The sequence below is a fragment of the Amblyomma americanum genome, chromosome 1 (assembly GCF_052857255.1).
Source record: "Amblyomma americanum isolate KBUSLIRL-KWMA chromosome 1, ASM5285725v1, whole genome shotgun sequence".
NCBI lineage: Eukaryota > Metazoa > Arthropoda > Arachnida > Ixodida > Ixodidae > Amblyomma > Amblyomma americanum.
Window position 1 is genome coordinate 79,555,333 of NC_135497.1, and position 72,089 is coordinate 79,627,421.

General features: G+C 46.7%; 1 protein-coding gene across 1 annotated transcript; it reads left to right on the top strand.

Moving 5' to 3' along the window:
• Nucleotides 1–18,713: 18,713 nt before the first annotated feature.
• On the top strand, nucleotides 18,714–57,717 carry shv (DnaJ heat shock protein family member shriveled). Its single transcript, XM_077646023.1, has 8 exons — nucleotides 18,714–18,854; nucleotides 19,543–19,794; nucleotides 21,228–21,500; nucleotides 21,604–21,686; nucleotides 26,616–26,673; nucleotides 35,840–35,951; nucleotides 52,827–52,986; nucleotides 57,381–57,717. Exons 1-8 carry the CDS (start codon nucleotides 18,784–18,786, stop codon nucleotides 57,443–57,445), a joined length of 1,074 nt encoding a protein of 357 aa, XP_077502149.1. The 5' UTR covers nucleotides 18,714–18,783; the 3' UTR covers nucleotides 57,446–57,717.
• Nucleotides 57,718–72,089: the final 14,372 nt, after the last annotated feature.

Sequence of the window (72,089 nt, forward strand, 5' to 3'; positions counted from 1 at the left end):
TTAGGCCGAAGAATGCCGAAAAAAAAAACAGAAATGCAGTGATGGCTTTTGTCTTTACTGGTGACCTTTTGCTGCGACTTGAAGTTGACGACTTTTGTGTTTAACATGAACCAACGGCCCTGTTAACACTATCCTGAGTATAAAAAAGTCACACAATAAACATGCATTCAAAGCATTCTCACTGAGCCATGTTATGATGAGCCACGTTATGAAGGTAGTGTGTTGCTTAGCTGAAGAGACGATAAGAGAGAAGCACCAAGAAAAATCTGACACAGGCATAATAATGTATGCTTAGCTTTTCAGTGCATGAGTTCAGCTGGCTAGACATAGCTTGTGCACGGTGTGCAAGTTAGCGTAAATGCAACTGTATACCGTCCAACAAAACTATTGTGTAAATTGCCCCAATATTACTTCAAATAGATTGCGAGGAAAGTTCTTACGCATAAGATAGAGAGCATTGTATTGGTTTGCCGAGCTGAGCAAGCAACTAAGCACTTCATTACAACAATTTAATTTCTTTTAACATTTATTATACCTAAACAGTACTAAATGACAATACTTGAGTGGTGAGCTTTGATACGATGTGTCAAGTAGGAACTTGATGAGTTTGTAATTTACTAATAAGAAGCAATCAACCATCAGCGTCCAAGCACAGCCATACGGCTACAAAGGAAAGCTTTGTAGCTCTTTTTTGTGGCCTTATAGCTGCACTTCGGTGGATTTTAATGAGTAACTACTCCCTTATTAAAGATATTCTCTGCCTTGGAGGAATTACTTTAATCATTGGATGAACATCATCATTTACTGCGTGGATTTCTGCAGTGACCAGTTCAAAGGACAAGAGGTTAGTAAATGTTGTGAGGTGGAAGGCCATTCCAGCCTTTATTGGCAAAAACAAAAATCAACCTTGAAATGCATAGGCATGAGCTAATTGAGGAACAACAGTACTTGTGCGGCTAGTGCAGAAGGAATCATGAGTCAGAACAGATTTGTTGGTTATGAGACGGTAAAGAGTTAAAAAAACCCTGCAGTTTCTGCACAACATGAAGAAATTTGAAGATTTTTCACCTTTGGTGCTGTGACACTGGAGCTTCAACAATAGTCTGAGAAAATAAAACAAGGGCTCAGGTCGGAACTCATTCTAGGATTTTAGTTAAGTTAGGTTTGTGCCATGTGCCATCATATCGCCCAAGGTGATGCCACACAGGGGATCTGAACGCAAGTAACTTGGAAGACGGCGATGCTAAGTACATGTTATGGTGTAAATATCCTAGGTTGTGGGTGGGCGTATAAGGATTATGAGGTGAGACCATGCTACATTGCGAGCAATGTGAATGGCTGAGTGTTTGAACCAGTACACAGTGACTATACCTTTCTCGGTAAGGCCTTATAAGTACGCAAAATATAGTTTTGCTGACAATAAAAAATATTCGTGCATTCTTAGTAACATTAGCAAACAGTTAGGCCATTCTAGAGCATGCAAAATGTTTTTTTGGAGAACTAAAACACGGGTATTTAATGCAAGATGGCATAGCCCATATACCCATCAGTGAAGGCATGTTATACCCCTGTCACACGAAATTCCTCGAAGGCCTTTCCAGCAAAGGCACCTTTTTTCACCAAAGGAGCGAAAGCTTAAAGGAGCAGCGACGCAGCTACACGGTGCAGCCCAAAGGTCAGACAGTCGTTCAGGCATAGCACCCCCTGCTGTGCTCGAGGCGGCTGAAGTGAGTTTTTTAAAATTAAAGTGGGGTATTCTGTTCATTCGTTCAGCTCAGACAATTTTTTTTATTCTGATAGCTTCCTTAAAAGTACTGCAAGAGCTACTCTCATCAGCAGCAGGCAGGTATTGTGTGTTGCCTTGACCACCAGGGGCACTCGGTGTTGCTGCAACACTTTCACTGTCCTGAAATCTGTGCATAAAATGTAAACACTCGTACAGAAAGCAAAGCCAGACACACATTTCGTATTTTAAAAAACATATTTTCAAACATTGTTGGCTGTATCTATTTTTTTATTGCTTTTACTTTTGACGTTGGATGGCACTGCGATCGTAAGTTCTCTAAGGCCGAGCCTTTGGGCTCCAAAGGTCTCTGACGAGCGCCTTCGCCTCCAAGGCCCTTAGCGGCAAAGGCGCAACGTTTGTGCCATGTAGCTGCACACCTTACGCCTTTGGATATAAGGACCTGGTGCTGTGCCAAACGGAAGGTCCACAATTTCATCACAAATGGTGACTTCAAGTTGCGCCAGTCTCGGCACACGCTCGTATTCATACGGTACATATACAGCGAAACGCTAGCCGCGTGATGAAATTAGGAGAGCCAAAAGATAAGAGAGCAGCTGCGGTGCCCGTGTGACAGGGGTATAACAAGCACTGAAGGGAAAGTCATAATGTAGATAATAAAAAGCTGAGGCCCAAGGGCACTGCCTTGGGGGGATGTCCAAGATGACAGGAAAAGGCAGGATGCATAGGAATTGCCGACGGTTGGCTGTTTAAGCTTGGATCCGGTTTAGAGCTATTGAATACAAGTTAAAGCACGACAATAAAAGCCATACATAAATAAGCGAATAACATGCTTTTTCAAAGCCAAGAAAAAAAGCATCTAGGGGGTATTGCAGTCAAGGTGCATGTCATGAAGAACAAGAGCAAGTTGGCTATTCCAGGAATGTTTTCTAAAAGCTTGCCAATTTGGATGAAACAACTTAATGGGCCAAAACAATCTAGCAGGGCAAAAGTACAAAACGTGTTTGGTGGTTTGCAGCACATGGCAATAGCATAAATAGGGCCATAGGTGCTAGGTAATGATGGGTAAGAAATATACAAGGGCCAAGTCATGATGAGGCAGGAAGCTATTTGCACAGTATGCACTAGATATGCATACACGGTGCTTCCTGTCTTGTTGATGCTTGCTGCAAATTTCGCAAAACTTGACATGGGTGTACTGTCGGGTGAACTGGTGGTAAGTTGGCATGTCGAAACTGCGCTAAGGGACGAGGACAACAGAGCAAGAATTCTTACTATGTGCAGTGGTGCTGTTTTCCGTCGACTTTGTTCCTAACATACCTTTACCAGCTCTACAGGGCTCATTTTGCAGTTTGCTGTTTTAAGTGGTGTCAGGTAAAGCCAATCGCTATTCTTCAACCAATAAACTGCTGTGCCATACAACACATCCTTCTAATCATCTTCATAATTTGCAAGATAAATGTACTTCTTTAGTCTCGTATTCCAAATAACACAGATTAATTGCTTGTGTCATCACCAGAACTAAAAAAATTAACCATACTTTCACATATACAGCCATTCCTCATTAGTGCAGTCCTCGTTAATATGGACTCAAACTATTAGCAGTATTTCTGGGGAAAAAACTTTTTTCAATTTACTTACGCCTTGCTAACATGGAAACTTGCTGATCATAGTGGACAGAGTTAAAATGCGTACGGCCCATTGTTGCATGTGTTCTTGTCCCATTAATATGCAGAGGGGAAAGACTTAAAACTTTGGATTTGAGCAGATAAATCGAACGCTGCCTGAATTATATACCTTTCTTGCACACTGGAATTGCCATCACAATGCTTGTCTTGCCCCACTGTCTGCACATAATTTTATGGTAACCTGTGAACTGCCAGACACCCTGACTATTAACCAGCTCATGCACTTTCTGGTTGCCAAAGTACTTCTTTTTCGAGTGCAAGCATCACTGTCGGGTCTCGGCGACTCACATCCTGGTTTAGGTTGCTCATTGCACAAAATTAATTAAGCTGCTTAAAAATAAAACAGAACCGCTTGCTTATATTATAACCTCACATATGCCTACCCGCAGTCCACAATGCTATAGTAAGACGAGCTTTTGGTCAAGTTGGTTACTTTGCTTCCACATAACTGCAGCGTAAAAAATTACGAGCACAAAAAAGGGGAGAAACACATACCACACGGACAAAAGCTGCACTCACAACGGATTTTATTTCGCCAGGAATGGGAAATATAAAGGTTCCGCCGCGGATGCGCGCGCAGCAAGTACACGTACCTCGATCACAAAAACAAAAAAAAAACAAAAAAAAAAACAAAAAGAAACGAAATCCAAAAAACTAAAAACAAAAAACAAAACTTTATCACACCGTGAAACCCATCTTATCGCCTGGCAGAGAAAAGGCCACATTCCGCTTTATACAGATGAACAGAAGTGTCGCTTACGCAAAAAACGCCCTTTTTCTTTATATGGTAAGCTTCCAGTAGTTCACGTGCAATTTGAGCAAAGCTTCCAGTAGTTCACGTGCAGTTTGATCTTTGCTCAAACTGCACGTGAACTTGCAATTTGAGCAAAGCTTCCAGTAGTTCACGTGCAGTTTGATCTTTGCTCAAACTGCACGTGAACTACTGGAAGCTTACCATATAAAGAAAAAGGGCGTTTTTTGCGTAAGCGACACTTCTGTTCATCTGTATAAAGCGGAATGTGACCTTTTCTCTGCCAGGCGATAAGATGGGTTTCACGGTGTGATAAAGTTTTGTTTTTTGTTTTTAGTTTTTTGGATTTGGTTTTTTTTTATTTTATTTTTTGTTTTTTTTTTTGTTTTTGTGATTGAGGTACGTGTACTTGCTGCGCGCGCATCCGCGGCGGAACCTTTATATTTCCCATTCCTGGCGAAATAAAATCAGTTGTGAGTGCAGCTTTTGTCCGTGTCGTTTGTGTTTCTCCCCTTTTTTGTGCTCGTAATTTTTTACGCTGCAGTTATGTGGAATCCACAATGCTAGGTTAGCAGTTTTTATAGAGTACACTGCAGAAGAAAAGAACAATGCAACACTCCTGATTCAGGCATGCGCAGCGGGCAAGAACAGAACTAGGCGGCGGTTCAAAGCAGGGAATCTGCTAATGCAAGCACCAACAGCCATTTCATTCAATCTGGAGTAAAGGAATGGGTTCAAATTAAATGTAGTCTTTGCCTTGACAGGTCAATGGTTGCATTGATACTACATGACTCTCAGAAACAGGGCACCGTTGGTATTGCAGAACCAACCACAATGCGACAATGCATAGCACATTTCAAAGAACTGAAATAAGCCTTGTTATTGTAGCTTTGAATGTCTGCAGGAATGGTACTGTCGTGACCACACAAATGTGAATGGACAAGTTGGCCAGGAAACCTAGCCGATCACTGAGGAAGGTGCAAATATGCACCTATATGTCAGCAAATGAATTTTTGTTAGTGTTAAATGTAAGGAGGATTAAGGAAATCTGGGAAGCGTTCTACACTGCCCAGACACAGCTGATTGTGCTCACCATCGCTTTCACTCAGCAGACAAGTAATCATGTCCGTAGCATGCAGTCACAGGTAAATGAAGGTAGCAGGGTGCATGTGTATCCATGACATCTCCTTCTCAAGGCTTCGAAAATGTGTTGTTAAACAAACCGGTGCAGCTGTCCCAGGGAGTGCTGCTGAACAACCGCTTTACACCAGTAAAGCCGAGTTCACGAGCTGCTCTGCTACAATAGCATTGGGCACACATCATCCACTTTCGTACCGCTGATCTCCTGATCGAAAGGGACCGTGAGCAAAATCAACAATTAACAAACGGTGCCACGGCCCATGAGACGCTTCAAGATGCCCGCATTGTTCTGATTACAATGGAAACCAAGATCCCACTTTTACTTGGTATTGCCAAGCATTTGTCAAAGCAAAAAGAGAAAAAGAGCAATAGGAAAGATTTTCTTATATTTTTTTTCATCAAGACTCGTTATGCCCAACTTGTTTTGTGGAGTTTTGACCCATAAGCTGCTTCCACCGTTTTTTTTTTTGCGTAACATAGAGTGCAATGCTCATTGAAAAGCATACTCACGAGTTAACACATATTAGAGGTTCTACACTGTGAACTAGCCGTGATTTAAATGCGGCAATGATTCTTGTTCGTAATCGCGTAATACCATGTTGTCCCAACCTAAACCGAAATGGCTAGAGAAAGTGTTGAGTCACCCATTCATCGCGCAAATATTTATTGCAGACAAATGTCCGCACAGCCGGCAAGAAATAAAAAGAAATGACGCCCCCGAAGATACATCTGCACTGCACTCCGACGTTTTCACACAAGTCACACAGTGCCGCCGGTTACTCGTAACCCGAGCACCCATAATCACAAAATGTACTGAATGGAGCACCAAGACGCATAAGGATGGCGGCGTTGCTTTTGTCGCCGCAGAAAACAGTCCGACGGCCGTGCAGCCAAGATCTTGTCACGTCGCACGCACGGCAGTACTCGAGCACAGTGCCCGCACGAATCGCGATCAAAATGGTAATGGATATGTAGCAGGAATAACGTCGTGTAGTCGCGATCACTGCAACCATCGCAACGAATGCGAATAGCTGCGCAACGCCACGATCATTTCAGCATTCGGAAAGCACGGCGTCCGTCGTGTGCTTTCGCAGGTGCACATTTCGCTGCCTTGACGTAAAAGCATCGCAATCACGTTTACTACGCGGACACTTGTCACTGCGCTATACAGCTCATGCACCCACAAGAAGTTCACCGTGAGCAGCTGTTACTCGCCGCTGTACGTGATGATCCTCGCAGGAATTAGGAGCGCTTGCAACAACCACAAACAGCTAATAATAATTGTTTGTTTTTTTTCTGGGGGGGGGGAAATGGCGCAGTATCTGTCTCATATATCATTGGACACCTGAACCGCGCCGTAAGGGAAGGGTAAAGGAGGGACTGAAAGAAGAAAGGAAGAGAGAGGTGCCGTAGTGGAGGGCTCCGGAATAATTTCGACCACCTGGGGATCTTTAACGTGCACTGACATCGCACAGCACACGGGCGCCTTAGCGTTTTTCCTCCATAAAAACGCAGCCGCCGCGGTCGGGTTCGTTTTTATGGAGGAAAAACAGCTCCATATAAACATTTCGTGATACCGCCAAAGCGTAGGTCTTGCGTCGGTTTGAAAAGGCGCTCTGTCAACTCCATCAGCGTAGGTGATTACAGAATTCAACTAGGGGAACTGTCGCTCGCCAATGCTGCACGCGGCGAAGTTCGCAACTAGTCGCTCTGAACACTCATAACATCAAGAGGTGGCCATGGCCCTCCCTCACCCTTGCTCTCATTTTGAAGCGATAGCTTCAATCTGCTAGGTAAAGCTTGGTATCGTCGTGTGTGCAACACACCACGTAATCTCCAACCACGTGATCTCTGACGTCAAACTCGAGCATAAACGTATACGCACGCCTAGGCCAGAGTCATGGACGTGATGGAGCCGGGCGATGAGAACTGGTGCACGACATAGCGCAGGAGACTGGCTGCTTCTGATGATCCGTAGCCACGTGAAGCGATCGCGACTACGCAGTTTAACCAAAGCTAAACTACTGCCAATTTTTTGAAAAGTTATTCGGCCCTCCCTCACCCTCACTCTCACGAACAGTTTTAAAACTCGAGTTATTTTTTGTACTCGGAAACTTCTGGCGATATTCCTGAGTAATAAACACATAAGACAAGCCCTCAAGGTATTTTTGGACGAGAGGCTAGATGCTTATACTGTTGTATGCGTGCCTGTACGTGTGTGTGCATAGTTTAATTGAGCTAATACGTGAGACAAAATGTGGATTAGCTCAGCTAGTCCAGGATATACAAAGTGAAAGAGGTCGGCGTTCACTGTGTTTATTGGCGTTGGCGTTGACAATGTTCTAGACGGCGATGGATTTGAGGCGCATAACGCTCCCTGGATATGCGGACGCCTCATATTCGTGCTTTGATACATGTGGCGGTGGTAAGAGAGAGAGATGTGGCCTGAACGCATTAGCGCTGACAGCGTTGTGGCTGACATGCGCCATTGCAGCAATAGCTAGGCCGCAGCGTTCAATTGGTGACCAATCTCTCTGGATCAACCATTAACTGCATGCCACCTCCCAGTGTGGCAGGGAGGGCGCGCTGCCTATCCGGTGTGCGAAACGCAATCAAAGCAGGCTTTTGCAGTTGGACACCAACGCCACGTACGTGAAAGTGATCGAGATTGAGGTCTCCACTTACCCACGGAGCCGGTTGTGCGCCTTTCTTTTCGTGAAAATGAACGGCCTTTGCAAAGTTGTCAACGCCAATGAACTCAATGAACGCCGTCAGCTCACTTGTTTTGTTTGTTTTGTGAGGAAAGGAAATGGCACAGTAACCATCTCACATATCTCGGTGGACACCTGAACCGCGCCGTAAAGGAAGGGATGAAGGAAGGAGGGAAAGAAGAAAGAGAAAACTGAAAATTGAAAGTTGGATTTTGAGGAAAGGCGCGGCGCTGCGCAGTAGCGGAACACCTGGCTAGGGAGCGAGATAGAGAGAGAAATATCCGCGGCGAGGCGCACGTTGTGACGCCATGTGCCTCCTCGGAGCACCGCCACGGTGAAATCGCAAGTTCGCGGCCAGTAAAACTTTCTCTTTAAAATCGAGACAGTTACGAGTTGAGCCCCAAAATACCACTCTGCCTTTACTTCTGGACCCACCGCGGTAGCTCAGTGGTTAGTGCGCTCGGCTACTGATCCGGTGTACCCGGGTTCGAATCCGACCGCGGCGGCCGCGTTTCGATGGAGGCGAAACGCAAAGGCGTCCGTGTGCTGTGTGATGTTAGTGCACGTTAAAGATCCCCAAGTGGTCGAAATTATTCCGGAGCCCTCCACTATGGCACCTTTTGAAGCGAAAAGCTTCACTACGCCAGTGAACACAGCGCTTCGCGCGAGCCGGCGTATGTCGGAGCACAAGTGACGTCACGCACGGCGCAGATGGCCGCCACCGACTCCGTCGCCTGTTTCTCTCTCTCGCTCCCTAGTCACTATACTGCGCATGCGCCACTAGTAGCACCGAGCCACAGGTGTCCCGCCGCTGCGCGGCGCCGCGCCTTTCCTCAAAATCCAACTTTCAATTTTCAGTTTTCTCTTTCTTCTTTCCCTCCGTCCTTTATCCCTTCCTTTACGGCGCGGTTCGGCTTTCCTCCGAGATATGCGAGGCGGTTACTGTGCCATTTCCTTTCCCCAAAAAACAAACAAGTGAGCCGACGGCGTTCATAGAGTTCATTGGCGTTCACAACTTTGCAAAGGCTGTTCATTTTCTCGAAGGGAAAGGCTCACAACCAGCTCCGTGGGTCAGGGGAGACCTCAATCTCGCTTTCATGTACGTGGCGTTGGTGTTCAACTGCAAAAACCTGCTTTGATCGTGTTCCGCACACTGGATAGGCAGTGCGCCCTCCCTGCCACCCTGAAGGTGGCATGCCGTTAATGGTTGATCGCGAGAGATTGATCACCAAATGAACGCTGCGGCCTATAGCTATTGCTGCACAGCCGCATGCCAGCCACAACGGTGTCAGCGCTAATGTATTGAGGCCACATCTCTCTCTCTCACACCACCGCCACGTGTATCAAAACACGAATGAGGTGTCCGCATATCCAGGGGACCAGTTATGCGCCCTTCCTTTGCTCAAAGCCATCGCCGTCTAGAACATTGTCAACGCCGACGCCAATGAACAAATTGGACGCCGACATCTTTCGCTTTGTATGTCCTGGATTAGCTGAGCTAACCCACATTATTTTTTATTCCTTTCTTAATTCAGTCCCTCCTTTATCTCTTCCCTTACGGCGCGGCTCAGGTGTCCGCCGAGATGTGAGACAGACACTGCGTACTTCCTTTCCCCCAAACCCAATTTCGTTTCTTTATTTTTGGCACGACTCTGCATACATACATGTGCCCTGCACTTAAAACATTTCATTATTAGCTATATGCACTGCTGGAATGAGTCAGCGCGTTGTTGTGTTTGTGTACAAAAACTAATCTACACCAAGAATGTTTGGAAAACTGCAGAAGCGTGTACCACGACAATTACAATAAGTGCTATGCACCGAATAGACTCAGAACAAAGAAAGTTTGTAGGGCGCCTAATTATCATTACTCGATGGCATTGCGATATCACTGGGTCTTCAAAATTTCGCTGCTTCTAATCTCCCGCCATTTCGTGCGGTTTGCTGAATGTTCGTCTGGGTGACGCTATCTTCGACTACGTGAAGGCCTTCCTCTCAGATTACACAGCCACCATAGGAGTTGGAGAGATCCGGTCACGCACGGTATGGTCGAAGAATTTTCCGAAGAGAGCGGTCTTCAATGCTCCCCAGAGAAATCTGAACTTATCAGGCTACAGAGGAAATATTATAAGTCCCCGGGAGAAATCGAACCCTACCTAGGCAACCAAAAAATTCAGAAAAAAGAGAAGATTCGAGTTTTGGGGCTGTAGTTACAAATCAATCTGAGAGCGGATTATACAATCAAACTTCTAAAGGCCACGGTCATCCAAATATCTAGAATGATTGGAAGGGTAACCTGGCATCGGAAAGAGATGAGGGAGGAAGGTTTTTGAGTTAGAAGAGCGCTTTTTTCGGCATAGCATTGTCAGCGGAGTAGTATACATCGCGGCGACTGAGAAGGCGTGCGGCTTCCTGCCTTTCGTGTTCGCCGCGTGTACCTCCTGACTGCAGAAACTACATCTTCCTCGGGAGCCTTCAGTCCTAAAAAACTAGCGCTTTAAAACGGGAATTCATAACGGGCTGCACAGACAAAAAACGTTAGCCCGGAGCACGGTTCGGCCACCACCCTCGCCCTCAGGCAGTGTATCTTGCCCTCTCTCACCCTCACCTCACCACATCTTCCCTCCCTCGCCCTCACCTCATCATGCCTTTCCTCGCGAATTTTCATGCGCCCGTCCTTCCTCACCTCACAGAGCGAAATTCTCATGGTGAGGGTGAGGACGCCCTCATGAGGGCTCGCCCTCGTGAGGATGCCCACCTCTGCTGTGGAGAATATATTACAGCGATGTGTCCACTATATGCGCGCGAAAGACTAAAGTTGGCTGCTTCCTTGAAGCGTTTAGACAGCTGGCCACTCTCCGAAGAAAGCCGCCGCGTTGGCTCCGAGGTTATGGCGCTCGACTGCTGGCCCGAAAGACGCGGGTTCGATCCCTGCCGCGGCGGTCGAATTTCTGTGGAGGGAAATTGTGGAGGCCCGTCTACTGTGCGTTGCCAGTGCACGTTAAAGAACCCCAGCTAGGTGGTCGAAACTTCTGGAGCCCTTTACTAAAGCGTCCCTCTTAGCCTGAGTCGCTTTGGGACGTTAAACCTCCATAAACCATAAACTCTCCGAAGACTTACTGCACCTCCTGCTAGGCGCTTAATTGACTGCAGATGTTGGAAAGCAGTTCAGGCGATGAGGGCGTTTTCACATGTTTTGAATGACAAGACCCTCGACTGCGGTTAATTTGTGGTGTCATCAAATGTGCATGCACGTATTCTCATCTCTCTTCTCACCACATCGTCACTCATCACGACTTTGTTTTTTCTCCTTTTCAAGAAATCCAGGCAGCGCGAGCGATCGACTAATCACATACCACGCTACACTACCGCGAAGAACGTCTACTTTACCCCCCGCAGCACACATCGCTGACAAAACAACAACAGATGACCTGGCGACGACTCAGGGCTCGCATCTTTCCATTCCCAGCGCTACTTGCACTTTTCTTCCCTTCTACTCACACCCCCGAATGTTCCCTCTGTGGAGCGCCGAGAGCCACATTCGACCACATTATGTTCATCTGCCGACAATTGCAACATCGGGCCCTCGCGGACTCGGAGTGGTGGGAGGTCGTGGTCTCTATAGTTCCGACCCGGCCTCGCTACTGAGGTTGCTGCAGTGGGCGGAGAAGGTTGCAGTCATGCAGACACGGGCTGCAAGCTACCACCCACGACCAGAAGCCAGCCCACATCTGAAATTTTGAACTGTAAGGGCTTCGCCAATCTTATCTCTCAAACTTATTGTACTTCTCTGTTTTACTTCTCTGTTTTATAAGCTTTGTTCGATTCAGCCGTGGTTCTCTGCACCGCCGGCGCCGGTTCACGGTGCGCTGCACCAAAGCCCTCGATTCACAGCGCCCCCTGCACCACTGTCCGCGATTGATTTGGGTGCAGCCGTGGTGTCGTTGTGCAAGGAACCTTGGCACCGTCCGCGAAGGAGGTGTAGGAAAGTTGTGCACATGCCACCTCCCTCCTCGTCAAGTAAGCTGCCTCGCCGCGCTCCGTCACTGCCACGCCTCCCCCTTGAAGACTTTAAAGTCATCATTCGCCCTCGCGGGGGCCTCAATCTACGTGCCTGATGCGAGAACGCTCTTCGCAGAGCAATCCCCTCAAGCCTTGATTTGACCTACTTCGACTCCGCAGAGGACCGCCTTTGGGTGAATTTCGTTCACAACACCCTCACCTTTAGCACCCCGAACCGGGACCGCGCCGTCACTTATACGAAGTTCAAGGCAATCATCCTGGGTCTGACAAGCTACCCAGTTGCCACCTATTTGGCCCCACCAGGCGCATACGCCCGAGGTATCATTCACCACCAATACGTGGATGAGACGCAGGAGGAAATCATGGAGTGCTTGATACACCAGAATCCAGAACACTGCATTCTATACGCTCGCCGTTTAGGCAAGACCCAATCTATTGTCATCACTTTCGCAGGGACGAAGGTCCCCCGCCAAGTCTCCTACGCCGGCAGTGCTGTGCGCTGCTACATCTTCAAGAACAAGGTGGAAGCCTGCCTTAACTGTCGCAAAACGGGACACCGAGAGGACGTTTGCCCGTCTCCCACGCTCTCCAAGTGTCCTCAATGCGGAGCTCACGACCCTGACCAGGCCCATGAATGCACCACCACTTGTGTAGTTTATTCTGATCCTCACCACACTGGTTCCTCCAAGTGTAAATGCCGCTACAAAGTGCCTCCTGTCGTAGTGCAACGCCAACTGCACGCTGCGAACTCAGACAGTGCCTCCAGCTCTCATCGTTCCCGATCCCGGACCCGTCGCCAAGGGGCTGAGAACACCTCGGCCGAAATGGATTCAGACCGCTCCTCCTCCTCTTAGCGGCGCTCCAGCCGGAGTCGCTCATGGTCCTTCCCACCCCTGGACTCCAGGTTGTCTCCTCGCCGAGAGTCCTCCACGAAAAATCAGGTGAGCTGGGCAGTCGCGGCTCCCCCCCCCCCCTCCCCCCCCCCCCCCCCCCAGCTGTCTCAGTCTCGCGATTCAGAGCTGCAAGCCCTGCGCGGCGAGATAACAGCCCTTAAAGCTAGCAACTATAGACAACAACAAGAAAACGATTCTTTAAAGCGTCCACCCTTTGCACCCGATCCACCATCTCCAACAGATCCTACTCTACCCCTTCAACCTGTTCCCACCACCTCGCCTCTGGTGCCCACATTTACTCCACCGTAACCAAAAGATACTACCTCGAGTCCTCCTTCTAAGCGGAAATTTACCTCCCGCTCAGAACAAAACGTTAATTTTGCCGGCCTCGAGGAAATTGAGGCTCGCCTAGAAGATAAATTAGAGGCTAAAATTGATGCTAAGCTCGAAGCGAAATTTGCTGAGTTCTCCCGACAAATCCAACAGCAAATGCACCAGTTCAAACAACAAATACAACAGCAAATCCAACAACAACTTAACACCCTCATGAAACAATTCCAAACACGCGTCACAGGTCTTGAAGCTAGGGTAGACGCATCGGCCGCCCTCCTCCCGACACGGGTTAAACCATGCGATCGCTTGCCTCCCGCTACAGCCCCCAAACCCACCTAAGCTTCAACCACACTTCACCATGGCGCCCCGCCACCTACTTAACGTGTGGCAATGGAACTGCAGGGGGTTTTGCCGCAAGCGAGGCAGCCTGCAGCAGTACGTCCAAAATTCAGAGATCCTCCTGATATCATCGCCGTCCAGGAAACCCATGGCCCAGTGAAACTACCTGGCTATAAACATACTCCGCCCAAAATGTCACCGCTCCCGACACCGGTATTTTGATTCAACGCAACGTGCCGGCAGTCCAACACTCCTTAGACGACGTTGGCGTAGACAGCGTCTTGATCGAACTCTACCCTCGTAAAAGGGGCGACCAAAGCCTCTTCATTATTAACCATTATAGCTCCCCAAAATACAGAAGACGCGACTTCACCCCTCTTCTTTTCCGTGTCAACAAGCTCGCGCACCATTCAGGTCTCCTCATTGTAGGAGATATCAATGCCCACCACCCCGCTTGGGGTTACCGCGCCGCCAACCGGAAGGGTAACAATCTGTGGTTACGGGCACAGGAACTGGGCTTCACCCTTGTTACTGACCCTCACACTCACACCCGCGTAGGAAACAGCGTGTCTGTTGACACTTCACCTGATCTAACATTTTGCAAAAACGTGCGGATCGATCGGTGGCTCAACACTGGCGATACCCTTGGCAGTGACCACTATATCCTCGCGACCACCCTCAGCACGTCCCCGTACCGTCGGAAAGGTCGCCCGAGCCTAATCACAGATTTGGACAAGTTTCGTTCCCTACGTGCTCAGAACGCCCCTACCCGGATTAATAACCTGGACGAGTGGATCTCCAATCTCCAGGCAGATGTCCCTGCTACTACTCAGGAATCACCTGCCACGACTGATAAATCCGGTACAGACAGCCGTCTCCTCCACCTATGGCAGGCCCGCGAAAACATGCAAAACCGCTGGAAAACACAACTCCACAATAGAACGCTTCGGCGTATAATAGCAAAGACAGACAAACAGATTGAGGCGCACACTCTCTCATTGGCTACCCAGCAATGGGGTCAAGTTTGTGACAACATGCGTGGCCACCTCTGGCTAAGCCGCACCTGACACCTTCTCCGATACCTTTTGGACCCGGACGGTTGCAAAACATCCCAACGAGACAGTATTTCCCGCATAGTCCATCAACACCCCGGCTCAGACCGGGATCTTCTCGGTGAACTTCGTGTCCGGTATCTCAATACTACTTCCCCGGACCCTCTCTCCCCCCCCCCCCCCCCCCCCTTCTACATGGGTGGTGACAACCCGGCCCTCGATGCGGAGATTTCGGAGGCTGAGGTAAGATTCGCTCTCACTCAGCTCCGCCCCAAACTCTGCCCCGGGACCGGACGGCATTTCCAACACAACTCTCCGTAATTTAGATGTCCCGTCCATTGAGGCTTTCACTGCCTTCATGAATAATTGTTGGAGAAAGGGAGAAATCCCTGCAGCATGGAAACATGCACGCGTGACTTTCATACCGAAACCAGGCAAACGACTAGCTCTCGAACACCTCCGCCCCATCTCCCTCACTTCCTGTGCTGGGAAACTGATGGAGCACGTCATTCTCAACCGTCTTAATCATTATGTTGAAGATAATGATCTCCTACCTTGCACCATGATTGGCTTCTACTCAAATCTGTCTACGCAAGACATTATGCTCCAGCTCTCTCGAGAGATAATGTGCCCCTCTACCAGAGTACCTACGAGTATATACGGGAGTATATACGGCGTGCCCGCTGAAGTAAACACCCGTGTCGTCTGCTTGTCTGCTTTGAGCGCACGCCGAAGCCGCCTGCCTGGGCGCTGCATTTTTTTTCCCTGCTGCTTCTACGAGGCGCCGCATGGCGCTGCCACTGTATGCGACCCCGTCGGCGCATACAGTGGATGGATGGATGGATGGAAAAACTTTATTTTCGTCAGAGAGCATGTGTGGACGTTTCCGTGTCAGATGGCCATCAACCCATGGCTGACGGCGACCTGGGTGGCCCACTCCACGGCCCTGGTCTGGACGACCGGGTCTGAGCTGGCCAACACGGCCTCCCACTGCTCGAGGGAAGGATCACGCATAATGTCCGCCGGTGGCGGTGCTATGCTACAGCTCCATAATATGTGGTCATAGGTTGCCAATTCGTGACACCATTTGCACTCCGGCTGAATGTCCGGGTAGATTTTGCTCAATACGTATGGGTTGAAGAAACATCTAGTCTGCAATCGTCGCCAGACGCATTCCTGCGCCTTCACCAATTGCTTGTCCGGGGGTGGGTAAATCCTCCGCTCAAGTCTGAAATGGTTAGTAATGTCATGAAAGGATACCAGCCCATCTCTCGTGGACCTTCCCGGGACGTCCAGCTCACCTACTCGGCTGACGAAACCTCGAGCATTCATGTGAGCCGTCTCGTTCCCAGGGTTCCCAGAGTGTGCAGGTACCCAGACAATTTCCGTCTCCGTAATCCCTCGCTCCGTGGCCCGATTCAGCAACCGCGCCGCTGTGACAGATATTCTGCCCCTCGCCAAATTTCGGATGGCTGTTTTTGAATCGCTGAAGATCAGGTCAGCATTACTACTAGTCATAGCTAGTGCTATCGCCGCTTCCTCAGCAGTTTCTGGGGAGCGGGTTTTGACTGATCCAGAGGCGATCAAGCGTCCTCGCCCGTCCACCACCGCAATTGCAAATGCATCCTTGTCCTTATACTCGGCGACATCTACATAGACTGCCCCGTTGTACTTCCCGTACTTAGCATGTAAAGCTTTGGCTCTTGCCTTCCTGCGGTCCTCATGATGTATTGGATGCATGTTCTTGGGCAAAGGTTTTATGTACAAGCCCTTGTGCATTTCCCGCCTCATCTGAATTTTCGTGTCACCGGCTGGAACGTCAACTCCAATGCCGATCCTTTCCAATATGTCCCTTCCTGCTTTTGTTTTTGAAAGCCTACCGAGCTGCATCACCAAGTGCGCCTCCCGTAGTTCTTCTAGGGTGTTGTGCACCCCTAATCCCAGCAGCCTTTCGGTAGACGCATTTTGAGGCAACCCAAGGGCCGCTTTATACGCCTGCCTAATCATAGCCTCCACCTTTCCTTTTTCCGCCGCGTCCAACTTCAAATAAGGCGTCGCATACACTATTCTACTGAGCACAAATGCCTGCACTAGCTTACACAAGTCTTTTTCCTTAACACCTCTCTTACGATTGGCGATTCTCCTGATTAGCCGCACGGTAGCATTGACCGTATTTTTAAGCCTTTGCAAGGACTCGCTATTCTTCCTGTTAGTCTGCAGATACATACCCAGGATCCTGATCGTTTGGACCTCAGCGACCGGTACTCCCCCCACTTTCATCTCTAAAGGTGGTGGCGGCGTATAGTGCCTCGCATGTATCCCTCTTGGTTTATCCCTTCATCGGCATTGCTTTATCTGATCGTCTGCGCTCGCTGCGCTGACGGGAGTTTCACCTCCTGTATAGTCTTGCTCCGTGACCCTGCGGTCTACTCTCCCTCCTGTCAACTACGTGGCCAACATGCCACTCTATCCCACATACTCTGGGCTTGCCCTCAGGACTCCCCTTCGCGAGGTTTGCAGCTCTCGAATCCAGACCAGTGGGAGGTCGCATTGCTCAGTTCCGACTCGGACACACAGATCCGGGTTGTGACAAGGGCCCTAGAAGTCGCCGGACGCCACGGACTCATGGCCACTTGACGGGGCTATAACCCCACACCAACTGCTACCTTGGTCGACGAAAATGAAGTTTATCCTCCTCCTCCTCCTCCTGTGCACATGCAGACAGCATTGAGCAGACGACGCTAACATGCTCGCAAGTATTGAAGGTGAATTGAGGGAGGTCTTCGCTGTCGTCGACGGGTCCTGTGTCATTTTGCGAGAAAATGACGCTGAAATATACGCCACAGCAGGTAACTTTGTGTTTTTTGTTGTACCTGCTACTTGTATAACATATATAGCTATATAAGCCGTCCGTGTGCGTGCGAGTTCACACAAAACATTTTTTTTTTTCAGACGGCGCAACAATGGCGTGTGGGCTGTTGGGAAAATACGGGCAGGGCGAATCGCGGGCGTGTTTTGCTGGCGCCGGTACCTCTGCCTTCTGCGCTAGCATGCAGGCAGATGCTGCTGGTATCACCGCTGCTTGGACATTGATTCTGCTGTGGCTACGGGGATGCCGGGGCTCACGCAAAGCAGCGAGGTAACTTTTAAACTGCTTATAAAGAGCTAAATGAGCGAGGTGGGCTCTCGACGGTAATTTGTGCCCCCCCCCCCCCCCCCCCCAATTAGGCGTCGGAAAATATTCAGGGCCTTGAAGCGCGCCGAAAGTTCTTCGAACGACTCTCTAGATAGTCTGAAGAGCCTCATGAATTCGAAATTGAAGTAGCAATTGCAACCACGCTTTTACAGTGCTTCAGAATTCGGCTGCAATCGGTCCAAAAAAGCGAGTTGCGGCAATTGCAAGGGCAGCACGGAGTCGGTTTCCTGGTATTCAGTGTAGTAAGAGTAGAACTACTCCATAGCAAGGAACTATGTGATGTCCCCGTCGTCGACCATGGCCAACTCCATGGACGACGCAAGTCTCGTTATGCACGAAAACCGCACACAAAAAACACACGCGAGAACTGCACCACTGACCACCTCCACGGCGAGCAGACGACAAAAGCTGCTTGCACGCGCTCGATTGAAAATTGTCGCACATAAGGGCGGGGCGCTGCTGACGCGCTACCTGCACTACAGAACTGGTTCTCCACTGAGCTGGCACCAGCGACACTTTTTCAGGAGTGGTGCCGTGAACCAGCTCTGAATCGAATAAAGCTATAGGAACTAACATCGTAGGTGCCTTTTTCTTCATAGCTGTAACCGCGTTTGCAAGCTTTGGCGTTGTTCTTTCTTTAGCCAAAAAAAAAATTTCGCAGCTATTCGCTGATATTTTGAAGGCTTTGGTTCTTCTGAAGAAAAAAATAAATCTGAAAACTCTGCTCTATTCAAAACACTCTAATTTGAGTATTTCGCGAAAACAAAACTACTTTCGTTGCGGTTTCGTTTTTACAGTAGCCAATGAGATATTACCAACTTGACTCCTCTTAGGTGACGCCACGACGCCACGCTTAGCTCCTGCTTCTACTTTCTACCCGGCATGCACTTTGATACACGTGTATATCACAACAATGGCGTCACCGGCGCTCGGGCTCCTGAGTTTTTCCGTTCTTCTGCTTCTAATTGCTCAAAGCTTAGCCGGGTAAGCGCTCAGAATTGAATATTTAGTGTGAAGTAGGAATAGCGTGCAGTGCAGCTTACTCTACTGTCATTCGTTTTTCTCCAGAAGTGGAAATTACAGTTGAACAGAATGAATGAGATCGTCCGCTTGTTCTCGCTCGAACAGGACTCGCTGTCAAATCTTGCCGGGCTCATGTTAAGCACTTGTGCACTGAAATGACGTGGTTTCGCGTTGTGCAGACCTTGGTTGCATGCTTTTATGCTATTGTCGCCATTCTTGCTCGGTATCTGCTTGATCTCAGCTCAAGGCTGCGAAGAACATTTTGCTGGCTTCTTGTTTCGCACCACGTCAACATTACATGTCCGTGTGTCCGTGTCGATAGCTTCGAGATTCACAGTTTTTTTTTTATATCGTTGTCAGGGGCATTAGTGACCGTCCAGAGAAAGTAGATGTTTCGTCGACGTGTCGCTTTCAGTATCGCTCGGCCGGCTCTGACCGCAGCCTGGTATTTGTGCTCGTTGTGAACGCACCTAAGCTTGCTTGGATGCATTCGCAGTGATTTGTGTGCGCTGCCGACGTTGTGGCATGATGAGCGTAAGGGCTCCTAGTTCGGATCCTATTATGACTCATCGTGCCCGATGTTGGAAGGAGTTTAGCGGCGGGCCACAGTAGCACCTTCGAACTCTAATGTCTGCACCTTGCCTTTCAGGAGGGACTTCTACAGTATTCTAGGGGTGTCGCGTTCGGCAAATGTGAATCAGATCAAAAAAGCATACCGAAAGCTTGCAAAGGAGTTGCATCCTGATAAAAACAAGGATGATCCGCGTGCACAAGAGAAGTTCCAAGACCTGGGAGCAGCTTATGAGGTGCTGTCAGATCCTGAAAAACGGAAAACGTACGATCGTCACGGAGAAGAGGGGTTGAAACATGATGCGTTTGGTGGCAGTGATCCCTTCGCAAGGTGAGTCGTTTTTTAATGTTTCATTTTTGTTTGCAGTTTGTAACCAGCAGAAAATATACTTTCCTGCTGGATGCTCATCTTACATGAAAGTAAATTGCGCTGTCTTTTAAATTTCTGCAAACATCTTTGTGTTGTGTTGTTTTAATTTGAGTTGTCCCATTTATACATTGTCTCTGTAAGGTGCCCTTAAATATGTGCACGTGTTGATGGCTTGTAAGACGTCGCAGCAGCCACCTTGTTGGATAACCTGATGTATGGCAAAAATCTGCCTGTCTAATCCACTTATCACCAACTGCACTGTGGAAACTTGATGGAAGCTTCACTTAGTGCCCTATCATGGCATATATGATAAGGTGTGCAAGCCATCTTTCCCAATAACAACATACAAGAAAATGAAAATGAAGGTTAACGGCTTGCATGTAATTTTAGTGCTAGTTTGTCATGCAGCTCCGAATTCTGTCAGCGGAGCTTCTTTGCCAAATTCTTAGTGCTTCCTTCACCTGATGCTCTGTCACTAGGTGTAGCATGTGTGCTTTCTTTTCATTCTGCAATTCACTGACATTTTGCATGCTGCTAGGGCAAATAATTAATAGATGTTTTCGGAGTTATCTTGCATTGTTTGTGTCTTCTGTGTTACCAGCAGTATGTGTAGGCATTTAGTATGCTTGCTGTTCTGGCCTTATACTTTTTACAACAGCACGGAATACACTCTGAGAAAGGAAAAGCCCTGAAAAGTACATCAGTGTTCATATTACACTGTTTATTTTAAACTCTCTGCAATGGCTCATTGTCTTAACGTGTTCACTGCGGCGGCAATTTTTGGAGCCCTAATCCCTGTGCGGCATGGCGCACCGGTGGGCCACCTTCAATTTTCTTGGATGCATCATGACAGTGCACAGCTACAATTCACAGGAAGCCACGGCTAAGCCAACTTCTTGAAACTGCCAGTAATTGGCGACAGCGACACGCCATTTGTGCTTTTCATTGATCCTTTGATAAATCACAGCTGACCCATGGATTCTTCGCACGACTCAATATTCATTGCCGCACAGCATGTATACACGATGTTACCCATTGGTGACCCACAACTCCGTGAATGTGTTAAGCACTTGGCTGCTGAGCCAGAGTTCGCAGGGTCAAATCGTGGCTGTGGTGGCCTCATTTCAGTGCAGGTCAAATACAAGAGGTTCTTTGCCGTGTGATGTGCACATCAAAGAACCCCAGGCAGTCAAAATAAGTTCGAGCACTCCACTGCAGTATCCCTCATAATGCATGTGCAGCATTCGGACATTCAACCAACCATGCCATAATACCACGCCTATTATCCCATGCAATACCATACTGTACCATTGCTGCAGTTCACCACACTATGGATCATATTTTTTGCATTTTTTGGTATCTTTAATTGCAACATGTTTCACTTTCTTCGGCAGTTTCTTCGGTGATTTCGGCTTCTTTGGTGAAGGCTCCCGGAACGAGCAACGGGAAATCCCTCGTGGTGCAGATGTGGTCATGGACCTCTGGGTTACCCTGGAAGAGCTGTATGCAGGGAACTTTGTCGAGGTTGTTCGCAACAAGCCAGTGGTGAAACCAGCCAAAGGCACCCGGCGATGTAACTGTCGCCAAGAGATGGTCACACGACAGCTAGGACCTGGCCGCTTCCAAATGATGCAGCAGACCGTCTGCGATGAGTGCCCTAATGTCAAGTGAGTTTTCGTGGTTATGCTTGAGCAACAGTTGTGTGTGTTAGTAGAGCATTGAAAGAAGTAAGCTTTGTGTGTTCCTTCCTGATTATTGGGATCTCTTCAGGTTGGTGAATGAAGAGAAACTGTTGGAGGTGGAAGTGGAGGCTGGCATGAAAGATGGGCAAGAGCAAGTCTTTGTGGCAGAAGGTCAGTAACTAGTGTGCCTGTGTGAGATGGAGTTAAATGGCCAGTTTGGTCTGTAAGGTTTTTTTACTGCAGTACAATATGTGCATTATGATCTCTATAGTTGGATACAACATAAGTCTGCAGTGAAGCTCCGCCCACATTTAGCATAGCACCGTTGCACAGAATTTTTCCACAAAAAAGTAGTCTGCTGTTAAAACTTTTCCTTTTACTTAACAAGAAGCTAATCACAAGAGAAATAATTCTGGGCTCTAGAATTCTGACACCTGGCTAGGTAAATAGTCAAACAATAAAAAGCTGATTTCGTTTACTGTTGTGATTGGCTGGTGCAGTAATACAGGATGGCTCAGACTGTGACCCAGTGTTAACAACTGCTGTTTTTTTTTAGCTGTATCCTACTATAGACAGTTAATGCATGTTTGCAATATAATGATTTCCAAAGTGCTAAGCTTCATGGATGCCTCAAACCTGCAAGTTTTTTTTGGTGTTGCGCCGGAATTCATATTGTCAAGATGCAGTGGAGGAGGGCAGCTGCATAAATTTTATATTTGACATGTTTTTGCATCCCGCTGTGGGTGTATCTGCAGGCGCACAGAATTAGTCAGTCTGCCACTTGTTTGTAGTATTGACTGATGTGTGCATATAGGTACTCCGTTTCATACGTAGCAGTCAACGCTGCCAAAGCTCTAGCACGCCTGTTTGCGCAAGCTAAGTCCGCGCTCAAAATCAGTTCACCATACAAAGTGAACACAGGCACATTTTGTTGCGACAAACCTTAAGTGCTGTGTCTGGCACCTCCTAGACTTAGTTGTACCTCATGCCACATTTGCGTCCTGCGACTCTTCAAGTCTTTTGAGGAATAAGAACCGCATGTGGCGGTATGTTACGCAGCTGGTAGGGTGAATCATTCCAACTCCATCCGCGCCTAAAAAGTAGTCGACACTCAGTGAAAATTACAGCCAGAGGGCCTGAACACTGGGCGCCTCCAGCTTCGACCGTGATTCCTAATGCTACCACTTCGTTTTATACCACTCTTAGTTTTCGTCCGAACACTTGCCAAAGTTTCGAAAAGAACGGATGACACATGGTGGAGTACAATGATTTCGCGGACGCACTACTTCCGCAGCCTTCGCAGCACTGCCTGCTGTGTCTGAAACAGAGTATAGTCCTCTTTATATTCATTGGACCACAGGATATCATATCCCATTAGCTGATTTAGACATTACAGTAACAGTGCACTACATTTTCGTTTTGTCATCTGCCTTGTGTTGAGCAGCTGTGGTGCTTTCTTTTTATAAAATGGAAACTTGCTGTTAGCTGGAATTTGTATTGAATGCTTGGAACTAAATTTCAGGGGATATTTCTGTGATTATAAAGTAAAATGTGATGTGTAACAGTGCATTTTGTGTTCCATGGTTTTTTATGTCTCCTATGCTGGCAATAGTCTACTTTGCATGATGGCTGTGTGTGCTATCCTTCCCTCACTTTTTAATTCTGAGATGCTATCTAAAAGCTTTTGTTCACATATCACTCACTGCTCCACTCACTGTTGTTTCTCCTCTGTGCTGAAACTTATCCTTGCTTCTTGATGCTCTTGTTTCCACCTTGCTTGAGGCCTTCTTCCAGCTCAACACCTTTGGAAATGCTGTCTAACCTGTTACTATATTGATGCAAGTTTATAAAAAACATTTGGCCCTCCAAGCAGCCTTCAGTGCTGAAATGCAATCCAGTCTTGCTGGCTTGGGCCACACAGTCACGAGCAAGGCAGGGCCTAGAACATAAAAAGCATGGGGAAGTCATAGTGCAGTCAACTCTAAATAATTCAAACTTGAAGGGGACTGACATTTTTCTCAAATTATACGGCATTCCAGTTAACTGGAGCCTTTTTAATAGTGGAACCAAAACATAAGTTTAATATAAATGCGCTTGAATGGAAAAGATTCCATTGTACAGTTGAACCTGCGTATATTGAACTCCCAGAAAACGCCTACTAGTTTGATATAATGTGTAATTGGATATAAAAGTGGCTGTAAATTTAACATACAAGCATTGAGATGGGAAAAAAATTAAGTTATGATAGCCACTTGCTGCACGCAGTTTAGCGAGCAAAGTAGTCATTAATTTTTTGTTTATTCATTTTTATTGCCTTGGGGAGAGCCTTTTTCAATGCTATTGATGGACTAGGTACAGCTGAGACTGCAGCCTTCTATTGGCACACAATAGCGATAAACCATGCTGAGCGCACGGAGCTCATTGAAGCGCATGGGCAAGGTTCTCTCAAGTCCTCGTCACAAGTCACATCTGTGGTGGTTATCCATGATGTCTGCAATAACTTCGTCTGCATGCAGTCCCGCGGTCTCAACATCGTCATCCCTTGAGACAGTCATCTACGGCTGCCCCATCACAAAGAGGACGAGAAAATCCGAACCACTGGTTCCACAAATCAAGACCCGCGATGGCTTCGTCAAGCTCACCCAAAAAAGTTTCTTCCATCTACGTGTTCACAGCAACAACGGCAATCACGAGTGATTGCCTTGCCAACAATTTCGTGGTGTTCTTTAAAGCGCTGCAGTCAACCAGAGCCAACATAGAAGTCAGGTCTCATGAGAACAAAAACAAAGTCCTTTGCTTTCTGCTCGGCCATGGGGCCAGAAATGGGAACGTTTTGTGATAGAACGTTGAGCATTTGTATTGCAGCTGCCTCAGCATCTTCATACACCGCTATGCATACGCATCTGGTGCTGTGAGCGCCACGCTGCTTTTCTACTTTAGTCTGAACGTCAGCCTTGTTCTTACGCGAACACGTGAAAGGAAGTGGCAGCAGCGAGAGTCATCGAGATTAGCTGGTGAAGTCATGGGGCGGCCTTTGCTAAAACGGGTAGACTGGCGGAAAGAAGGAAGTGAGCGCCAGCAAAATGATGCTCAGCGTGCTTCTCGGAATGTTGTACGCTGCGGCGACTTCGAATTTCTTCTTATCCCATTCAGCTCCCTTGATAATTTCCAGTTTCGTGGAAAAGGGGAGGTTCTGCCGTTTTGTTGCTGCCATCCAGTCACACAGAGGCAACGAAAACCATACGAAATTGCCGATGGCAGCGTGATGCACGGCACTTGCAAACTGCATAACAGTGCGAGCATAACTGGTGCAACATGCTAAAACCACATATTCTGGTTGGCTGGCTACGTGCCTGCTGCCTACATCATGGAAAATTGGCCTGCACACGCTATGCAGCACCATAGCACTCACAGTTTCGTGCAGGAGAGCTCCAGAGATGTGATGAGGGAAAGCCAGCTTGAGTCACCCAGCATTGCCTGAAGTTCGATATGTCAGATGTAACAGCTAATTTTTCTGCGATATAGCCATACATTTTCCTAAACATTCATGTTGGAGCGTTACAGTGCTGAGAAATTATTTGATATAAAGGATAATTTGAGAACAACACAAGCTTTTGGACTGCATGCCAACTTTCTGAGACTGCGCCACCAGCTTTTTCAGTTTCTCATTCTGAGCAATTTTCTTAATGCAGGAAACAATTTGGCTGCATTACTTCTGAGCTCCTAGTTAAAAGTTGTGGATATTTTTGCGCCAGAAGCATACAGAGGTTATAGAAGGGAACCAGTTGTTTGTGATTGCACTCAAACACTTTTCAAGTGTCGACATGCTATGAGGACCTCAATGGTGCCCTAAAACCATCCTGACAATAGTGTGTGTGTTGTGCAGCAGCCATTTAACTGTAGCTTGCATTGTGTGCTTTCTTGTAGGCTTCAGCATGCAGATTCTGAGTGGGTTAGATCCGGATTTATCGCTGATACTGGATCTGCTGGACACAGTTATTGAGCCTAATACAAAATTATTGGAGGAAAATCATGATGCAGTTGTTAAACTGCTAGGGAACTGGTCGAGAGTGTATGGATCATGACAGCTTTGGCAGCAAGTGCAGCAGTTGTCTTGTAATGCTGTCACGCATGCACTTCCAATCCTGATTGAAGCTCCATGCTCGATCACCCCACCCACTTGGATCACGATCGATAAGTTGGCCTTCTAAATGCCAAGTGGTGCTGCATGCACACACAGTCTTTGAAATAGTGGCATGAAGTAAAATTAAACAAAAACGCTTCTGATCAAAACTTCCGAGTGTAACGCTGCAGCAGATTCTATCACAAACGCACGTAATCACCATACTACCAGCTTGACTAGTGCCCAGGCAGGCATGTGGTGTTGAGTGTGTGAACACAGTCTGGAAAGTCGTGCCACACTGAATAAAGCAAACAAATAAATAAAAATATTTATTTCATGAACTATTATTGTGACGTTTTGCATTTGCATTTCACCATGTCTTGTGCATGAGAGTAGCATGATCGAAAGTGCGATAGTACTTCAGGAACTGGCTTGCAGTCGAGTAGGATTGAGCTTGATGGTGAGTGGCTGGGTTGTAGCAGCACCAGATTTGCATTGAGTTCGATCATGACTGAAAGTGCCCTTGTGACAGCAGCATTATTTGTTTTGCATAAATATCATTATACATCGCAATATTCATGCACCATTTGCACCATGCACTAGACGGTGAATATGACCCAGGGTAGAAGTGTAGCTTGTGCTGGCGTCGTACTGTATCATTTGCTGTTGCAGTCAGCACAGTCGAGCCTCCTTACAAAGAAAATGGTTTGTAACGAAATTTTGGAAATAAGGAAAGGATGATGATTCCCCTTGTAAGCTCGGTCAACATGGGCTATAACGAAGTAATTGCCAGGCCCCTTCAACTTCGTTTTAACGAGGTTTAACTATATTCCTGGGTAGTAAAACAGTCCAGTATTTTTCACATTGTAGTGTTTTGGACTTTCCATCATGCCTATTTCCTTCCGGAGCAAAATTGCTTTTTTGTTTTTATATTGCCCATTTTCAAAGTTTTTGTTTTTCTTTTTGCTGCAATGTAGGTGAACCCCACATTGATGGTGAGCCTGGGGACCTGAAATTGAGGATACGAACCATGCCGTAAGTGCTTGAGTATTTCACTGCTGGAGCCTTCTGCTTCCTTAGAAAATTGATCAATTTGCTGCAAGGAACTCACTTAAATGCATGCATTAAGGGCGAAATTATCAGCCTGCCTCTCATAGAACTTTAGTTACAGGGTTTCGAAGTTTCCACTTCAGAAACAGGACTACAGTAAAAGCTCGTTCATTTGAATTTAAAAGCGGCCCTGAAGCATCTTCCATGGAAGCACATCAACTCACTCAATCACTGCACTACGTTGTCATGAAAACCCAAGTAAAGTAATACACTTATACACGCAGCAGGGGACCCACAATCGCACGCTAAATTTGGCGAGCCCTTCCCGGCGACTTTTTCATGCTCGTACTCTCCTTCGTCACTCGCATCTGTGTATACATGGCGAGAGGTGGCTATTGGCTATGTTCTTTCAGACATCAGGCAGCTACCATGGCCAGTGGGTCGGAAAGCTCCGCTTCCAGAGATGGGGCCAGCAGAGGAATGCTGACCTTCCAGCGTGCAAAAAGCTCCGAGAGGACAGGGAAAAGCACGAAGACGCTGAAATTCAAATTTTGACTACAGATAGCTAAGCTTCTACAAAGCGCATTAAAAAAATTCGTGCTGGACAATATTTGTTCAAGGGACTATGCAATAAATTAATTGAGATTACGTAAAGCAGACGAGAGATAGGCATTTCATCACTCGTCACCCCAACGCAAGAATTTTTTAAGCTAGCATCAATAACAACCAAGATATAGACGATTAAAAATTGCGCTCCTCCTCTCCCCCCTCAGCTCGTACACGCAGGGCACCAGACAAAAATAAAGAAAACAGGTCTGGGACTGGGCCCCGCCCATCAATACGTCATCTGCTCACGTTCCTTTTGCAACTTCTGGCTGTTCCTCCTAGCACCCCAGCAGCAGCGTCGGCGGCGTGATTGCGGCGCGTGTCGGGTTTCTTTGCTTGTCGTCTGTTGTAGTTAGCAGTAATGGACCCGGACTTCGAGGTGCGACTGCTCGCTCTTACGGCCGCGATGGGCATCGAGCCCTATGCGTTCACGCCGTACCGGCTGAACGCCAGCGACAACAGTAGCGACTCGGCAAGCCACTGCGAGTGGCTCCAGAACTCCCGACAGAAGGAGGTGGCAGAGGAAAATTGAAACCATATGCGCGAAGGCCATGCCCTGGCTCGCGCTTGTCCGAGGGTCGCGCGGCGTCACGAGCAGACGATTTTCACGGCTACTGGAAGTGTGCCTGTGACGTCGTGGCTGCCGTGGCTCCAGCGAATGACAGCGTGTGGTGGCCTGGTGACGTCATGGGTAGAGTGACGTCTTTTTTCATGATTTTAGTTTCAAAATCGGTCACTACGAGCGCACCAATCGGCCCGCGAATTTTAAAAAACGCAGTTTTTAAAAATTGATAATAAATTGCCGGCTCAGTTCCGAAGACTCATATTTGGTGTGAATGCTTTTTAGGATCATTTCTAAGCATTGAAAACATTTACAAGCGACTTTTCATTGATTGCGTAGTCCCTTTAAGCGCCGTGCTTTAACATCCCAGGCATACCGCAACTTTATTAGAGCCTCTTTCAGAGCCCCTTTAACGGGGATGCCACCGCAGTTCATAGTTCAAACTAACGAAAGTGAACAGAATATGCAGTTCACTACATTTGGGAAGCTTTCTGGCAGTAAGATTATTTGCTATTTTATTGTTCTAAAGTATTCAGTCATCACCTTCTGCTTTTTTCTCCTGTACTTATCAAAAAACCACCTTTTTGACTTCATACTGAAGAGGCGAGCGGCGTTCAACGTTTCCAAACTTTCGCTGTGGAGGAATGTGCAACGATCCCGCAACTGGTGCTGTTCAACCAAAATGATGGCGCAGCCTCTGCAGCTCCCAAATTATCACTTGCGAGGTGCAGGGTCGCACAACTGTCGCAGTCAAAAAGCAAAAGTCACCAGGATGGCCGCACATACATTGCCCGATTTTACAACCTTCTGAGCCCAAGTCCTAAACTGGGAAATCAATGAGCATGCTGTGCTTTTTGATGGCATCCGGTTTCAATAATGCACTGGCATTGACTTCATGCATGGTTTCAGTCTTCTCTTGAAGCGTTTTGGCGCGGTAATTACTGCAGACTGACTACACCGTGGCACACTGTGTAGGTTTACCGCTACGACTCCAACCAATCACACTCAAAGGGCACTGGAGAACAGACAGACTTGCAGCAAACAGTCAAAGCTCCATTTTGTTTTGCGCTCAGACATCGAGTCCCCTCCCCTGTTTACATGATCTCGCACCTCGCATGCGTTTTACCCTCTCCACATCTCCTCCAGGGAGGCAGCGCAGCCTCGCAGGAGGATTTCTTGATTTTCCGCGTGCCCAGGCCACCCAGGCGTGGCGGCGTGTAGATCGAATTATCAATGCCGCATCCCATACACGTTAAAATTAACGGGCTGTGTTTTGTATGGTGTCTAATAGAGCATGGACGAACCAAGTTGTTCAGTTCGATTTATGCAGAAATTCGAATTAATGAGGTTCAAATTACTAACGAGCCTTCACTGTACAAGCTTTTCTTCCAGCAAAGTTTACTTCAATATATTGGAGCTAAAAATATAGAGTGTTCAAGGAAACAAAGCTGCGAAAATGAAACGCTTCGTTACATTGAGGTTTAACTATACCTCAGTTTTTGTCATTCTGTTTTCTTCCTTCCTTATTTTACTTTTTGTACAGTTTTCATTACATTAAAGCACAGACGTAGTAGTATGTCAGGGAAATTGGCTTGTATCATAGGCTTTGCATTGGAATGGCCAGAACATTGACAGATTGGACAAGACCGCCGCGGTGGCTCAGTGGTTACGGTGCTCGGCTGCTGACCCGAAGGACACGGGCTCAATCCCAGCCGCGGCATCCTAATTTAAATGGAGGCGAAATTCTGTGTGATGTCAGCGCACATTAAAGAACCCCAGGTAGTCGAAACTTCTGGAGTCCTCCTCTACGGCGTCCCTCATAGCCTAATTCGCTTTGGGATGTTAAGGGGACACGCTCCTCGAAGACACTTTTTTCTTAATATTGAACCTATGATTATGTAACTTGGGTCATTGATAGGGTTTTTAATGCAGATTCCAAATATGGTCTTATTTTTTTTTGCAGCTTGCCTAGTTTTTGTGTAAAAGGGTCCACAAAATCACAACATAGGGCCTTTTGTGAACACTTTTTTGATAATGAAATTTATGTTTAGAGGAGTTTGCAATAGCTCATTGTGTTGCTTTGGTAATGTAGTATGTTGAAATCTACTTCAAATTTATTCATTTTATCCCATAATCGTAAAAAAAATTCAGGAACTCTAAATGTATATATTTTTGGCACCATGTGTCAAAATTTGAATTTTTTTCAAGAAATTTTGAAGATATGTTTTATAATCAGATAGATAGCAACATTCTACAGACTTTGAAGAGGCTGTGTGCAATATTTTATCCAAATTTGACTACTGCAAGTACTTGAAACTTGTTGCACAAAATATAAAAGAATGCTGAAAACTATAATTGGAGAAAAACGCGTTAGAAACTTTCAGACATCTGTATCCTTGAAAAACATAATGCAAGCACATGAAATTTCTTGACAAAATACAAAAATGAGTCCCAGACACAGCCATGTTTAATAGAAGTCTCCTGCCCCATACATTGGGCCCTCACGATCTTCGCGAATGGAGTCTGGCAGACGAGCTCACTCTGCCATGTTACGGTGACGTGCTCGGGCTTCGGCTGTTTGGCGGACCGACATCATCTTCGTTCTTTTCTGGTCACGGGAGGCTCCCAGCACAACAAGCTCTTCCGGTGGCAGCACACAAAGCTTCTCGAGAACTTGTTGAAAGTTACTGTGTCCCATATTATACCATCACACGCGCAGCCACGGCCACATTGATGTTCACGACGAAGCTGTATCGGAAGCTCCCACTCTGAAAGCTCCGGCTTCCGCTGGCGCCATCCGCGAGTCCACCAGGGAGAGCATGGCTCGAGGTGTATGTAGAAGAAAGTAGCGATGTAGGGCACTCACTATTTCCGCAGTGGAGTTCAAGAAATGCCGAAAGGCTCTTAGGTTTTTTGGCTGATTCGCGTACCGCAAGGTTACAAGTACGGCACGTTAGGCAAGCAGCCCCGCTTGCTAGTAATGTAAGCGCGCTGATGTCGCATATCGCGGCACTTGTGGAATGACGACTGCTCACAGCAGCTGTGTCATTCTCAAACAGTCCAATCTTCACTTCCGAGGCGCTCGCGAAGTTCACCACGGCGTCAATTTCGCCGAAGTGGCCGTTGCCTTGGTTAGGGATAGCTGGCGTTGGGCGGCTGCCTTGCGCTGTCGTTTTCTGTCGAGGCTTGCGACGGCGTCCTCGGTACGCTTTCTTCATGGGAGATTTCCGAGCTCGGAAATCGCGCTTTTTCGTGTCGTCGTTCATTTCAAACTGATTCAAAAAACAAACGCCGGAGAGATCGATCTAGACGCCGTACAATGCGAAAGCATGCGGTAGCATAAAGTGGGCTTCGCCACAGTTGCGCATCGGTCTCGGCCAGTGGCAGCTACACTAAAGCACCATGTGATTTAAAGGTCCAGTAGAAACGCTCGAAATAGGCGCCGAAAACATGTTTTTTTTTATTATTTACAGCCAAAATACGAAACAGCAGGAAATGCTGTCTGCCAGAAGGCTTACTCTACCTCTCCAAGTAAACTGCAATCGGGCGGTGCCGCGTTCTTGAGAGGCAGACGCTCGAAAGTTGACAATGTGCACGGAAAGTTAGTTTCTCGAGCCACCATGGTTCAATGAAATGGATCTTTAACTAACTTCGCGTTCGAATTTTGCCTTGATTTTTTGGGGAATTGTGAATTCCCAAAGATAATTTTAAAGTAAAAAACCCAAAACTGAAAAATTTCGTGAAAAACTCGCTTTTTCGATGCGCATCTCCCCTTAAATGCCCATAAACTAAACTATAACCAAACAGATTGGACTAAACAGATAATGAATGATTATTTTCCAAAAACTTGTCAGCTTGGCTCTTTCGCAGTTTTGAAATCAATGCCACGTCACAATTTTTTATGGTACTGCGGAAATCTCAGACAATGGACATATTTATGTAATAAATGCACCTATAATAAATTTGAATGTCGTAAAGGAACAAACACAGGAAGACAGAGAGAAGAAAAATAGAAAGAGTGCCTGTCTTCCTGTGTCATTCAAATTTATTATGAACCAAATATCCCAACAGAAAATACTTTGGTAAATGCACCTGTTGGACCGGTTATCAATTTTTTTCCCACGCTTTGGTCCTACGAGAATCCGCACTGAGACTGTGCTGCCTGGTGACCAGGCGCACTTTCGCTCAAGTCCCTGCGTGTTTATAGGAGTCACATGCACCTCGAAATCAGTGCTTTAGATGATGTGCCAGAAATGTGGAGTGTGGTTGCTTTGATTCTTTAAAGACGTTTTGCAGTGTGTGGTATGAACGTACCATCTGAGTGTCGTTCTGTTGACTCCGCCTAGAACCACCGTCACACTGCCGTTCATGCAGCAGTGCCTTTATTAGGTCAATGCCCAGGTGTACCAGAAAGAAACAACAAAATAAAATGTTATCGCAGTGCTTGCCTGCAGCACAAAAGCAAGACTAGGATGCACCTTAGCCGTCATGAGGTTTTTTGCAACGTGCCACCCACTAGCATGCTGTGCCACTTGCTCGGTGTCGCCAGACCTAATGTGCTCCGCAATGAAGCCTCGGAAGAAGCGCTTTGGAACTAGCCAGCGCTTATTAGAAAACATTTTAACATTTTCATCGGTTTTCATCGGTACGGTAATTTCACACTGAAATGAACGCAGAACTGACTTCTGTTAGGCCTTCATCAGTGAAACAAGCAAAACGCTGAAAGCTGAGCTGTCAGTAAAATCATTGCAGGTAGTCGTTCACTGCATTGCACCTTTATGTGTACATGTCTGCACAATAATTCAGATTCCGCGGGAGTGTCAACTGCATTTTAGTTGTCACCAAACATGGCTGCCGAAGTCAGCGGTTTTCGGCGAAACCTAATGAGATATGGACATATGTGGATGTGAAAAAAAATACCGTAAAAACCGGACTATAGGTCGAACCGGAATATAGGTCGACCCCCCCAACTAACCAATCGTAAAAATGAAAAAAATATTTTTCAATGGCAAAAGTACTGAAAGTAACCCTTACCTTGAAACAAATGCTACTCAGCCGGTTGCACAATGGTGACAGTATTTATTTAAATGCTGCTCGCATGTGCACACGGCCAATTTTTAACAGCATCGCGCGACCATCGACCCGCGTGCTTGTCAGCACCTTATTAACGGCGCTGAGCGGCGAAACAAACGAGATACGCGCATGTATACACATGCGCTTACTTTCGCTATTCCGCCGCTCCGTGCCGTGATGATAAGGTGCTGACAAACACGCGGGTCGATGGTCGCGCGATGCTGTTAAAAATTGGCCGGGTGTGCAGTACACAAAAGGACACAAAGTGCGCAATCGCTACTCCGAATCAGAGTCGTCCGAACTAGAGTCTGACGACGAGTGCTTCTCGCTGCCCACGTCCCATAGAGCATCGTCCTCTGTGCCGTCCAGCGCGTTGCTTATGCAGCATTTCCTGAAAGACTTGCGCACCATCTCTTCCGGGAGAGATTTCCATGCCGACGACACCCAGCCACAAACAGTCGCAAGCGGTGGACGTCGCAGGCGGCCGGTGGGGGTAGTCGGGTTATCGCCCAGCATCCATTCATTATAGAGTTCGCGCACTCTATCTTTAAACGGTTTATTTAGCACCACGTCTAGTGGCTGCAGCACAGGTGTCAGTCCACCAGGGATGACCACGAGGTCCGTCTTGCCGTCGCACAGGGCCCGCTTTACGTTGGCTGTGAGGTGGCCTCGAAATGAGTCCAGAACGAGCATGTTCGCTCGCTCAAAGAGAGCACCAGGTCGCCGCTTCCAGACGAGCCGGACCCACTCCAGCATCAACGATTCGTTCATGAAACTGTTTTCATTAACCCGGACGATGACGTCGCGTGGGAATTTCTCTTTCGGCAATGTTTTTCTTTTAAAAATGATGAAAGGGGGCAGCTTCTTCCCATCAGCTGTACATGCGAGCATCACAGTGAACCGCGAGTGCTCGTTGCCCGTTGTTAGAAGCTTGATTTGCTTCGCTCCTTTCTCGGAAACAGTCCGGCTTGAGGGCATATCGAACCACACTGGCGTTTCGTCGGCGTTTCCTATCTGTCCTATCATGTAGTCGCGTTGCTGCCGAAGCGCAATTACATATCGCTGAAACGCGATTAGCTTGTCCTCGAATTCTTCGGGCAGTTTCTGGCACACAGAAGTACGGCGCCGTAGTGCTAAGCCCTTCCTCTTCATGAAACGCCGCACCCAGGATGGCGAGCCCTTGAATTGCGCCCTCGTCAGTCCAGAGGCGCGCGCGATCTCTACCGCTTTAAAACGGATGGATTCAGCTGTCACAGGCAGCGATCTTGCACGAAGCTCCCGGACGAAATCCGCAACCTTGTTTTCCAGTCCTGGGTACGCTGCAGTCCGCCCACGAAATGAAGTTTTCTTTTGGTTGCTGCAAGCAACCAAAAGCTGCTTCTGCTTCCGCCAGTAGCGAATGCATTTTTCCGCCACTCCAAATTCGCGCTGTGCCGCCACGTTGCCGTTAGCTTCCGCATACTCGATCGCCTTTTTCTTGAAGGCGACGGTGAATTGCCGTCGCCTTCCGCTCATTTTTAAACAAAGAAACAATGCAAACGCAAAATGACGGTGCTACGATGTCGCCACGCCACGCCGCTGCTGATGTCGATGGCGGCTGTTTACTTCTTCCGCCCATTGTTGCAAGACTTCCGTAGTTTTTCCGCCAATGTCCGGTATATAAGTCGAGGGTCGACTTTTCGCGATGCTTTTTTGAAAAAAAGTTCGACCTATATTCCGGTTTTTACGGTATTACGCAGGGCACTTAAGACTGCTTGCATGCTTTGAATGCGGAAGCATTGTCTCATCATGAGCTCTGTTGTGAGATTCATTAGATTTTTTCCTTTCAAATGGCACACCTACTCATTGGCATACAATTGCAAGGAAACTCGCACAGTATGTTCACCTTTATTTGCCAAGAAGTAGCGTGATTTTGTGGCTTAGAGTTGCGTGCTCGCCTCGTAATTCTCTGCACCTTCGGAAGAAAATTTATTTTTTATTAGTTATTTTATTATTCTTTACTGTAGACGTCACTATCTTATGGCCTACTGCTTATGTCATGGTGACGTCACTGAGGAATTTCGTGCCATGGGCGTCGACAGGCAGCAGACGGCGGCTTTTGTGCTGATGGGACGTATAATGCTTTCGCATAAAAAAAAACATTCAGCTGCTTACTCACAAAAACTTGTTGAGGTGGAGCCTTGCTCCGAAAATGGTTTGTTTTGGGGGGAAAATAATTGCATTGTCTTGTATGGTTTGCTGACTGGGAATCGGAAATACTTTGTTGTGGCGGAACTTTGGCTGTAGCAGCGTTCATTGTAGTGCGGTTCGACTGTAAACCTTTCCAGCCTGTTCACAGCCATATTGCTGTTTGGGCTGCTTTTTGCATCTGGGGCTACCAAGCGTTCTCTGGGTGTTGCGTTTTTGTTCGCTAATCTACTGTGCGCCCCTGTCACAGGCGTAGTGGATTGGCAGCGCCAGGAGCAAAAACCATTCCAACGAGGAATATGGCGGCGCGCAGTTTGGAAGGGTCTACACTTGCAGACAGGGTCATTGATGGAAATATCGAACCAATGAGTGTTAGAGTAATTATGTTCTGCAGCTTCCATTGTAGTTAATTTCACTTGCTAATTTGTTCATATTATTCATTAAATAATTACTGGTTTGTTGCAGTTTGCTGCTGCTTTATTGTGCACTCATGTATACCAGCTTGCTCAAGTTTCTGGTCTGCTACGCATTCCTTTGTCTATATTTGGATAATTGATTTTCCTAAACATGATAGCCTTAGTTGCTTATGTGCTATAAGACACAACACACCAACTAAACACACTGGAGGAACAGGGTGTTATGAATGTCGTACATGCTGTTGCAACCACTTGAAAGGGAGCAACATGCCTCTTTATATGTATCTGCCACATTGCTCTGTTTCAGGCATCATGCTTTTGAGAGGAGGGGTGATGACCTTTACACAAATGTGACCATCTCATTGACAGACGCCTTGGTCGGATTTGAAACTGAAATCACCCATCTGGATGGTCACAAGGTGAGGGAAGATTGATATAGCTGAACTTTTTGTTTGTGCTTTTATTGACCTGCTAGAGCAGAAGCTGCATGTTGTTGCATTGCTGGCAATCCTGCCTGTATTCTTATTAAGGCATTCAGCAGTTTTAGTATAGCGTACACTAAAAATAGCGTGGTGTGCGTGCGCTGAACACTGACTGGGACCGAGCTTTTGCGTACGGTAGGTTAGTGTACGGCAAAATTTGAGTTTAGCATGCCTGGCCCTTGCATACGCTAGGAGATTAGCATTGACAAGATGGCGGCGCTCAGGTTGCCCGCTTCAGAGTGAATTCGTCGTTGTTACAGTGTTTTTTAGTGTGCTCATACCTATAAATGCCACATGGGGCTTTCACTTTGCCTCATCTCACCTCCAGCACAAGGAATTGATGATGAATTTTCCGTTTTTTATTTTGTTTGGCGGCTGCAGCGTCCGTATAGTGAACTAGAATACTGTCCTAGTGGCGCGAACAGGAGGGCGTGGGTGTGTTCTTTGGCATAGAAGCCACCAGATGGCGCCACTGCAACTTTTTCTAGCGGCGCTGTCGCTGCTGCCTCAGGAGCTTGTGTATGTTTCTCCGCATGGTTGTAATGCTGGGGTGCATAATACGCCCCTAGTTAAGAAACCTGAATGCCATTGGCTTCAACTAAATTCAACGTAACTTCCTAGTCACCTTTTTTTCTTTTCCCCCACCGTGCCCCTTTGAGCATTTTGGCAGTGATGAAAAATTTCGTCGTTCTATATTGTCTGCTACTGTCAAAGGGCCATGCGAAATGCTCATAGTTTTGCTGGTGGATGTAGTTTGTTTAGATGTATCTTTTAGTGAACTATTTTGTTTACATGCGACTACTCTGAGCTGCCCCAGTGATTCATCTCTGAGGGCACCGTACAAGCGATCTGCTTGTACGGAAATATCTTTTCCTCATTTCCTGAAGCGGCTCAGCGGCCTCAGGAACACATTTTATTCGCAAAATATTTCCCACGATTAAAAATATTTTCACCCCAATTTTAGGCAAGGCTTGCAGCGAAAGTGCAAATATTTATAAACAAAATTACAGTTGAGCCCACATATAACGGCCCCACGTAAGACGAACTTCCGCTTATAACGAACGAGACCTGTGCGACCGTCAAAATATACATTGTTTCAATGGCACAAAATCACACGTATAACGAACGTCATAAGCCCTGCTGATCGGTTACAGCGAACGGACGGCATAAACACGGCACCGCGATGCGAGATAACCGGCCTCCGACCCCTTTGTGTGCACAGCGCGTGGTATGTTTTCCCGAGCCTCATCGCAGGCGAACTGCCCGCCCCGTTTCATGCCGCTGTCAAGCGAGCTGCCCTTTCCCCGCCTACGCGTCTTCCGAGATCGCCCTCCCTCCCCTCCTCGCAACTCTGCTTCCCTCTCCTTACTCTCTTGCAAATCCGCGCGTGGCATTCGCGATCAACCGCCCCGCCGCCTGTGCCGATCACGGAGGCCACGCTCCATGAAGCAAGCCTTCCTTGGGAGCCAAGACGTGGCTGCACTGGCGCTCACGGACGGCCCTTATTGGTCTCTCCGCTGGCGCTGTACGTCTGTATCTTTAGCTTGATTGGCTTGATTTCCGCCTGTGTACATTGCACGTCTACCCCATCGCGTGCTTTTGTCACTCTTGTGGTGCGGACGTTTTGTTGGCTTCGTTCAAATCTCGGGCCCTGGTTGTTATTCGGGATGGCGGACAAGAGCACCGTGCCCATTTTCATTGTATTCAGCGGTGGAGATGATGAAAGCGGCCTGGGCGGAGGTGGCGATTTGTGGCAGCGCATCGTCGATTCCGAAAAGGGGGGTCATGACATCGGTTGGAATGATTTTATTTCTGTCGCTGACGACGCCGACACCGCAGAACCATGCACGGACGAGGACATCGTTTCTGAAGTGCGGGACAAGAGTGACGCAACAGAATCGGATGAGGACGAAACTTCGGAGCTAGCACCCATAAGAGCGCCTATAACAATGGCCTACATAGAGAGCCTCAGACAACTTGTCTATGACAAAGGCCTTGGCGAAGAGCACGCTTCTGCTTTAAATAATTTGGAAACCTCCCTCATCGGATCTGCGCTGCGAAAACAGACGTCCATCACGGACTATTTCGCAAAGAAAAAAATTTGTTTTTTTACAAGCAACTCTTTAAAGCTGTGGTTCACTTACTACGAACTTCGGGATATAACGAATGGACGCCATGTGACGCTCATGTTCGTTATAAGCGGGCTCGACTGTATAGCTAATCTTGACTTCCTGGCAGGCACATTCTTCGAGTAACCAGCCGAAATTGTTAAATGGAATTTCACCCTAACAGGTGCTTTGCAGGTCTAAGTGCACCGACTAATTTTCTGGTACTCAGAATATTTTCCCTTCCGGTTGTTTAAAAATGGAAGGCAGTTTTGTTATGTAAAAAGCAGTGATAGGCAGTATACTTCACTGAGCTTGGCTGCCGCATTTTCACAATGGCCAGGACAACCAGATCTAAGCTCAGTTTTTGCCTTAACCACCTGTACAATATCAAGGATACTGTCTTCATGTAGTTGTATTAGAGGCTAAAGCATGTTGTGTAAGTATTTTCCAGGTCAGCTACAATTTGTAGAGGGGGCTCTGCAGAGGGATACAGAAGGTCACCCTTGTCGTTCACGCGAGTGAACTCGGCTGGTTCACTGCCGCTTTTTGGCCATTAGAAGCAAATTCGGGCAGCTTTCACAGCCTGTCTTCAAGACGCCATTTTTTTTTTTGCTACTTAGCCGTGCAGCTAACAATACGAGGGTGCAGAGATGAGCCGTACACATGAGCGCTCATGTGTACTATCGCAATAGAAACGCGAACAACCGGTGCTTACGCACTCCACTGTTGGAATTTCTTTTCATTGTTTTACCTGGGTGGTAAGAAAAAGACAGAGTCATTCTAGAAAGCATCATGGACGACTCTATGGCGTCTTTTAGCTACCACCGAAGTAAAAGTGCTATGAAAAGAAATGCGAACAGTGGAGCCTCGCCTAGGTTCCGCTTTGTTTGCATTTCTTTCGATCTCCCCTGTACATGTATTGTCTCTGTGCCCTCAAATTGTTAGCACTGTTTTAAGAACACACAGTGCAAATGGAATGGTATGGCTGTATTTTCAGAGTTAAGCACTGCGTCTGCTGCATCTAGAAGTTTATCATCAAGCTCCTGCGTGCCACTGGGAGAACTGTGCTGGCCAGCATATGCGTTGGAAATGGCAATGAGGATGCCAGGTTTGAGGTTTTCCGTAGAAACTGAGTGGTAGAGGTTGTTAATTGCAAGGCAGATTGCAGCATAACTACGAATGTCTGCTCAGGCGCTGGATATGAGTGTTGCAGCCAGTACGAAGACTGGCAGAAAATTTTGATATGATGCCCAGCTGGATCTTGGCTCACTCTACTTGTCATCAGGTAACTGAAACCTACACGTTCAATTAGGTACTTCAACAGTGGCAACACACTAGTCAATGTCACATGCAATCCTGTAGCTGTCGACATGCCTTTCATTCCATTAGTCTGGCGTTCCCATGCAAGCAGGTGCAGCAGAAATAAATGAAGCTTGTCAACAGATGCAGAATTTGGACCTAGAACCCCAGGAGTGAAGCGCAAAAACGCATGGGCTCAACATTTGGAGAGCCTTTCTTACTGCCCAGCCAGCACGGTGGTAGAGGCGCGGAGTTAGTAAAAGGCACGGTAGCGCCCCCTGCGGCGAGGAGAGGCTTCTTCAGTCGCCCTGCTTCTGTGCTCCTCCGTTTGCGCCACTAGACCAGAATTCTAGTTCAATATAAGCGTCCCTAAAGTGAACAAGATGTGTTGTTTTTGAGAGGATCACCTTGGCTTGGATTCTTACATCTATGTGGTCATGAAGAGAAGTTGTACACGCCGCGTCATCTCTGTGATTGCTGTTTAGTCGGGGCTGTCACTCTGATTAGGACAGTTCAGTCTTGGCAAGATGGCAGCCTACATGACAACAGCGCAGAGAAAGTCCTCCTCGTCTGTGGTTTGTATTCACGGATGATTTAATTAGCGCTGCTTCAGGAGGAGAACGCAAAAACGCAGCTAGGCTGAACTGGCTACTGGCCCCAGTAAGACTTGGCTGGCCGTGGCTTACATGTAAAAAAAAAGCCAAAGTGTAATAAGAACACAGCACACTACTAATACAGCACACACAGCACACCACAGCAAAGCACAGCACAATAATAAGCACAGCGTCACGAACAACCAGCGGAACCGTCCAGGCACAGATCAGAGACCGCGTTCAGTCAAGAGCATGCACGAGCGACCGAGCGTTTGGCGCTCGAGCTTCGGAGTGTTCGGCGCTCGAGCTTCGCAGTGTTCGGCGCTTCTCGTCGTCTTCTTCGTTGAGCGCCAGCCTCTGAAGATTCTAAAGCCCGTGTCCAGTCTTACAATTCCCCCCAGGCGAAAGGGCGCCATCCTGGTGGCCTAGGGCGATGTGACGACGGCGGGGTCGTAGTAAGGTTTGAGGCGGGTCGTGTGGACAATTTCGCGGCCTCGGCGGTGATGATCGGGGGATGGCGTAAGGGGTTCGATGAGGTAATTGACGGGGGATGTCTGCTGAAGAATACGGTAGGGTCCCTGGTACTTGCTAACAAGTTTGGACGAAAGGCCGGGACCTGAGTAGGCGGGCGGTGCAGGCGGCTAACGGTTGAATGTCCTGAGCGCTGGCCGTGCGGAGAGAAACAGGAGGAAGGGGCGTCGTCACTTTTTTGAGTCTGCGACAGAGGGTGTGACTAGGAACTGAAACGGTTGCGCCAGTGTCAACAAGTGCTTCGATGGCGACTCCTTCATCGAAAACGGTAATAATATTGGCAGGCGCAGAAACAGGTCTTGAGTGTGCCGCTGGTGACGCAGTTCTTGCCTGCCTCCGGAACTGCGGTGGTTAGTTTTCCGCGTGGACGGCGGGTTGGCGACGGAGCATTGGAGAACGGGAACAATGGCCAGGAGACGGCGAGTGGTGGGAGCGGGGATGGTAACTAGGAGAAGAAGAATCCGGAGGCGGCAAGTGTGACGCAGGCGAGGACGACGGCGAAGGTCGTACGTCGGCTCACGCCTATAATTGTAGAGACGGTGGTCATGACTGCGACATAAACGAGCCACGTGGCCAGCGACGCCACAGGCATAGCAAATAGGGCGGTTGTCTTGTGTGCGCCATGGGTTGAGTGGCTGCGGCTGTGATCGGGGGCGGGCAACCGGACGGTAAGGTGGGGTTGCAGGTCGTTGGGGTTCTAACTGCCGGGTAGGTGGCCCGTAGACAGGGGCAGCAGGTGAGGGCCGCGACCGCACCACGGCATCGGCGTACGTCAGAGGAGCCGCGATCAGAGGTGGCTGAGAAGGAGGTGGCAGGACTTAAGCGACCTGCTCCTCGATAACACGCTGTAGGTTGGGAGTGAGCGACGGCGCAGGTGTAGGCAGGCAGGTAGACAAAGATAGCTGGCGTGCGACTTCCTCACATACAAACTGCTGGATGCTCTGGAGGAGCGACTGTTGGTCCAGAGCGCCGTCCCCTGGGAGAGCCAAGCTGCAAAGTGCGGCCTCCTGAAAGCCTGCACGCCGGGTAGAAAGGCGCTGTTTGCGCAGCTCATCGAAGCTTTGGCAGTAGCCGATGACACCGGAGACAGTCTGGGGATCTTTGGCAACGAGCATCTGGAAGGCATCATCCTCAATGTCTTTCATAATGTGTCTGATCTTGTCGGCCTCGCTCATAGAAGGGTTGACACGCTTGCAGAGGTCGACGACATCTTCTATATAACTGGTGAAGTTTTCACCGGTTTTCTGGGCCCGACTTCGCAAGCGTTCGGCGCGAAGCTTTCGCACTGCAGGACGGCCAAAGACTTCTGTCGGACTGGTTTTTAGAGCTGCCCAGCTTGAGATGTCAGCCTCGTGGTTTTGAAACCAGAGATTGGCTACGTCGCTCAGATAAAAGATAACGTTGGTGAGGTTGACGCTATCGTCCCACTTGTTGTATGCGCTTACGCGTTCATAGGAGGCCAACCAATCCTCCACATCCCTGTCATCTGTGCCGCTGAAGATGGTCGGGTCACGCTGCCGCGTGGCGCCGGAACAGAAGACAGCTGACGGAAGCGGTGAAGCGGTTTGGGTGACGCTCTCAGGCATTGCAGAGGTGGTAGTCAATGCGCGGGTGCGAAGCTCCAGGGCGAGGGATCGTTGGCACCTCCACCACTTGTACACACAGCACACCACCGCGCAGCACAGTAATAAGAGCACAGCACAGTAATAAGCACAGCATCACGAACAACCAGCGGAACCGTCCAGGCACAGATCAGAGACCGCGTTCAGTCCAGAGCACGCACGAGCGACCGAGCGTTGGCGCTCGAGCTTTGGAGTGTTCGGCGCTCGAGCTTCGCAGTGTTCGGCGCTTCTCATCGTCTTCTTCGTTGAGCGCCAGCCTCTGAAGATTCTAAAGCCCGTGTCCAGTCTTACAAAAGTATTGCTTCAACACCAGATATTGTTACTTTGGTTTGCATTCGTGTTAGCTTACGTTAAACTAAAAGTGCCGGTGTGACACACTATGTAACATCCTACAAAGTGCTTGCTTATAGTAGTGTACGTAAGCGCTTGTACGCTATTCTAAAACTGCCTATTATTATTCTCAGCCTTGCAAAGCATTGCATAGATGTATTATGGTACAGTGACTATGTGAAATGGTTGCTCGCATACTTGTGGGCAGAGTGCTGTCTCGAAATAGAAAAGCAGCAAGACCAGACATTTTGTTACATGTATGACAAACCACCTAAATGAAAGTAGCCGAAATCTCTTTCTCATCACTTTCGGACACTTGGCCCCCTTGCACCTACGCACTGTGACGAGCGGCTGACTGTGGTGGTATTCTTGCATTTCATGCTGTGTTCCCCAGACCTGGCCTGCTCATTTGTAAGCACATTGTTATAGTTCTCAGATGCTTCGTTCCTTTGCCCTCGGACACCGCAACAAAGCAGCTGCAGTTCTTCTGGCTTGTATTATAATAGCAGAGTTTTTTGCATGTGTGTGCGTGTGTGTGTGTGTGTGCCTCGTCAGACATGTAGGACATTTATAACACGTGATTTTGAGTGTATGAACTAAGAATTGTATGAACCGGAAATGTATAGGCGAGTTTTTACTTTATTGGTTTAGTAGCTGTTATGAACATCTGTCCGAGCACAGTGATGCGGGGGCAAAGGAAAGCTGTCCATCATTATATTTTTGTAATCTAAGAAAACAAATTATGGCCTGCAGACTGGTCCTCCAGCTATGGATGTTTAAGAATAGCTGTCCTTTGTAACTGTGTGGCTATGTTCAAGTGTATGTTATTGGTGATTATTCCCATGCTTGAGTTTACTGTACCTGGGGCCATATCTGTGAAACACTCTGGGCACACAGCATGGAGCGCACATTTTCTTGTATTGATGTGTTATGATGCTTGTCGCATTTTCTGGGAATAATCGCAATACTTGTCTGTGCTAGAATGCGCCGTGATGTGCACAAATAGCAGCTGGCAGAAAACTGGGTAGGAAATGTGAGGAGTATGGCGGCGTAGGCTCGCAAGGATGTCATCATCTTCATGAGCATAACTTCAAATTCATACAATCCGTCAGGTGCGATGAACGCAGGCTTTTCTCAAATCCTCTCATCAACTTCAATCTGCCAGTAACCAGATTTCAGGTTAATCAACAAAAAGTACTTGACATTGCAGAGGCAATCGAGTGTGCCGTCTGTCCATGGATGTGGGTAACCGTCCTTCTCAGTTACGTTGTTTGTGCAGTGGTAGTCCACACAGAAGCGCAACATTGTCTCTTTTTCACTAATACGACAGGCGCTGCCCATGGACTGTGGGATGGTTGATTGACGTTGTCATCGAGCTTGTCTTTTACTTGTCAGTGAATGATGTCATGTTCAGTTGGGGAGACAGGATACGGGGACTGCCGCAAAGGTGGTGCTGCCTCATCCGTAATAATGCGGTGTTTTGCAAGATGCATCCGTCCAACATGTGAGGATGATGAAAAGATGCTGCTGTAGCAAGTGGCTAACCTCATGCCGTTGGCAGTCTGACAAGGCGGGGTTCACGCCGAATTGCCAAGGAGAGGCGCCACCCTCTAGCTTCATAAGCGAGGCGCACGCAGGGCCAGATGCATCAATAAGGTCATCAGTAGCATGGATGTAAGTGGCGGCAGTGCCTTTGTTGAGGTGGTGATGTGTGTTGCTGAAGTTGGTTCTGCCTCCTTGCAAGTGGATGACACCCCTCGCAACAGTGATAGCACACTCAAGCAGCAAAGTGCAGTTATTTTCGACAATTTTTTCAAACTCATTGTGTAGTATCCAGAGATACCATTAGAGAAGATCTTGGTGGTCTTTTGACGTCTTCGTCAGGAACTTATTGCATTCGGGTGCTCTGAGCCACAGCTACGGAGGGCATTCTCCCTGGACAGAATAACTGATCTCGAGCAAAGGTCGATAATCGCTCTGTTATCAGTAAAAAAGTCCACCCCTAGAATCGCGTTATGGAAGCACCTGTCCAAGGCGACAAAGGGCGTAAGGTACATGCAACCTTGAACTGTCATTCTTAACATGCTCATTCCACACAGTATGACGAAATGCCCGCCGGCAGTGCGAATGTGCGGGCCGGGCCGTCTTATGACGTACCATATACAGGGTGTCCCAGATAACTTGGACCAAGATATTAAAAAAAACATGTGTTCTTTGGAACTGAAATCGCATGCATGCTATTAGGGTTTATCTAAAGTTTCAGTACAATTTTTTTGCTCGTCTTACTTGAATAATTAGTCGAGGTAAATAAATTAATTTTTTAAATATAGCTTGAAACGTTCAGGCGTCAATAGAAAAGTTGTGGAGCTCCACAAATATTGCCCAACCGAGGCACTTCCAACGAGATAGCCCTAGTGTGGCCATTTTTATTCGGGAAAAACGGAAGCTCACGGAGTTTAAAAATACCACGTGACAGTGCGCTGCGTGCTCCCGAATGCGCTGCGATTACAGCGCTCTCATCCGTGATTTGTAAAAAACATTGCCAGCGCAGCGCCTTCTCTTCGCTTACGAGAGAGAGCTTCTATCTTTGCTCGGCTTTGATGTTACCGGCAGCGCTGGCGACGCATTGTGCATTCTGCTAGCGTGAGAGCGCAATTATTGCCTCAGTAACGGGAGCCGGCTTTCTTTCAACTGCTGCCCGAACCCACTGGCGCTTATCTTGGAACCAAGCACAATGCGAAGCTCTGTCGTGTGCAGCACGAAAGACGCGAAGCACGCGATGGTTTTACAAAGTACGCAAAGGAGCGCTCGAACTGTGGTGCATTCGGGTGCACGGAGCGCGTTGTCACGTGGTATTTTTTAAACTCCGTGGGACTTCAGTTTCTCCCGAATTAAAACGGCCACGCTGAGGCTATCTCGATGGAAGTGCCCGAGTTGGACAATATTTCTAGAGCTCCACAAATTTTCCATTGATGCCTGAACATTTCAAGCTTTATTTAAAAAGTTAATTTATCTTGACTAATTATTCAAGTAGGATGAGCAAAAAATGGCACTGTAACTTTAGATAAACCTTAACAACATCAACGCGATTTTCAGTTCTGGAGAACGCTTAGGTTTTTTCAAAACCTTGGTCCAAGTTAGCTTGGACACCCAGTATATTTGGTGTGAATAACGTGCTACACACTAACAGAAACGACAACTGGAACACAAGACTGGACACAGGACAAGCCAAGTGTGCTTGTCCTGTGTCCCCAGTTCAGTTGTCATTTTTGTTAGTGTGTAGCGCGTTATTCACACCAAATGTACAGCCAACTAGCCCACATTGCTGCCTTGCTTACCCAGTATACTTGTAAGGACCACACTTGTTTTTCTTCGTGGTTTTGACAGGGTGCTGCCCTTAAACAGGACCAGTATTTTTCCGCAAAATTTTTCCAACTACAGCTGAGCCCCATTTACGGGTCCCTCAGTTTATGCTGCGGCACGCATTTTTGGGATGAATTAGCGCAGCCCCGGCAAATCCTTCAAATAACATAATGCATTGAATGTATGGATCGTAGGACGTGCTCCCGAAAACTGGCGCGAATTAACCACTCATAAAAAAATGAGTTGCTAGATCACTTTACTGGCAAAGGCCACATGATTCTAAGTTAACATCCTTCAAAGATTTGGCGCTCGACTGACAGTATGCCTTGACCAATGGTTCGCAGCGGGGCTCCACGTGTGCGACCCACGGCCGTCGGTGGGAGGTACCCTTTGCCTGGCCTGTTTATCCACGCGCTTCACTGTCGAAGGCCTTGCTGTAACCAACTACATATTCATGGCGAGGTAGTCGTAGCTAGTGGTGACGAGGTAGTTGATGTCACGAGGATGGTGACCTGGCAGTGGGTGGGCGGCGCTGAAACCAAAACCACGAAGACCAAGCTGCCAGTACAAGCAGTAGCTGTGGATATGATCATCCACCACAGTGGTAGCACTATCTGGTGCTCATCACACCTTGGACTTCTGTGGGGCAGTTCCGGGGCAACCCCCGTGGGCGGGTTGAGGGGGGGGGGGGCGGGCGGCGAGATGGCCGCATGAATTCATCCCGGCTGGGCCCGAGGGTCGCATCGGGCAACAAACAGTGGCGCATAGTAGGGGGATGGCGGCAGTAGGGAGTGATCTGGAGCTCTTAGCACCTGCTGAACCTACTCACGGATGACATCAGTGAATGTAGGAGGTTCTGGCTGCGGCAGTGATGGAACAAACTTGCACAGTTCTTCCTGGACAACGACTGGTATAGTTTCATGAAGTTAGCCTTGTTCATGCCAGCGACGTCGATACAAATTGCAGAGGAGACTTGGCGCCGACGGTCATACTGCTGGAAGCGCATGGCGAAAGCTTTCTCATTGTTGGCAGCTTTGGCGGCAACAGGGGTCGGAGTGTCCTGTACAAGGCTGGTGAAGAGTTCTTCCCTCACGCCCCTCGTGAGGCAGTGCACCTTCTTGTCTTCAGGCATAAACTGGTTGGCACGTCAGGACAGTCGCCTCATTTCCTCGACGAAGACAGTGACACTTTCGTTTGGATGCTGCTGGCGGGTTTGAACAGCATCTCGGTCCTCTCTTTGCATACCATACTCATAAATGTTCGCAGCAGTTCAGCTTTGAAAAGATCCGAGGCAGTTAATGGGTCCTCCCAGTTCTCGACTAAGTCCAAGCTTCGTCTTCCAAGGCAAAGTACACATACCAGAACTTGTTGTGGTCGTCCCATTTGTTGAGTGCTGTGGCTCATTCGTAGTTGTCGAACGACTCGCATGAAAGCCATGAAAGGTGGGAGGTTCCCGTGGATGCTGGAGAACCACCGGAGCAGCAAGCAGAACAGCCTACGTGTTCTGTAGTGCTTCTGGTTGGCGTGAAGCATTTTCCGATAGAAGCCCGAACTCAGGATCGAGGCCTAGTAGCCAGCGACTGATGCGTTGAACTGGCACGATGTCTGCAGAAGCAGATTGCATGGGCTGCACTCACATTGTCCATGGGGCATGCGCCTCGGCAGATGTCGCAGGCTCAGGAACACTGTGAGCTCGGGACAGGACGTTGGTCCCGGTCTTGAAACTGTGAACTGAAATCGGATGGCGGCGCAGGTGCAGAGAAGCTCGAGCAAGACCAAAACAACTTCGTCTTCATCGGTGCGAGGCTTCGATGCAAGCATGCGGCAATATTTATGCTTACTCACACTCTGAAAGGGAACAAAAATGAAAATGAGTATGGGTAGGTTGTGCAGTTGCAATGCGTTCGATCTGTTGTTGTTCTTGACGTTCCGAAGTTATCCAACTTGGCTGCAAGATTGTTGTGAATCAGGTTGCTTTTCATCTTTTGGACCGCTTTTGTTTGCCTAAAAAAGCTTTGCAGGGATGTAGCACCAGTTGTAGGCATAATTGTTTAGCCTTAATTGAGTGGCTTCATACGTTACAGGTGTACGCGTGTAGAAGTGACACCAAGGGATGTTGTTAGCTTAAAATGTTGAAGGCTACAGTGGCCATTGGAAGTGCCATGTACTTTGTTATTTTTCCTGCAGTTCTCTTGACAGCGCATTTAGTACACTCACCGGGGCACTTTAACATCGCTCAGTCTGTTCCATCCACACCCACCTTTCATAGTAATGGGTTGCATGTTATTTTCAGTGCATTTTGTTTTACCTGCCGCAACCAATCTCATTACTGGTCACATTTTATTGTTCCAGCCTTTTTGTTAGTGTGGAAACATAGTCTCTGTGTCTCAATAATTAATTATGGTGGCAAAAGTTCTGCCAGTAAAGTAAAAGCTTGTTAATTCAAGCTTCAAGGGACTGGAAATAATGTTGGAATCATCTGAAAGTTCGAATTATCGAATGACCCCAAAAAATTTTCAAGAATTAAATTTATTTGATGAAAGTCTGGAAAATGGTGCATGCTTTTCAGATGAGAACAGTGCGGTAATGACTATATTTCAGGCTTCCATCAGTGCTTTATTGCATGCATAATGTCAGAAGCGTCGAAGCAGGACAGCTCCAAAGTGGTAAGGGCCCCCGCATCACGGTGCAACGCGGTGGAATTCCACTGCTGCAGCATCATACCCGCTCTCTAGTGGCACTGTCACATGTGAGCAGGCTTCACCGTGCAAATGGTGGACGGAATGTGACAACGCATAGTTTTGGCATCCTGGAAGAACAGAACCACGCGGATGAAAGCAAAGGAAACGCTCAGCTGCACTGAAGCAGCTAGAAAAGAAAAGGGGGAAGAAAACACCATTGACATGCCAATCGGCGTCCAAAAAGGTGCTAAGCTGGTTTTATGTTGGCTGGTCGAGCCATCACCGCTGCAGGCTCGTGCAAAGCTCAGGAAAGGAATCTGAAACTAAGTTGTCAGTCTGTTCTCAAGGACGGGGCCATCCTTTTGTCGCCGTGCCTGCTATTGTGCGCATGTCAAAAAGTACGCAAGTGACAGCATCATGGAATTTAGGTTTAGAGTAGGGTTGTTTCCATGATCTCTTGCTGCGCTGGTCATATCTGGATGCAGCCTTTCTTCGGGAGCCTGTTCGAATTAACTGGTGCGAGGCGTGTAGCGTCCGAATTAACAAGTGTGCCATGCTATAGGCTTACATTTGTGCTGGCCGAGACTGAGCTGGCAGTTCGAATTTCCGAATTAACGAGGGTCAAATTACTGAGCTTTCACTGTTCATTTTGTTTGCTGTCATTGAGTGCACATTAAGAATATCTCCACTCGGCAATGTGGCAGTTAAAAAAATACAGCATAGTATATCCAGGTGTTTATTGTAAATGTTATAAATCATTTGTTTCATCAGAAGGTTGCGTATTCAAATCATGTCCCGGTCGCCTTTCTTCCGAAGGGAAGAGAATGGGAGTAACCTACAGTCTGAGCATAGGCAAACTGATTTTATTTCTTGGGCGTCAAGTTCGTGGCTCATGCCTCACACTAGAGCACTGCACGGGTTTACTTTTTGAGGCCCGACCCGGCCCACACCTGCCGACTCTGTCTGGCCCGGCCTCGTCCGAAGGGAAAGGTTTCATAGTGGCTCGTAATGCACTGGCTACATCAGCAGCTTTTCGGGACACAGTTGTTGGATCTGGAAGCAGACCATTGGCAGCAGCATTTCCGTAACGGGCGCCAGTTTTTATCAGTTCGTCCGTGAGCATAAAGAAGCCTTCGTCATGAATAAGATCATATGGCTGCATATACTTGATGCATAAACCCACATAAGCAACTGTCAGGCAACACTTACTGGAATTCTCGTTTTACTTGCAGCAAAAAGAAGTGATGTTAGCATATTCAAAAGTTGGTTCCTTTGCAGTTGTGCTGACTCACTGTGTGAGTTTCCCCCCTGGCTGCATTGGTACCGCAAGGAAGCTTTGTATTCAACACATTGCACATGTCCCATTGGTGCCAGCGTCGTTACATTGACAACTTTCAGGATTTTTTTGCAAACCTCACTTTTCTGAGTATTCTTCGTTACAGTTTGAACTGCCCTGACAAAGGTCCTTCCTCCAGCTTTCTATGGTTCATCTTCGAGAAAAAGTGCAGAAGGAAAAGAGAACCCGTGCAGACGGGCTGTGCGGTTCTAGTCTAGAATTCCTTCCAATGCAAAGGTGCCCTTTCCCATGTGGTCAAACACGCCGCTGTTCTGAAAGGCCTTTGCCCTCTCCCATTACCCTTAACTCCACTTGACTTCTCTCAATTCGCTTGGTCTTGTTTCCTTCGTGATGGCATGTGTGAGTTTGGTCTTCTCTTCAATTCTTCTTGCCTTTTTCCCTGTTTTTTTCTCTGCGGTGGCTCAGTCGTTACGGTGCTCGCCTGCTGACCCGAAAAAGGAGGGTTCGATCCTGGCCGCGGCGATCACATTTCGATGGAGGCGAAATGCTAGAGGCCCGTGTACTGTGTGTTGCCAGTGCACGTTAAAGGTCCACTGACCAGGGGTCTGGGCATTTTAAAAAGCCCAGTGCATAGATAAGGCATCAAAGATAACCTCTGCAAAATACTAGAGCCATGCTCGCCCTGAAAAGCAGTAAAAATTCTAATCAAAGCTCGCTCAATCTTCTAGAAGCAGACCTTCTCGCCTGCTATGCTGGCATCCGGAGCCTTGCGGATGATGACATCCGCCAAACCTTCCCGAAAGGTGTTCTATTAATTCGTTTGTCCTGACTGACGGGTAAAGAGTGGGTGTAGCTGATGCGTCGCACCGTCTGCTTGTTGCGTGCATGCTTTCAGTCGAGCCTTTCGTGTTTGCACACACATACATGCCTACTAAAGCAAGGTTTTTAGTTTCTTGTCCCATTAGAAAGAACAGGGAAAAGACACACAGAGAGGAAACACACTAACACACAGTAGCGCACACGTGCACAGGCTTGCTTTCCAAGAAAATGCCAGACGGTTCCAGGTGTATGCTTCGTTGTGTGTTTCAAACAAAAGGGACTCCTGCCTCTCCGGTCATACAGCTGTGGGGGGGACCTCACATAAACAAGCATACAAGCATGAAAAGTATACTCACTAACCAGGGATGACGCTGACGAAAGCAATCAGATATATAAACGGATGCGCTTGCTAACATGTTGAGGTGGTCGAGCTGATCAGGTACTAAAACGGGTAAGATTCGGTGCAGTTTGCCAAAAGATTGTCTTGAGCCATATCTTCAAGAGAAAAGAACTGGGTTGAGGAAGGACGAAGAACAAAAGGTCAACAAAACACATGAGGAGCCCCCGATGCCACCCCCGCTAAGGAATACCGCAGGTAGCAAAAAGCAAGAAAATATTTTCGAAGGTGGGGCCATGACATATACGTGACGTATTCCACCAGACTCCACGCCTTTGGCTAACATCTTGGGAGGAGGGCGAATTTCACTAGCAGGGGCTAGTTGATGAGGTGAGGGAGAGAAAAATCTCTGAGACGGAAAACGGAAGGAGAGGAGCATGGCAAATTAGCTTGGTTGCAATGGCTCTAGCTGTCATTAATGAGTCTTTTCAAGAAATGTTTGTGGCCGTGCATTCCGGTGGCAATGCCTCACAACCAAAGAGGTCCCCATAGCCTGAGTTGTTTTGGGACGGTAAGCACCATCAACCAAAATCTTTTTTTAAAAATTTTGTGTCCTCCTTTATTACTGTCGCAGTTCTCGTTGTCCCTTCAGAACTATTTACAATTACACATGCCAACTTCTGTGGTCATTACGGAAGCCTCCACTGCCTAAGAAGCTTCTCAGAATCCTAACTTAGCTGAGCCCAGGTTGCAGCACACACATGTATGTGTAGACATACACATGCATGCACACATATGCCCGCAGGCATGGCCAGTCTGCGTGCAAGATAGTTGGATTGTCTTTTTCTTTTTAAGGTATCTTTTCTGCCTCTTCCTTCAAGCAGCGGTATATGGTGCCGTGAAATTCGGCAAAAGAGCCCGACAACAGCATTTGGCACAAAAGCTGCACCAACAGGCAAACGTATGCGGATGGGATGGGGAAAATAGGGAGATTTAGAATAGGGGGATAAGGGAACAGCAAGGCACCAGTGCGCATGCGCTGGACAATTGCCCAAAGGGCACTATTGTTCTGCCAATGCGCACTGGTGCCCCGCTATTCCCCTAATCAGTAGGGTTCCCCTGTTCCAAAACTTCCTAATAAGGCTGTCTCCCCTCTTCTGTGGAGCCTTTGGCTTGTTTTCTGCGCCATGACGAGAAGTCTCCTCACTGGAATGTTCTTGGACGTGGCAATTAATATTTCCTCCCCTCTGGTGTCAGAGAACTAGAGGGTGATAAGAAAAGAAACCTGGAAAATGTGCACAAAACTTTACGGGGAGAAAGGGGCATGTGGACGGCTCCTTTCCCCCTTTCCCACCCCTCCTGAATCCGTCTCTGACACAAAGGTAGGTGGGATGTTGTCTGATGTGGTGAGGGAGATTTCAGTAAGCAAGGACTCAACCAAGCCTTGAAGAAATCTGCGCTTCTCGAACTGCGGGCCTGGCCAAGCATGGGCTTGGCTTGGCCCCATGCAGTGCTCTGCCTCACATCATGTATCTGCTTCGTCATCGTCATGCGGGGATCACGGTCGCAGCAAGATGCTGATTCTAATGAACCAGTCTTCTTGCAGTAATGGTGCCACTTTGCAATGATGGTGCCACTTTGCACATGCAAAATAAAAGAACGTCCATATTGGTTTTAAGAGCAACACTTTCAGCTGTAAAGTAAACAAACAGAGTGTGCATGCTGTCCATTAACCATTGTCAGAAGTTAATATCGTATTAGGGTTTGCTGCTCACATGAAACTGGTTTCATATGCTGGTTTTTATATGTAATGCAAATATACTTTTTTGCAGGTGCTTGTTACACGTGAGAAGATTACATGGCCAGGAGCAAGGCTGCGCAAAAAGAATGAAGGCATGCCCAACTATGAAAACAACAACCAGAAGGGCACTCTGTATGTGACCTTTGATGTAGACTTTCCCAAGGGTGACCTTAGTGCTGAAGACAAGGAAGGTGGGTCTTACAAGTTTCGTGCTATGTCCAGGCAGACCTATTGGGCTATATTCTGAATGCTGTGAGGTAGAGGATACTCTGGTCGAAAGCCGTGTTTGCATGAATACGACAGCGGCACATCATATTTCCTAGCATATGTCACAGGGCTGATGTGCCACTGTTTACATGTGCCACATCAAGTCTGGCAGGACAGTGGCCCAGTGGATGCAGCGTACGGGCCAAGCCACTCCCATCTTGAGGACAGTCTGCCTTGTAATCCTGCTGAGGGGGCATTGTGTAACCAAGGCAGGGAAGAGGAGGGGTGCCTCCAAACCTGTTATCAGTCACCATAGAAGTCTGCTTGGCTTTCTCGATCTACCCCTACCTGGTGGATTAGTACGACGTGCTCTCCTGGCTCATTTTCTCTTTTTACATGCGTGCGATATACCAGTTGCTCTGCTGTCGCATTCATATAAATGTGGCTTTAGGACGCTTTTTTTTCCGGAAAATAGCCGAGCGTACTTGACATAACAGTGTTGACCCCACCTCCTGGTGCAGTGCGTCTGAAGATGCGGTGCATCGGAAAGACACACCAGCTTATGGGTTTTTCCAAGAAATAGGACATGAGGGTTTTTTTTATCTTGTGCATGAGAAAGCAAACTATATGCTGTAATAGCTGCCTTATTATGTTAAAGTGAAGAGAGAGTTTTATTTTGTGAGAGAGGCAGAGAGATTGGCCTGAGGGATCATCTGGGCTGCTACTGGGGAAGAGGAAAATAAGACGCAGGGCATGATAGGGACAGAAGAGAGAGATGATTACAGTAGACATCCTGTTAAAACAAGCTCGGTTCAAAATGAATTTTCGGATAAGACTGAACACTAGCAGAACATTTTCTTGATTTCCCCTTAGATTTGGTGTAAAAGAAATCCGCTTGATGCAAACCGTTTTGCTTGTCCTTCGCTAAGACGGAATTTTGCAGCGAATGACCCATGGTGACTCTGTGCAGTGATATTCATGGATCGTCCACGAATTACTCTCAAGGCAAACTAGAGGAGAAAATATTTAAAGAGCTTTATTGCACCAGAAATCGTACCCAACAAGAGAGCTTCCCCACATCTTTAGCTCACCCCTGTAAGGTAGCTTCGCGTGAAGGTGTGGGGGGGGTTCCGATGGGGGCGGGTAGGGAAGGCTGGGCTTTTTCGCGCTGGCCTGCACACGGTGCAGCTATGTGACATGACCAGACCTCAGTGTTGCACGCATGTCTTGTGCCACTCATTGTCTCCGCCATACAAAAAGGCCGTGCGTAGTCGCAGAATACACCTGCTGGTTTCTTGGCGCTTGCACAATTACATGAAGCCAAATTTTAAACTGAAATGGTGTTGCAGTGTGGGCTTCATGGTGTAGAATCTGACATGGCCACATATCAGCGCAAACTCCGCGTTGCCTGCTATGAATAGAAAAACGTGAAGTCGATCTGGACTCTCTTTAAACAGAACCTCAAGGGACCATTGCCTCGTTTATCAGAAGTTGCATTTACAGAGGGGATGAACAGAATGACAGATTATGAGCACAAACTTGATATAATAGGAAGGCAAAAATTTTTCATTTGTGCAATCACTCTTCCACCTGTGAAGTAGTGGAAATGGCCAATTTCAGCTGATAGAATAGATTTTACATTTGTTCGTTTTAGCTTTTGCAGCCATTTTTTCTGAATGGTGTCACCCATACTTGAGAGATTGTACAGAAACAGTTTTGAACTTTGCTCTCGGTTAAAGGAACTCTTCAGCTTCGCACTGCTTCTTCTGCCCATACTGGAAAAGGGAAACCAGATAACGATGTTGTGCACCACGATGGCAATGAGCTTTGGCATGTACCATTTTTACCTGATTCTAACACTTTCTCTTTTTCACAAAAATGGAGCCTTGAAACATTCAGCATGCACTTTAGTGGATTTCAAAATCTAAATCATGCTATCAGCTCCAGCATCACTGCAATCGCGAGGTGGCAGTCAGGCTTTTCTCTTGGCCTGTGAGAGAGGTTTTTCTGTAGGCATAATTGGCATCTTGTTCATGTTAGGCTCAGCCGTGTATGTGTGTGCGTGCGCGCGCACACGCGTGCACGCACACGCGCACACACACACGCACGCGCGTGCGCACACACACACACACACACACACACACACACACACACACACACACACACACACACACACACACACACACACACACACACACACACACACACACACACACACACACACACACACACACACACACACACACACACACACACACACACACACACACACACACACACACACACACACACACACACACACACACACACACACACACACACACACACACACACACACACACACACACACACACACACACACACACACACACACACACACACACACACACACACACACACACACACACACACACACACACACACACACACACACACACACACACACACACACACACACACACACACACACACACACACACACACACACACACACACACACACACACACACACACACACACACACACACACACACACACACACACACACACACACACACACACACACACACACACACACACACACACACACACACACACACACACACACACACACACACACACACACACACACACACACACACACACACACACACACACACACACACACACACACACACACACACACACACACACACACACACACACACACACACACACACACACACACACACACACACACACACACACACACACACACACACACACACACACACACACACACACACACACACACACACACACACAGAGGGAGAGAGAGAGGGGGTTCTTGGAAACGTTGAAAATGCTTGAGTGTAAACGCTTTCAAGGTTCTTGAGAGTCCTGGTGCATGAAAACTTGAATTTCTAGTGTATCAACTCTTCACAAGGCTTGAGCTGTGTGCACGTCTCATATGCATACAAATGGTAAAATTGCACTCAGAATGACTCTAGGAATTTAACAACATCACTTTGAAGCCATTTTGACTACTGGTTTTGTAGAAAAAAGGGCTACACAGCTGTACGAATGACTTCGTAAGAAGGCCTCAGACCTCAAGTTTTATACATACGCTTACCTCAGTCTTTTGGAGGTATTAGGCAACTTGTATCAGAATTGAAAATTGCTTCAAGAAGTATTATGAGGCAGTTCACTGATTGAAAAGGCTCAGAAGCCGGGGGGGGGGGTCTCGTCAAACTACACACCCGCACGTGTAAACACACAAGAACATCAAGGAGGCCTTTTAGCAAAATATGAAAACACATTGAATGGCTTGTTTGATAGTTAAGTAGTATTCTGCACTCAAAAGTGTGGTGCATAGGTGCATCTTCTGCTTGCTGCCACTTGAAGCAAGTGGCGCATGTGTCCCTCTCCTGCACAAAGGTTTAAAGGATGTATCATTTTTTTAGTAATGCTAGGTGTAATGTTAAGAGACAGGAAGTGAGCAGGAGTGGGTCAGGAAACAAACGCGAGTTCATATCTGAGCTGAATTCAAGAAGAAAAAATGGGCATGGGCATGAACAGGGCATATAGTGCGAAAAGAAGATAACCAGTGGTCCCTTGAGGTAATGGAATGGCTTCCAAGAGAAGGCAAGTACGTATATCAGGGGGTGGTAGCAATTCATATGGGTGGATGAGAAGTTTGCAGCTTCAAGTTAACCATAGCTGGCACAGGGAAGAGTTAATTGCAGGGATGTGAGATAGGCCTTTGTCATGCACGTGACATACTTTTTCTTGTGGAAGTCATCCACAAGTCCACTTGGGTTGTCAAGTTTTTATCAGTGAAGTTAGTCATGGAAATCACAAGAAACATGTAATTTGCATGCTGATTCCAAACATGTACCTTAATTTGATGTAAAACAAGTCCTTGTGTGCTTATGTAATATGTTGGGCAACTTTTTGCCAAGGCGTTTCAAGTAATTTTGCTGCAGGGAATTTGCTAAAATGCCTGCATGCACAGGATCTGGGCATGGTGTAATGTAATGTCATAATAATTTAGAAGTCCATTTCTGGGGGAGCTGTGTTTATAAAGATGCATTTTGCATGCTTCAGTGTTTAACATGGGATGCTTTGTTAGGCCACACACAAAGTATCTATGGTTTGAGTTATTGTGCTTTTGAACAGATGCAGTGGCTGCCAGTTTTTAGTTAAATTGAGTAAAAGCAGCGGCCATAACTTCTGCGAGCCTTCTTATAAAAGGTTCTTTTTTTTATTGCATGTGTAAATAGTTATGCACTTTGGTTTATCAAGTTTTTTTTTGTTTAGAATTTTGTGTAAGATTGGTAGTGTTATGTGTTTGATATACTAGCCCTGATTCAATATGTTATGTTTTGTCTATTTTCAGCCATTAAGAAAATACTTAAAGAAGAGAGCAAGACAAAAATTTACAATGGGCTGCGAGGCTACTAGTGTGGTGTGCAAGTGAACTGCCATATTTGTACAGATTTTTTTTTCATTGAATGATTTCTTGTCCCTTGTGTGAAAGGCAACAAGTGGTCTGAAGGCGTGCCTAGCATGGTTTTAACATGCAGTGTGCAAGTGTACAGACTGTTTGAAATTCTGGCCACATTGTTTGTGTGCATTCCTTATTGTTTGTTTTCGTGTTTGAATGGTCGTGCCTCAAGGGGAGAGTGAATAAAATAAAAAATGAAGTCTTGCCCTGCCCAGGATGGCCTAGCCAAGCCAGTGCTGTTCTTTTTTGTATACTCAAGCTTGAACAGTATGTACATAACCCCAAATAGGGAAGATATTTGGGATAGGGATGAACAGCACCCTTGGCTTTCGTGCAAAAGGGCAGTGTTATCACAGGTGCATAAAGTCAAGTCATCTAAGTTATTTACAGTAGTCTTAGTCGTTTATTATATTTACAGTTTGAAGCAGCATCTGGTGCACTTGCCAGAAGTAAAGATGTACAGCTGTCATATTTTTGGTTGGGAAGCAAATTTGGACAATAAAATGAGTGAAAATTTAGTATTTTTGAGTACAAAGGCTGTTAGCCTAAAGGGGCTCTAACACACCTTCTGAGGAGAGTACATAAACTCGCTCAATCACGCAAAATATGGCGAGTCGTTTGGCTGCTATCAGAGACGTATAGCATCGCGTATTGTAGGCGAAGCACTACATGGATGCTTCTGAGAGAGACGAATACACTCGTGCACCTTACCGTATACTGCAGATTATAAGTCGACTCCTTCAACTCGCAACCCCCTCTGGGCAGGAAGTTTGACTCCGAACATATGTAGGCACTGCCTCACCCTGTGGCCCTAGCTTGCCAGTAAGGTTTTCAAAGACAGTTGTGCAAAGAAACATTTATTTCTCCACGAGACATCTCTTGTGATTCGTCTTCACTTGTGGCAAGGACGCAGTCAAGTCACGGTTGTCACCATTTTGTCAGCCTCTGCTGTTGCTGGTCATTGGAAGCAGTGCTGTGATGCCACATGTAGAAAACACCGCACAGACCATGTTGGCTGGCATCCCATACCAGGCATCATTGACCCATTGCACCACTTGCTCATAGAAGTGCTTTTCAGCCACCCTGTCAGTGTCTTGTGTTTTCCAGCTAGAGATGCAATCTTTAAATGGCTTGTTCAGTGCCATGTCTAGCGGCTGAAGAATAGGTGTCAGTCCGTCCAGCATGGTGACCAAGTTGCATCCAGTGTCCGCTAGCACTTTTTTTCACACGGTCGGTGATGTGGCTGCGGTAGAAGTCCAGGATGAGCATACTACGGGGCTCTAGAAATTTACCCGGATTCCTGCACCACATGTGACGAAACCACTCAAGAACAGTTTTGTCATTAAGAAGAAAACTTTTCATTCACCTGCATGATAAATTTAGGCATAAACTTTTGCCTGGTTGGGATCGTTTTCCTTTTGAACAGAAGAAAGGGTGGTAGCGTGTGCTTATCTGCCGTACAGCACAACATGACTGCAAAACAGTTGTGCATGTTGCCCATTGTCAGCAGGTGAACCTGGCGTTGCCTTTTTACGGCCACTGCCTTGTCAATAGGCATGTCAAACCAGATTGGAGTCTGGTAGGTGTTGATTTGACCAAGCAGGATGGTCATGCGTCGCCTTATGCTCGGGCGTTTCACTTCATGAAGTTCTTGACCCATTTTTTTGGACACTTCAAACTATGTACGCGGGATGCACATATCCTCTGTGACAGTGCATGCCTTCGCTTCAGTGTTGTCGCAGCATAGAATACACTCAGGCTCTCGCTTCTTTGATCGTAAATCCAATCTCAAATCGCCTCCTTAATGACAGGGTATCATCTGGACTTCAGTCCGCAAAAGGAACGATGTACAGCAGCGCATGCAAAGATTTTGGTTTGTTTTCTCCATCCCTTCACGCATTTTTCTGACACACCAGTGTTCCGCCTTGCTGCGACATTTTTTGACTCTGCATAGAGAATGACTGGCCAAAGTTGTGGCAGCATCTTGGTGTCCGTTGAGTAGTGACGCAAATCACTGTTAGAGACTGTCACTTCAGACTGTCACCTCTGTGAAGTGAAATTCAGAAAGGGTGAAAAGGCATGCCAAAACACGCGAAAACACTCCCAAGAGCATGCGACTGCTCACGGGGTTTAGTTTGCCTTAGCAATGTTGCTAGCCTCCACAGTATTACCAGTTTTTTCTTTTAACCGTTTAAGGCGCTTTGCACACACATGCAGCCATTTGTCAGCTGTGCTGCACCTAGCAGTGATTTCTTTCGAGTAAACTTGGCATCCTTTCTTTCGCAGTTACGTTGCTAAAAAAAAAAAAATTTGCTGCGCTTGCTAGCGAGCCCTTTTTGGGCTCGCTAGCAAACGCAGTAAATATTTCTCAAAGCAGTCAGCTTGGTAGCACAGCCACCACCATTTTAATACTTCGTTTCAAACATGTGCAATGCTGTCAAAGCTAGCGCTCTTCTTTGTGCTGCCTGCATCTGCAACAAAGCAACAAAAAAGTAGTGCGTGATTTGTGGTGAGCAAAACATAGTAAATGCTTTCCCTGTAGGCTTACCACATGACACATTTGTCATGATCTTGATTAAGTGCACTGTTATTGCTGACAACACGCTGTCGCTTTCTCGTGCCGTAAACCACTCAGGCACAGAACAAGCACGGAGTAACACGTCTCCCTTTATTTTCCCGTATGACTACTTCTGTACCTTTCACAGCGTTGTACCTGACTTATGAAACGGAGTATAGGCAGGCAGATTTTGCCACCTGTAATACCATCTTTCTTTTCCCTCAGTTTCGAGCAAAAGAGCATATTCTAAACGGAAAATTATTCCACGGCCTCTCGGCTGTTTGACAAATACTGGAATTTCGATGTTACTGTTTCCAGTCATTCTGACACTTGGAATGAAATTTTCTGTCTCCTTGTAAAAAATAAACCGCTGGTATTTTACACTGGAAAGCTAGTTGCTTTTTTGAGGCCTGGATATACTGTTTAGGCAGAAAATATTTTTCAATTTAAACAAAAAATGGTGCATGAAAGAGTTAACACCCACTGTTTGTCAACAAAACTTTAGGGCGTATCTCAATATAAGCTGTTTTTCAAGCAGACCCTTTCATGCCATGTCTGACAGCTGTTATGGAATGACGCATGCGCGCGTCATACTGACCGCAGCTCAGTCGAAACTACTTTTGACTGCGTATAGGTCAACTTTAAAAAAAAAAAACAGTCAACCGTTAATCAGACATATACGGTAAATGGGAGATTGCGAGCAGCGTCCTACACACGCTATTTTTACATTCTTCCGCAGCGACCACAAAAAGCATGCACCATGAAACATTACTATTGCATTTTGAAGAGTTGTTGTGCACTTAGGTGTCACATTTTGGTTTCATTGTACTGCAAAGCTCCATGGTGAGCCTGTCAGTGCTATCGTGTTTTTACAAGAATTAGCACAGTGGATATTTCGGCAGTAGTTTTACCCTTTTGAACATGAACAGAGCTCGGCTTATCTTGTCGCTACCTTTGGCATTTACTTTTCAACAAAATAAGCTATATACAGGCTTAAATGGTTTACTTGACTGGCGGTCAGATCATTCAGTGTGCTTTTTCATTAGAGCAACAAGCAGGATCTGTTTGAGAGGGTGAAAAAAAGCTGTGTTTTGCATGAAAACTCTAGTTGGAGTCGGTTATGCATTGACAAATGAAGCCCATTGTTCATGTCAAAAGAAATTGGTACACTGGATACCTTTTTTGAACAGAGTTCGCTCACTGAAAGAGGATAAGGCAGTGACGTAGTTGGGCGTGCTAACATTGTCGTCTTTTTTTGTTGTCCACAAATGTTTTTTACATTTTAACTTTAAAATATTTCAAATTAAACCTTGTAAGGTTTAAGGGCAAGTTTCAGTTGCCTCACGGAAATGATTTGACCACACTGTTGCCGTGATGCAAGCACATGGAGTGTGAATGTGAAGGTGCACTGAATGTGCTGCCAACACCACACAGCATTACGTGGAGGTCTCTGCCAGTCTCGATACATTTACGGGCCAGTTCAATGGCCTCTTGCAGTTTTTATTTCTGCTATCCACTTTCTTTAATCCGGCCTGAACTCTCAGTTCTAACAGACAAACTGTTTAGCAAATAGGAGTGGTCACCGTGAAAACCTTATGTAATGTCTAGGGTGCGATGGGGTGAAAAGCAACAATGGCACATGTTGCCATTCACTATTGCCATTGCATATGTATTCACACTTAATCGGTGCGGCACTCGACTGAATGACATTGCTGTTATCGTGCTGCGCTTTGTTTCTGGTCCGCAGGCAATGAGGAGCTATGCGAAGTCTGCAGCAACTCGCGATGGCCATTAACTCGTTCATATTGACTGGTGCAGTCAGGCTGATAAGATAAATAGTGGCACATATACACCTGTAGCACCTTGCACTACAGGGTGTAATGACAAAATTATTTTGGGACTATGAAGAAAATTTAAGAAAAAAGTGTCCCCGCCCGTGCCACTGGGTATAACAAGGTTAGGGTATAATGACAGTCAACACGAAGAATGAGCAAGTTCATTGTTACTATGAGAGGTCATGTAGATTTTTAACCAAAGTGAGCGCCATTGGAAAATGCCACAGTGCGTTGCCTTGTGTTCAATTGAATAGGAAAATGATGTAATTGTTTTTCTTAATTTTTCAACTGTTCGAAAAGCTCGGCTACTTCGAATAGCGAGTCCAATGCGAATCGAATAGCAACATAGACGCAGACTATCCGAAAGTTCGAATATTTGCACACTGCTAAGACTGAATGCTTCCTCCTTGCTCCACTTTAATTTGTTTTTCATCAAATACCCATTGTTCTTCCTTGGAATAGATTAATTTATATTTATTATTGGTTTTAAGCTGTTCTGTGTAAGTGGTGTTGGCCAGGGCTTATTATTTTTCTGTCATTTTAGGGATGCCTCAAATAACAGTTGTCTAATGGTGGCAGGGTGACAATGCTTTTATATTTCTTTTTAAATGCCCAAACTAGCAAATGCCTTATGGTTGCATTAGATTAAAATTATATACTCAAAAAGGCAAATCTCTCCATATCTTAGTGTTTCTATTTTTGCTGACTGAATTGTATATAAAATTGGGGCAGTATTTGTCACACTGTTGAGGCCACTTTATTGTGTTGTTTTACAAAAGATATGCAGCTTCTGCAGCCTCTGATGTGTTGTCAGATGAAAGGTTCGCATGTGTACTCCTTGCAGGAAATGGTACAGCTTTTTTGCATATTTTCAGATTTTGCTAAGTCGCACATATGAGTGTTCATCACATTCAACGTATCATTGTGTTATTTTATGAAGCATTGTTTTATCAGTCACATTGTGTGTTGAAATTAAGCAAGGACTGTGTAGTGTGCCTAGGATTGACAAGTCACATGAAATAAATTATGCTTGTTACACAGAGGATATATGTGTTGACGTGAATGTTTGGCACATTTCTGTGCATGATCGTGGTGGACAGTAGTGGTTTGCTGGTAGGAATATGTGCATCATGCCGCTGCATTGGTCCATTAAAAGGCAAGCTTTAGTGAGGTGAAAACGATGACTGTCGTAGAGGCCCTGTGGCCCCGCAGTGCCATTTCAATGATTGATTACGTGCTTTTATTTTGATGACAGAAGTTAATTTTTTTTTTGTGGTGTGGGCAGACATAGCTGTTGTTTGGTGTGCAGTGTCTGCAATCAAATGGTTTACAATTGTTATGTTGATGCCTGACTGCTTGAAGTCGTTATGATGCATAGTTAAAAGATAAGCTTAACATTTTATGCGATGCTTCGTGCTAATTCCAACTGTTCACCAGCAAATTGCCCTTGCATTGCATTCTTTTCAATGGGGTGGCATTTAGAGGGTCCCTGCATGTACCAACCTTTGCATCTGTCCGGTAACAGATGGTGGTGTCCTGAAGCTAAAAGCAAACTACAACTGGTGAAAATGTAGTTTAAAATTTCATTTCTTTCATAATACTGGCTAGAAAAATGAAACCTGATTATTGAATTTGTTTTGATGCAGCTGATATTTCACTATTATTAGAACAAGTTGCACCAAATGCAAGATAAAATATTTATTGGAGCATGTATAGAAGGAGCAAAGGTCAGTCTTACTTCTTGAGCTCAGTATTGCATACTTCTTGGACCGCAGTGTTAGGTGCTGTTTTACATGAAGATAACTAGGTGTCGGGGTTTCCTAAGACTAAAGTCTGAATGCAAAATCAGTAATAAAAGGCTGTTGGCTAGTGGGTGTCTGCTCGTGGCACTTTTTATCAAGCATGCAGGATGGAGAAACAACTTTGTTCTTCTGCAGTTCCAGCCATCATAGTTCTTTCAGAGAGGTCTTCCTTGGTGTGACCTTGCCTTTCACGCTCTTTTGTCTAGCTGTCTGCAAACTAAGCAGATGCATCTCATATTTATGCGCTGATGGTACTGGGCACAGTGCCCGGATCTACTGGACACCATTGGGTGAGTACAGCTGTTGTGTAGGAACCCTTCAGTGCACATTGAAGGGACTATGAAATGGTTTTGAAGGTTGCCAGTTAATGTGTTCAGTGTGTATAACAAATGTTTTTGAGCATTTACTCTATACTTTGTGTCGTAAGTTGTTTGCAGTGCAGTGGAAGCAATGAGCATGACACATTGTCGTTCAGACTTGTATCAGGTTTCACTCCACTGCAAAGAATTTGTGAGATGAAATGCTAGTAGTAATAATATTGCTTTATTTAGGCAGCAAAGTAAGCTCCCAGCAGGTCATCGGCTTGACGGAATGAGGCCACTTGCTCCAGTGCGGAAGAGTCAAGCCTGGCGCACCAAGATAAGGTGGGAGGTTGGAGGAATGGGCAGACTGAATAGCAATGGGACAGATAAAAAGACAGTGTTCCTGATTTACACACCCAGATATACAGTTGGAGCAAGAGGGATCAAGATTAAATCGTAGATTTAGACTCGCCAGGGTGGTGAGGACATTGACTTAGACCTTGCAAAGGATGCAAAATTGGGAAACTTGGGGGGGGGGGGGATGCGGTGGCAGAATACAGGTAATCCCAAAGCTGCATGTAGTAGCGCTTCGAGGTGTGCTTAGGGACAGATTCCTCGTCACTATATAGTCAGTGGGCTGACCCAGGGGATTACTGGAACGTGGTTTCAGAAAATTGCGGAAAACTTGATAAACCAGTTCATTACTGGTAAATCCTGAATCGCCAGGTATCAACTTGAGAGTGCATCATCGAGATCGTCTATGAGATTGAGACCGAGGCCTCTTAGGTGTTGATTTCGTGTTCTCGATCGGCACTGGAAGGTTTTTACCTTTGTTATTAGTTTATCCTCCTCTTTCTCAGCGCTTGATTTTCTGGCTAGCTTATGCTGGGCCAGAAGCAAAGAAATGGCAAGAAAGGCGAAGTGCATCACGAAGAACCAACAACAGTAAACAGTGAATGTACAGAGGATGTCCACAAATGGTCCTAACTTCCAATGTCTATGTGATATCCTCTGCATCTTGAGGGGACTATTGGATTCAGATATAAGCTAGTGGATATTCATGCATGGATGTTTTTCTTTCAGCACATTGTCAATTTTGGGAATGTGTTAACTTACCAGAACCAGATTTTTTTTGAAGGCATACATATTTGTGAACACGCTGAAATTAGGTTGCCTTTTGATTTTTGATTCCTGCTTTCACAGTCCTGTATGTCTTCAGGAACTTTTTAAGCAGCTGGCTATTACACGCTTTCATTTTATTTCATGCATGAAAATGCATGTACAGTAGGAATATTTGAAGAAACTCCAAGTGAGACCAACAGCCACAAACGCCGCAATTTCAGAACTATAATTGTAACTTTCTTGACGGACAGCCTAACAGTCATGTGCATCCTCATTAGCCGCTCCGTTAGCGCCAGCGCTGCCACGGCGGCCGCTATTTTTTCGTGATTCCTTTCGGTGTTTCTTCAGAGCGAAAGCTCTGCTCCTCGGGGTGCAACTTCCGATTTCAATGTGGATGAGACAAAAACCTTCAATGCATCACAAGGTCGAACCGAACTTAACTGTGTTGTGGTAAGCCCAAGCTGTGTTAGTACGACCACGTGATCATATGACTATGACTTTTGGGTACGTACCTGACCTTGACATTTGATTTAAGGCAATGGGCACCACATCGACAATAACCTTCAGTGCCTCACAAGGTCAAACCGAACTTCAATGCGTGGTAATATATGGTCCATTTATATGGTAGTCTGGCCACGTGATCATGTGACTATGACCACTGGGTACCTTGACATTTGATTTGAGACAGTGGGCATCGCCTACCGCTGTCGCGAATTGCTAACGCGTCCTCGATTGCAGAGGGGGAACGCTATCGTGTGCAAGTTCGAATAAGGCAACAAACATCAGACAAAACAAAACGAAGCCGTATTTGTAATTTAAAGGAAAAGAGCCAATAATAAATGAAAACGCCAAGAAAAACACACACTCAACACGCGTAAAACACTACAGGTTAAAGGAAAGAGTTCACCATATCGAGTGTACCAGGTGAAGCGGGGATGCCTTGCAGACAGGACGGATGCGGGTTGAACTGAGGTGCGTCGCTGGCATTGCGTTGAAGGATCGAAGCTGCGCAAGAGAGCCAGGTGCACGATAGTAGGAATGGAGAGGACCACAGGAAGATGCCGGTGGACTCCCATCAGCCACCCGAAGAAGTTAGCAGCAGCAGCAGAAGAAGAAGAAGCGTAGCTAGGGCCTGTCGACAGCGTCCCGAAACGCCGTAAGCTTAATACAGGCTATCCAAGGGAGCCTCTCGGCAGCACGAACCCTCAATCCATCGGCTGCCACCTCCGAACCTGAAAGGGACGCAGGAGGCTTGCGTCGGTGATCCAAGGGAGGTCTCAGGCAGCACAGACCCAACGTCCAACGGCTGCCACCTCCACGCTTGAATAGCACGACATCCGCTTCGCTACCTCCCTTCACACCTCGGGTTTTCTGACACGTCATCTCTCCGCTCCTCGTGCTCGCCATACTCTTCGTCGTCGTCGCCTCTCAAACACCATTTGCACGTGCACACGCGCAATGCTGGGCTGGCGCATGTAGCGCACCGCTGTCGACGCACCACAGTCGGCACACCACACTCCAAAAAAAGCCTCGTATAATGCAACTGGGCGTGATCATTCTTCTGTCCTGTTCCTTTTCAGGTATTTTAGAAATCATGTTCAGAGAAGCAACAGACTCATGCATCTTGTCACTCACTAGCTGCATTCTGCTCCATCAAGACAAACTGCTGGTATGAAACTATTTTTGTATTTCATTTTTAGGTACAGGTGAGCCCACTTATGACGAACACGACGGCCATGCGGATTCTGTTCGTTAAACCTGATGTTCGTAGTAAGTTGACTCTCCGTATAACAGCCAGAAATATTTATTCCGCCAAAAGTAGTATTTATTTCCTAAACATGCGCTATGCACGTCTACGTGTTCAAAGCAAACCCTTCAGCGGCTTTTTCCGAGCTCTCCAGGGTGGGTATCTCCTCACCGAGACTTGCCGCATATAGTCAACTTTAAAGAGTGCTCGTACTAGGTGTTCAAAGGCTTCGTCGGAGCACGCGGCTCTGCAGTGCTGTGGTCAGTAGGCATGTAGTCATCCGAGGAGACATCAGGCCTACTATGCATTATAACGTGTTGCGACAAATCTACATGCATCTGATCGATCACAAGTATTTTCAAGAGCTTCGTCTATCGTTCCCAGGTCCCTGCAGCAACGGGAGTAGCACAACGCTGGTGGCACAGAATGATCAGCTGCATTGTTGGCTGTCTGACGCTGCCCACACGTGGTAGCAGCACAAGAGATGCAGCCGACTGGGCGTGCGGGCGTTTGACGTATACCACATGACAAGCATGGCCAGCAAGGCATTAAAACTTCTCAAATCGGTGCTGTTAATTGCTTCGCAGCAGACATGGGCAGTAGCTTTGCTTGCAACGATTCTTCAGTCTTGCGCCAGACGGGCCACCGTTCGCAGATCACGGGAGAGAAGGGAGACTAATCTCCTGTCAGGAAGTTACAGAATATTATAGACAACATCGCAGGTACTTTCCCCCACCTAGCAAGGCACTCAACAATCAACAGGCGGTGGCGTGGAGGCGTCTACAAACAGATGTCTACCCACACCCAATTCTAAGCAAACATATCATTCAAGAAATAGAGGACGATAAATGCAAGAAGTGCGGGGCGAGAGGGACCCTCGACCACATAATATGGGAGTGTAGCCAATCGCCAGGCAGGGCAAAGAACATTAATAGTAGAGACGCCTGGGAGACCTTGCTCCGGATCACGGACCCTGAGCTCCAGCTCACAGCCGTCCGACTGGCTGAAGAGGCCGCCGGGATACAAGAGATCCTGGCCAGCATCTGACGCGACTACCCCATGCGGCCGGATCTCTCCTGATCCTCCTCCTTCAACTGAGGGTATGGGACAGGGGAGGTGTGGATGAGGTGGTCTCATTCTGTTGGACAATAAAGGTTTTTTTTCACTCACTCACTCAGTCTTGCGCCCACCGCGCTTCCTCTTGCACTAGGGACCATGCTTTGCCCAGCCGGCGAACACGCAGGCAATGGTTGTCCTTGTAGGCTGTCGGCGCTCGGCTGGCAGTTACATTTGCCGTTCCAGTGCCGCATTTTTATTGCTTTTTATGGGCCGATGTGCTCTTCCCGAGGCAGTGTCAAGGGCTGAGAGACCCTCTTTGATCTGCGGGCTTGCTGGAATTAAGTGCGACCTATTGAACTTCGCGGGAAGAGTTTATGGAGCCCCCTAGTTCACTATAACCGAGCGATGCGGCCAAAGTTGTTTGTTGTATCTGAGACAAATTGCCATTGCCCTAATGCATATTTTGACATTAGCACTGCACTCGTTCGTATTTAAGCAAGCGTTCATTATACCTGCGGCCGTTATGAGTGGGCTCGACTGTAATTATAGTCATGAACTGTGGAAAGCAAATAGCTTCCCTAAACATTTTATAGTTCTTCATTAAACACAGGCTAATCACTAACTACTGCAACATCTTTCTTCCTCACATAACACATAACAAAATTCAAGCAATCGCGTTTCACTTGCCTCTTGATCTCAATTGAATTAAACCTGTTTTCCCACTTGTCCCAACTTTTATTCCGCAAATGCTTTCATGGAACTCAATTTCTAATGTTCAGCAATGATTAACATACACTTCCATCTTCTCGGATTGGAAATAGCTTTGTTTTTAGATGTCTCCAAGGCATTTCGCAATGTTGAGCTCCTGGTTTTTACAATAAAACTAAGGCGCCTCAACATTGGCTGCTTGGTTTTCTACAGGATCACTGACTTTCTTCCTAATTATGCATGTGTGCCTGCAATGCAACCAACTCTCATGGCGTTCCCATCTTTTCGGACATGCCTCAAGGATGTGTCCTAGCATGTTCTTTGTGGCCAGTATTAGGAGTTCATTTAGTGTTGTTTCTAGTTCTATTATCTTTTGCTGCTGATTGTGTCATCTACTGCAAAATAACTGATGGTTGTGACATTGCATCGCTTCGGACTGAATTCAATAACACTGTGTAATGCTTTCCCTAGAATGTAGAGCTTTACTTTTTGTTAAAAATTTTTGAGCTTTTCTCACAACCAGTCACCCTGTCCCTATTATTTTATAAAAATAGTTGGCTTGACTTCCTTCTAGCATATAAATACTTTGGCATGTATATTACAACTTTTAACAAAAATTCATGGAAGTCCAAGAAATATTGACTACATAACATCAAAAGTCTAGTTGCATGCAGATGCATTTAGAACACAATTTTTGCAATGGAACTGAAAAAGCATTTGTATCCTACTTATGTCTGGCTTAATCTATAACATCCTTGTCCTATGTGGCCACTGGCTGATCTTGCCCTCAAGAATGTGCACACTTGCTCAATGCATTTCATTCTGCTTGCTTAGCATACTGCACACGCCATAGATATGAAAAAAAACATATCCCGCTCAATACGATAGCATGGCGGGCGAGTTGGTGATACATATTTGAAAATATACAGCGCGGAAAACGGGGACTTTAGGGTAGAAAACACAGGACAAGCACTTGTCCTGTGTTTTCTACCCTAAAGTTTCCGTTTTCCGCGCTGTATATTTTCAAATATCCCGCCCCCCTCACGACCCTTTTCCAAAAGGTGTCTTTTCTGTCTTTTTCGTAAGACCGCTACTGGCTCTGACTGCACTTGGTCACACTTACTGCTTCATATCTGCATGCACCAACCACCCTCACGAAGTCAGCATACCTCATCAAATATGGGAATATATGCATGCTTATTCCTGCTGAAAACATATGCTGTAATTGGCATCACTGTCCCGCTGCAGTGTTGTCGGATACAACTCAAGAATGAAGCGACAGATGCCTCTCAAAGGAGGCCCTCTAGCCAATAGAGTGGATCAATTTTTATGACACAGTGGTTAATCCCTTTTCATCTGCGATGTCGCGCTAGCTGGTGCAAGGGGATTAACCACCATGTCATGAGAATCTATTGATGCCATTGGAAGGAGGGCGTGCTTTGAGGGGCATCTGCCACTTCATTCTTGAGTTTTATCCGACTGTAGTCACAATTGACATTAGTCTCTATTGCACTGCACATGCCAACTTCTTTTAGTCTCTTTGCAAAAATGTGCAGTTTATATGTGCGCTTTAAATTCTCGATTGTTGTCCTTGTGTTTCAGTTTGCTGTGGCTTGGCCTTTTCTTTTCATGTTAAGCATTCAGGCTATTGCATTTGATTTTTGTACTCTAAAACCTCTGTCTGGATTTAGTCTGCTTTGGTATCTCAGGATGTTCTTTTATTCGAACTGTCCCATACTTAACGAATATTTGTGTTCTTGGATAGCAGTCTGTTTTCTTTCCTCTTGTGCCATATCTATTTTGTCACCAGTCCAAATTTCTTCCATTACTTTTTTCAGCTGACTTAGAGTAAACTAATAAACTTGTGCTGCTGTTAGACATTACAGGTGCTTAAATCTTCAACTCTAATAAGGCTAGTAAAGGTTACGGTGGATGCATATTTGTGTACTTGGCTTCTATTGCTTGTTGCCCTTATTACGTACTGTAAGACACTAAGCTAGTTGGGCGAAACATTACCTTTGGGTATTCTTGTGCACCCGTTTTTTTGTCCATATTTCCTTTTGTGTCATCACTGCTGTTCAACATAGTGCACTGTTATATTCACATGCCTCTGAGGACCTGCAATAAAAGAATTGGACAGCGCCAGACGCTGATAATTATGGCTACCGGGAAATAAAACATGGCTGAGGACAAAACATAAGTGGTTGTATTCTTGATGTTCTTCCATACTTGAAGCCTGTGTATGTGCATATTCCGCTCATGTATTGCCACGAGGTGAAATATTCTGAAAAAAAACAAGAACTGGAGGTCATCGATTATACTTTTTTATTTTATGCGCTGTACAGCTTACAAGAACAGAATGAGTATGATGAAAGATCCCAAAGCCGCGCACAGAGCACTAGTAATGACTTCATTACACATGAATCCTCTTTCTTGCACGAACTGGAAATGACATTTTAGGTAACATGCATACCAGGAAAGTTGCACTTTAATTACATATGTTTATGCTATCGTATTGATCAGAGAAATGTGTAATTTTCTCGCTATGCATCTGTTGTTTGAAATGTCATTCCCAGATCATGTACAAAGGTAGCATATGGAAGTTTCCTGTGTAATGAGCTTTTGTTGGTTATTGCCCTGTCTCTGTTCTGTATTTTGCATCATATTTGTTTTGTTGTGAGCTGTACAGCGCATAAACAACAGCCCACCCCCAGCCTGAAAATAGATTGGCTGAATATCTGGTGAACGTCCTCTGAATGTTTAGGAATCGTCATATGTGGACACGATATGAATGTTATATGGACGTCCATTATCGTCAAAGTGAAGATTGTGTGGACATATGAACTTTCGTGAATGCCATATGGAGATCTGATATCTTGTGGAGGATATTATATGAATATCCACTGAATATAACCTGGTTTGTGCGCTTCGTCGCTTGTGATCACGCTGTTTTTATTCTATTCCGGTGTGCTGCGGTAGGCAATATCCAGGACAGACTGGTCACCTCTGCATCCACTGTAGATATGCCTAAAGAAAAACTGTGTAATCAATGCAAATAATCGAAACTAAAATTACAAGGCTGGAAAATGAGTGCGTCAGTACACCTTCCATTGCATTGTTGCACAAGGAGCAGTCGCTGTTAGCTGTCAGAGTAAGTGTAATCATTCTTATTTTCCCAAGCATGCTTTTTGTTTGTTCTCAGCATGCGTGTTATATCCTTTAGTGGCATCGGTTTTTTTTTATTATATATGATGTCCTTTCATATGCCGCAGAGAATCTTGCCATTGCATGGGTGCCTTGACACTTGGGTGATGATGACGGGAACCAGTCAGCTCACAACGCGGCTCGGGGGAGTATCTCATTCCGACTTGTTACTTTGCTACGTTAACTGCTCCCACATGGCCTGAGCAGATCTTCATCAATAAGATCATCACCGGCTCCGCTTATACACGCCAAACATCACCCCTAA

Bases quoted from the DNA above. Each gene is read 5' to 3' on its own strand.
- shv (XM_077646023.1), top strand. From the start codon at position 18,784: ATGGCGTCACCGGCGCTCGGGCTCCTGAGTTTTTCCGTTCTTCTGCTT. The intron at 21,687-26,615 runs GTCAGTAACTAG...GCTGCAATGTAG, and splicing joins GCAAGTCTTTGTGGCAGAAG to GTGAACCCCACATTGATGGT. The intron at 35,952-52,826 runs GTGAGGGAAGAT...ACTTTTTTGCAG, and splicing joins CCCATCTGGATGGTCACAAG to GTGCTTGTTACACGTGAGAA.